Below are 71699 nucleotides of genomic sequence, written 5' to 3' on the forward strand. Positions count from 1 at the left end.
ATACATGGATGATCTTTGTGTAAACTCTCTACTACGAGAGGAACATATTGACCATTTGCAAAAGGTATTTGAAAAATGCAAGACATATCAAATCTGTCTTAACCCGGAAAAGTGTATTTTTATGGTTAAGCAAGGCCACATCTTAGGCCACATTATCTCAAGAAATGGCATAACCACAGACCTAGACAAAGTCAAAGTTATAGTAGACCTACCCAGACCTACTAATGTGAAACAAGTGCAATCCTTCATGGGACACTGTGGGTATTATCAAAGATTCATATATATGTATGCAGTCATCACACAACCTCTGTATCGTTTGCTAGTCAATTTTGACTGGACCGGGGAGTGTGAAACTTCATTTCAAAAGCTGAAGGAAAACCTTGTATCGGCACCTGTACTTAAAGCACCAGATTGGGAAAAGATATTCCATGTTTGCATTGATACTTCTTCGTATACAATCGGGAGTATTCTGGCTCAACCTGGAGACGGAACAATGGATTTTCCAGTTTGTTATGTAAGCCGACAGTTAAACAGTGCGGAAAAGAACTACACAACCACCGAAAGAGAGGGGTTAGGAATGATTTATGCTGTAAAGAAATTTCAGCATTATTTGCTCCCAAACAAATTTGTGTTCTTCACAGATCATCAAGCTCTTTTGTATCTGGTGAATAAACCATGCAATACACGGAGAATTGTACATTGGTTTATTATATTGCTAGAGTTTGATTTCACAGTGGTGGTCAAAAAGGGTAAAACCCATCTACGAGCGGATCATCTTTCAAGGATACACAATGGGGAAGCTCCTGAAGGAGTAGATGATGACATACCAGATGCTTATCTTTTCAATATTGAAATGATACCCAAATGGTCTCAGGAAATTGTTAGCATTCTTTCCTTTGGAGGTAGGTTTGATAACATGGAATACAGATCCAAACAACAAACAATTGGACAAACAAAAAACTTCCAGTTGATTGCAGGACGGCTGTATCATCTAGGATCAAACCAAATTCTACGATTATGTATAAATCCGGAGGAATTCGAGTGTTACCTAGAAGAGGTGCATGTCCAGGATTGTACATTTCATTGTTCAATAGTGAAAACACACCAGAGACTGAAACAATAAGGGGTTTATTGGCCACCTATGTATAAAACACACATTCTTATGTTACCAATTGTACTATATGTAGTCCCAAATGACCAGTGGATCACGCGACATTGTTTCAGGTAAACATTGCACCTACATGAAGTCAATATATCATTGATTTCTTAACCACCAGGACGTTTCCTAAAAACATAACAAGAGCACGGAAAAGGGCTATAGAGCTGGAGGCTCGTGACTTTCAGTTAATTGGGAACCAACTCTATAAGCGAGGAAAGGAAACTCAACTTAGAATCTGTGCAAGTGAAAGTGAATACCTGATGATTCTAGAACATGCACATAGCGGAATTTAAGTGGAGGACATTTTTCAGGCGATAAGACAACAAAAATTGTCTTAACCACAAGAATATGGTGGCCTACATTGCATATGGATGTTGAAGAGTTTGTAAAGCGTTGTGGCGCATGTCAGTGCACCAAGGTGCCGATAAAGAGAGATGAGATGCCACTACGGTCAATGATGGGAGCAAGGGAATTTGCAAAATGGGGCATTGATTTTGTGGGACCTATTTCACCTCCTGCATATCGCACCCATACCCAATATATCATTGTGGCTACGGACAATCTCACAAAATGGGCGGAAGCCAAGGCAACACAAAAAGTAGATGCACGAACCACTGCACAATTTTTGTATGAGAATGTTTTTGTACGATACGGTTTACTAATAGAAATTGTCAGTGATCGTGGAACACATTTTCTTAATGAAGTCATTGAATATCTGCTAGAGGAATTCATGGTCATACATAGGAAATCTGCTCCATACCATCCACAGGCAAATGGACAAGCGCACGAAAGAGTTCAAAACTGGTGATTATGTACTTGTTTATACTTTGAAGCAAGATACCAAGAAACTTAAAAAGCGAGGGATGAGACCCTTTGTGATTAGTGATCTATCACAAAGCGGAGCTGTCAAGCTTGCTACATTATCAGGTGAAGAAATGCCAAATTGGATTAGTGGGTGTCGATTGAAGAAATATCATTTACCACTAACACGGGATATGCTTCAACAAATCCATCAAGGAAAACAATGAATGACAGAGAAGCAGAGGGTACGAGAAGAAGCTCAAGCAGAAGCACAAGAACGCATTGCAAAAAGAAGACTTCTGCGACAACAACAAAAATGTGGAGCACCATTGCGAATCAATGCCATCTGACTAACGAAGTTTGATGAAGACACAATGGAGCCAATAATTGCGGTCAAAGTGGGTAGCAATCAAGTTGAATCAATAGCATTGCTTGATTCTGGAGCTCAAGAAAATTTGATCTCTTACAGATTATACAAACAGCTCAAGTCCACCGGTCAACTTCATCCTACTCCACAAGTGCTGGAAAGTAGTACATTACATTTGTTGAAAACATGGGGCTGGACTATACTGCATGTACAAGTACATCAATATATTTACCCACACAAATTTTATGTAGTCAAGAATGAAAGCACACAACACCCCATGTTGTTGGGACAACCTTGGCAAAAAGAGTAAAATGTGCAGATAGATTGGAATGCGAATGCAGTCAAAATTCAGCATGCACAAGAACAACAGGTAATAGCCTTTGCATAGGAGCCCTGCAATAATCAGTTGCCAGCAATGCAATCACTGGAAAAAGAGCCAAAAGCAAGGGTGCCACCAAAGAACGACATGATACCCAAGGCTAACAAACAGGTAAAATCCAACCATGCTCACTACATACAGACGAAGTCACCGACCGTAGTGCAAAGATCTAGGTTACCAAAACAAGAGAAACAAGTATGGATGCGGAAGGATAGAAATGACATGGCATACCAAAAACAATACAACGGAAGAATTCAACCAAAGAAGATAGTTCAACCAAAAAACAAGGGCTTAAAACAGATATGGATCCCAAAGAAAATAATCCGCAACTCAAATGAAACTCACATTTGGATACCGAAACCGAAGCAAAAGGAACTCCCTTCAGTACAAGCAACATCGGAAGGCAGACAACAGCATTTGCAACCGGCAAACCAACTTATGTGGATGCCAATAAGCAACAAAACAGTGGCAACCAATACAGTAGCAATAAACCCTAAATAGGCAAAAACAAGCTACCAATGGAAAGCAAAAGAGATAAGGTCTACGGCCATTCCGGCCAAGCCAATTCTCTCCAAAGAGATAACTATGGCCATATCAACAGTAGCGGCACAGCAAGCGACTTTTGCAAGAAAGACAATCAAACAAAGAGCAGTAGATTTACAGCTGTTACTTGCAAAGAAAACAAAAAACCTCGACGGCAAATGCCAATAAGCATCTTGCGTATACCCTTCTCTTGCACAACATTAATTTTTCCATGCATTGACCGAGTATGCATAAAATAGGGCCACATTACACGGCCAAGCATTAGCACAATTTTTTCAACCTATGCACGATATATACTCCGAGGCGATACCTTGTCGTCCGGGAGGAGTCCGGCTAGGAGGGAGGGAGGCATTCTCAAATGCGGACCCAATGGCAAAAAGAGCAAAAAAGGGCATGTTTTTCGACTATTTTTAAGGGTTGTTGTTTGATTGCAAATTTTTTTGGACTAACCCAAGTACATATGCCCTTATACAGCATGAATCTACAGGTATATGGGGCCAAATGCCAAATCAAGCCCCTAGGTGTGTGTATATAAGTAGAAATAGCCATTTTTCAGGCAAAGTATTGGTAAAACAGAGAAATCCGGCCATAAAAATTGCATGTGAGTGTATATAATGTTTTGCGGTGATGTTTTTGATTTATTATGATTTTTGGGGATTTTCTGGATTTGAATTGCTATTTTCCTTTTAATTTTGCTAATTTTCGGCAGAAAAACTTCAAAAATATAAAAACTAGGTGAAAGCGGTCGTAATGGAAAACAAAAAATATGGGGATGATCAGTGACTATAGGACAATCTATGGTACAGTGGGGGTGCAATTATGAGACTGGAGCGGAAAGCGTGTTTTTACCAAATTTTGACCGAAATGCCAAATCTCTGGTAAACAGGGCAAATGGAATCCAAATCAAGAAATTTTTGATCCTAAACCGCATCTCCCAAGAAGTTCAAATTTCATGAAAAGTGGTTCGGGGACCCCCATTATAAGAAATTTTCACTTCATTTTTAGCTCATTTTCACTATTGTCCTTGAGAGAGAGCTTCTGCCACCTAGAGCGAGCGGAACTTCCAGCAGCTTCTAGGACCCGCACGACTACCCGACGGGCTTCAGACATGAGAGGATCTATGGCAGCTGCAAAGTCACCGGCAAAGAAGAAAAGGATGACCATAAAAGATTACCTAGAAGAGGTAGAGCCCTTCGTCATACCATAAGGAACTCTAAAGCCAACCAGCACATGGATCCAAGAAGATCTGCTAGAGTCCAATGATCTAAATATTTACCAAGGCGTGTTCAAAGACACAGAAGGAAATGTGATAGAGCTACCAATGCTACCGCGGGAACTCAATGAGTTCGTTAGAAGCAAGATGGCGGAGTATCTGGAGAAGATTGATCTCCACAATTATTTTGAAGCGGTGCCGGCAGGTATTGACATAAAGAGAGTATGGGAATTTGTGACAACAATAAGAAGATGGAGTGGCCCAAGTTACAGATCTGCAGGGCAAGCCACACACTGAGATTCTAATCACAGAAAGAGTAGTGGCAGCTGCACTAGACCTCTCCAACAAAGGGGATAGTGTAACCAAAAGAAGAGACGAAGTAAAGGTGTACACCAAAAAGAAAGGCAACTATACCTTTGAGGACATTGCCAACCCCAAAGTGGCAATCATGAGTCAGCTATACAATCAATATTTCCATATGTGTACAAAGCAGCCACAAAAGTACAGGATACTGCCTGCGGCAATTGCCACAACATTCACACAACATTCACCTGGGCAATGCAGAAAAGCAAGCCAAAGATCATCAATTATGCAGCTTATGTACATGATAATCTGGTGAAGATGGGCAACAAGAACCCCACATACATCGTGCTGGGTGAGCTAATCACGAAGGTGATTTATGGAGCATTACACGCCAAGGGAAGATGCCCCGACCCTCCATCACAAAATGACTGGCTGAGGCTCAAGGAAGATAAGAAAGACGAACGGCCCAAAGCACCAAGGGTGGCAACCCGTTTGAAACGCCGGTTAGAAACCGTGCAAGAAGAGCAACCAGAGCTGAAGAAGGGAAAGAAGGAATCTGCCCAAGTGCCAGTAAAAGAGACGAAATCAAAGAAAGCGGCACGGCTAGAGCGGCTGATGGAAAGCTTCAGGGCAGAAAGAGCCCTCAAAGCAGATTTAGACGAGCTATGGAATCCGTCTCTAGAAGCAATGTCGAGATCATCCCGAAGGGTGCACAGAGACAAATTTGATGATTACATTAAGAATTTTGAGATTCTAGATGCCACAATAGAGAATATCCCACATGTACCCTTTACAGAAGTGGAAGTGGAGCAAGTCCGACGGAAACTGCTAGAAGAGCAAGAAGGCCGAGAGAAAGGAAGACAAAGGCGGACAGAGATTTCAAGAAAAAGCCGACAACTCCACTGCCCAGCCCTGAGTCAAGCCCACCACCCTCACCACCTCCTCGTAGCCCTCCACAAGAAGAGAAGAGGAGCAAGACAAACCAGAAGACCAAGAAGAGTCAAAGCAAGAACAAAGCCAAGAGAGAGAACCAAAGGACGAGGCTAAGTCTAAGAGTGAGCAGCCAGAGCTAATAACAAGGTACAACACATTTCTAGACCTGCTAGCTGCCGGATATACAAAAGAAGAGGCTGCCACAGTCGCATTTGACTTGGCAAGCACGGGGCCCAAAGAGCAAATGCAGAGTCTGCGGTTAGTGGAGCTTAAAGAAATGGCCACTCATACCCTGGACCTGCACCCGCCCACCAATGATTGGGATGTGGTGATGACAAAGCTAACCAGGCTAAGAGCACAGTCAATGGCCTCAAAAAGTGAAATGGCAACTCTTAGATACACTAAAGTGCAGATAAAGCTTGAAGTTGACACTTTACAAAAACAAAGCCAAAGGCAGATAGAGAGAGAAGCAGAGCTGCAAGACAGTCTGGCAAAGGCATTGCAAAGATGCCAAGAAATGGAAAGAGAAAATCAGGAAGCAGCTCAAAGACTGCAAGGAGCCAAAGAGGAGTATAGACAACTCAGCAAGTCATTGACAGATGTAGAGAGGGAAAGGGATAACCTATCCCTACAACTTGCTGAGGAATCCAAGGAAGTTGAGGCCATGCGAAATGCCAAAGAGAAGGTGGAAATAGACCAGAAGGCTAGCCAGGATGAGGTCCTTGAGCTCAAGGACCAGCTTAAAGTTAAAGATCAAACCATCCAATGGCTACGGGCATCTCCTGCCAGAGTCAAGGCTACTAGCTCAACTCACACCACTACATAGAGCCAGATCTATGAAGAACATATGAAAGAGCTCCAGAAAGAATTGACCTTAGAGAAGAAGCAAAGGTTGATTATGGCAGAAGGGTCGGTGGTTATGCAAACACGCATGGAAGAAGAGCAGAAAGCAATGCAAGATGAGCTAGAAAATATCAAGAGAAAGCTCAAGGAGGCGGAGAAGATAAACGCAGAGTTGAACGACCTCCTCGTGAACATGGGAGAAGAAGCTGAAGCAGAGAAACAGACACTCCTAAAGCAGATAGAAGAGCTGAGAGGACAGTAGGCAGAAGAGCAGGCAGGCACAGGGCCAGCAGCCATGGAAGGCATAGACCTAGAGAATGTGGCAGATCTTGTGGACACACCCATGCAAGAGGAAATCCTAGTAGGACCATCTCAAGAGCCACAAGATCTGACACAAGAAGAGGAAGAGAAGCTGCACAAGGCCATAGAGGCAGAAATCAGAGAAACTGCCAAGGAAGCCTTGGAACGGGAGCATAGGGTTTTTTAATCCATGACCATTCAAAAGATAGACGCCAACAACCTCCGACGTGAATGGATACAGCCCTCTCTTCCATATCCTTTGCTAAAGTACGAAGCCGCCACCATCAACAAGAGGATCAGAGAAGAGCCGACAGTGCCACTCTACACAGCAGATATCTCCCAGCCTGAAGGGGAAAAACTGATAGTCGACTCCCAGCCTAGGTGGAGAAAGGCATGGCTGACGAACTATCCACAGTACCTAATCCATTTGGTAGAGGCACCCAAAATCATCAGAGATAACCTGAGCTTCTGCCCTCTAGCAAGGATGCGGACGTGGAAGGCCCAGGAGATACTACATAGAAGCCAACCCACTTGGTTGAACTATCCGAAGCTGCCAAGCTTGAAGGCAAGCAAGAGAATAAGTGTTCAATACATGGTGAAAACCCTAACGGGCACCATCAAATTGTTCACTGGCTTACCTGAACTTTCTTGCATAATGATGAGGAAGATCTGCAAAACTCTTTTGGCAGTCTTTGAGACGTTCAAACCACGCCAGGTGACAGACAATATCTTCTTCTTTGAAGATACTTACAGATGTGCCTATGATCTGTCTGGTCAGCCTTCCAAGGAGGTGATACATGCATTGTATCAAAGGATCATGTTTCAACCATTCTATCACCTCCAGGCCTTTGAAGAAGCTTTCTACACCAGCTTCTTCACCATTAACACTGATATATTCGGCCCAACACTATTGGATTTACATGCAAGATACGAGTCGCTGCTCAAGATGCGCGAAACCATAAGATGAAGAAGCAGCTCAACAGCCATGTCGGGGACGACATTAGCAAGGAGGGGGGGAGTGTTAGAAGCTGGACACACCATACGGAAAATGACAGCTCGACGGATTATCATTCTTTTTGTAATTATTCATTTATTAAGAAAACCCGACATTTCACCTTGTAAATATTGGGGATTACAGAAGTTTCCAGATTGTATCCCAGTTTTGACATTCAGATTGAGTAGATGGTTGATTTGTAACTTTAGGGTTTGAGAATTGTAAGGAATTTATACCACTTTTTGACCTTAATGAAGGGACCTTTTGTCATTTTAAGAAAGTTTGAAGTCTGTGAGTGAGCATACTATATACGAGAGAGAGTGTGAGCTTCATCTTGACACTACGTGTGCACCGATGGTCGGAATCGAGTGCGGAGAAGTGCAACGTGTTGCCCCCGATGAGAGCTACGTGCCAATACCTACATTGCACGCGTATGGTTTGGTTTTGCAAGCTCCATCTACAAGCTTCAATTGGTGATTCGGTGAGCATACGTTGTCCGATTTTGCATTACAGCATATCCACGCGTTCTCATTGAGTAGAGCTACACATTAGGCACTTTAGATTTCGGAAACGAAGACCTGCAAATTTCGGCCAGACATCCTACGTGATTTTGCACAGGGTGTTTTGGGTTGGGGTTTTGGTTCATAGACCTTAGGGAGAGCGACCTATTGGTGTTACCTTGCACTCATGCGGGTCCAAAGAGAAGAGAAACTGCTCAAAGAGATGGTTGAATTAAAGAGAGTCAATCAGTTGCTGAGAGAGGGACAACCAGAACATCAGGAAGAAGCAGGTACGTCTGAACAACAAATTGTTGATATACCCTCAGTCTCATTTGCTGAGATAGAAACATAGCCGTCAAAAGGGCTAGAAGGAGAGTCGGACTTTCAAGTACCACTCACTGAAGCTGAGCAAGTGCCCATGGTCCAGTTTCTATAGCTGAGGAAGATGCACTAAAGGAGCAGATTGCCCAAGAAATAGATGTTGAATGGAAAGAAGCAATGGATTGGGAGTTGAGAGTTCTCCACTCGGTAAATGTAACTCAACTCACTCCCAACCAAATCAATGCTCAGTGGCATCAACAATCACTGTCACACCCCTTGATCAAAGTGGAGCTATTATAGGTTCAGAAAAGAATATACAAAGATATGCATGCAGAAGGCTCAGAGGATATCCACCCCAAGTGGAGAAAGAGTTGGTTGAACAGCATTCGAGATATCTAATTCTGTTCCCAAGAGCACATGCAACCCTCCAGAAAGACCCAACATTCTATCGTGTACCAAGGGTAAGGACCCGGGGGATTCACCATGGAAAACTTATCGTACCACGTAAGTGCAGGCGAGGGGGGTTTGTGTTATAGAATTGTTATTTTATTATCTATTGCAGCTGACAGGTGGCAAGAGCATTAGCAGATAATGGATTATGCAGAAGGATGTTACATTTTATGTATATTTGATTATTCAAGTGCTCTTTGTGAGCTTTGGCCAATTATGTCCGGTCGGCCAATTTGTACTCACTTTGACCATTCAAGAATCTATGAATTAAATACGTGCAAGAGGGAAATGGTCACTCTTGCACGGGGGGAGATTGCACCCACCGTCGTCTTATTCTTCTCTTCTCTCCTCTCTTCTCGCTCACCGTGCTGGCGTAGCACTCCGCTCTAGGAGGTGCGCCTGCACGTGCTCTCTCACTCTATCTCCCTCTCTGTCTCTCTCTGCTCGTTTGCAGCTTGATTATGTGCAAGGATGGTTGCCAAGTATGCAGATTTGTGTGTTTCATCGTCTATAGTATATAGTTTTGGTATTTTCCAGGGCTCTCCGCACTCTCGCTGTAGCAGTGGTATCAGAGCAAGGTCTACGTTCTTGGGCTTGCTACAACCATCGAAATGGTAAATCACCATGATCGAAATGGCTTTCTAGTTTAACGTTGTATGTGCATGTTTATTTTTAATCTCCTAAGATAGTTAATGTGTTTGGATTGTTTAAGAATTACAGATTCTCATGGTCAAATAAAAATTTTCTTAATTAGTGTAATTTATCATACGACTAGTATACTTAAGATCTTAATTATGATAAATTTGAGTGCAATAATCAATACCAGGGACTCGTGCGATTAATCTTATAGGGAGGAAACAATTTAAGTTGTCATAATTGCACTTATTAGAGAGATTTAGAAAAAACCTAGAAGAATAAGCAGAAGAATATGACTTCGAAAAATATTTAATATCGTAGGAATAATACAAAGAGAGACTTTCAATTTTACCTAACCTTGACGAAGAAGATGACCAAGACGTTTCACAAGCTTTAGTATAATTCAATGATCAAGACAAAGTGAAGGCAGACCTCTCAATTGTGGACTAGCAAAGCTTGAAGGAGGATGTCTGAATGAATCGGCATGAGGGGAGATATTTTTTTTCTCATGAATATCTCTCACGGAGCTATCGATCTAAGGTGGTAGGAAACGACCCTAAAGGATCTATGAAGTAAGAGCAGAAAATGGATTTTTCTTAATCTATTTTTTTTAGTATTGGAACCCTCCCACCATGGGCGTGCTGCAGCAATGACGACACAGTAGATCCATTGACGCCCATGGGATCCATGGCAGCCGCAGGCACACCACGAGATCCGCATGCCTCCATGGCATGATTAGCAGGCATCGGAGTTTTTTGGTTTCTTTTTTCCCCAACCACTCACCATCCCGGCATGCATGCAAAGGACAATGTCACCCAGTGCGTTTCTCTCTCTGATCTTCGTCAACAAGTGCGTTTTGCACTCTATCAACCAATTGCACCTAGTTGGCCAGCCCCCATGCAGGCCCCGAAATCTCTCCCTCTCTCATTCTTAACTACAGTGATCACCTGAGGCGATCGCATTCATGCCAACCTCTCTCTCTCTCTCCCCCTCAACCAGCACACTGCTAGTTGCAAGACATTATCTCATTGCAGCCATGCAACTCGGATTTTTTTTTAAGGCTGGTAAAACACGCTGTGAATCTGTCTCTTTTCTGCTCTCTCCACCACCTCACGGAACTGCCATGCGAGTTCTCGATATTTTTCTCTCTCCCTCTCGTCAGTTAACGACTTCCAACGATTGGCAGTGCCCACCACCCAACTGCCATGCAGTACACACCACCTTGCGGGGGCTGGTATCGCATGACCACTCACTGTCTCTTTTGCGACTGGCGGCCACAGGCTCTCACAAATAAGAGCCACACACACACACACACCAACTTAGTTGAACTCTCTCTCTCTCTCTCTCTCTCTCTCTCTCTCTCTCTCTCTCTCTCTCTCTCTCTCTCTCTCTCTCTCTCTCTCTCTCTCTCTCCAGCTCGTCAGCTGCAGCAGCCCGTTAGCTCTCTCTCTCTCTAGTGATGTGACGCACCCACCATCTCTCACTCTCTCTCGCTATGCGTTGCCAACCCCTGATAAGCAAGCTTTACAGCAGTTTTCGAAGTCCACCTACACTAGATCAAGCGTACACATTTTTGAGCTCTTCCACGACTTCCTCCTAGCTACAGCTCAATATCACCTCCCTCCATTGGTCCGGTTCTGCTCAACCTCACCTTTCCCTATAGCCTCCACTCCACGCTTGGAGACACAAGATGCACAAATTCTCTGGACCTGTCCACCGCCGCACCTCCATCCATGAGCTTAGCCCATGCCCCTCCACAGTTGTGGATTACAGGCGAGAGAACACCCGGGACAGGTGGCAAAGGGTCAACTTCACCTTCCTCTCCTTGTGCCATTCGTGAACACTTGTAGAGGCGCTCGAGGAGACGGGCCATGGGCAATGGCGTACAAGAATCTTGATGAGAATGCAGAAGCCGTGGAGGTTTAAGATGCAGTGCCCAACTCCATGCAGAAGGGAGGTGTGTTTACTCGGTCCAGAGAGGGTACAGTACCATGCAGTGGCTGCATGATGCCAATGGGTTTTTTTTTTCTTTTTTTTGCCGCCACCGCCGCTAGGTTTGAACTCAGCTTCAGTTACACGATGTTTGACATTCAATAGGCAAAAGATCTTTACTTCTAGTTGATAACCACAAGTAATGAACTAACCAATCAAAATGTCAGCCTCTTTTCCAATTGCTACGCCTTCTAATATGCCCATGAGGTCAAGTTGATTAGCTTTTGGAGTAGTATGGCTGGCTATGTACTTTGATTGCCAAACTGCAAAAGTAGAAATAATTACTCGAAAAAAATAAAATAAAATAAAATCTGCCTTGCTTTGAGGTTTCATATCATGACTCTCTTAAGCGATGCTTGAATAAATTCCTCTTTTTGGTCTTAGCAATCTATTTGACGGTGTACTTTAGGGACGGTTGCAATACTTTTGTAGACAACAGCCGTTGCCGGGCATCCTCGGCACAATGATGATTTTACTCTAACAATTTTGACTTTTTAGTTTTACTTTTTTTTTTATCTTTTTTAGTGCTTCACTATACTTTGTTTACACCCAAACATTGTATTAGATTCATAAGGAATGTATCAGTTTGGTCCCATAGCCCTTTGCAAGACGGGTGATATAACATTTCATTTCATTTTTCTCTCTCTCTTCCCTCTCCCACTACGACTCCTTACAGCAGCGAACATTGAGGAAGCTCTTCAATGACCTGTGCCATAATTTCTCGAACAACGTTTTAGTCTTTCCAATCTTTCACGTTACCTCATTTTTACTTTGTACCTAGGCATTGGATCACATTCACACGGATTGTATTAGGTTGGCCCCATATGTGCTTTTAGCCTTTTGACATCTGTTAATATAACATTTCATTTCATTTCTTCTCTCTCTTTCCGTCCTCTCCTCCCTCCCCCCTTGGTCGCTGCTCGATGTCATGGAAGCATTGGACATCAACAAGGCTCTTAGGAAACCAATGCAATACTTTCTTGCACGATACCCTTTGCCTGGTGTCCTCAGGCATTGACCATGAGGACACTGATTTTTGTCACTATTTTACTATGTCAATCTCATTGGCGTCCGCATAAGCCACATGCTACTCGACATTTCACCGCAAATCTTTGACATCGACCTAAACATGGGGGATGCAAGGGCTATCATCGACACCGGGGGCAATCTTCTCAGCCACCAATGAATTAATTTGTAATCTCTTAGCCACTTAGACCCTTTACCAATCCAATGTTCAAATTTCTCTCTACACCTTTGTTTGATATCTTTGTAGTGCTTAATTTGAATGGTACATAAATATTTAGGACAATATGATGATGCCACCGGGCAATAAATCTCTTCTAACTTTACATGTTGAAGCATTTCAATAGTTACAAATGCACATACAAACCCCTTCTTATATCAATAGATGCCTCTAGGCTAATCGAGACCAGAACAAAAGCTTTATTAGAACCAAATTCAATGTATATTATGTCATCGTTCTTTGGTGTGGAGGAATCCTTGAATTAGATTGTCAAGGACATAAAACATATTAATAATAAATAAATAAATATAGTAGGATAATTAGACCCAAAATATACTACTATCTGGCCTGTCGTGATGCTGAATTTGAAACATGCACGTACGAGCGGCCAAACAAAATTAGGACTCTGAAGAAACAACTCACACTTTTCTCTTGTACTTTTTTGGTTAGTGACACTAGTTGATCTATGCTATTTAATTAGAACTGCCAAAAATTTTCTTTCCGCTCAATTGTCTCACATTTGTTTCAAATGTGTACTAATCCCTTCTATAGTTGTAATTGCAAGTTCATGACTAATTATTAACCCCACACTAGCACATTTTGGATCTGTTAGCTATAATTTGGTCTAAGTTTGCTAGTTGTAGCACTTGTACCTCTCTCTATATGCCAACAATGGTACATATTTTCAAATACAATATACCCTCGTGGTATGTACATCAAATACGTCATTCCTCTTTTCATATTTCATTTCTCTGCATTATGTTCTACGCTGAATACTAGAACACTGCTAAGGTCATCAATTCTAATTATATTGAAAGGAATTTTTATTGAGATGATTTTTTTATAAGCTATGCAGCTACTCATGCGAGCTAAGGTACTATGGAGTAATCAACAACAATTTGTAAGGACTTTGATATATTGCACAACGGTGTCAAACACATAGTAAATATTTTTCTCCTTTATGTCTTGTCTAGTCCATTGGTCACATGCACACAGATTCGCCGATTTAGTCAGTGTGTCAATGCTCATCTGGTGCAGATTTGCCGATTTAGGCAGAACACCAACAAACTATAGATTCACGATTTTTGCAATACAAATGCAGATTCGCCGATTTAGGCAGCATTAGTGCAGATTCGCCGATTTAGGCAGCACGTCCTATTGGTGTAGATTCGCCGATTTAGGCAACATCAATCACAAAATCATGCTGCAATGGCTGGCCACCACTGTAACTGGTATGATTTTGTTACCCGGGTACATAATGAAAGTGATTTGGATTTGGACTTGTGGAATTGATATTGGATTGGGATTTGGTATCTGATGGTTATTTTATCACGACAGTGTGTATGTGATGAGACTTGACATTATGAGATTGATGATGGGTGTGACAAATGATATCCTGATTCATCAAGGTATGACATATATTGCTTATTCTAGTGGTATGGGACACTAGAATAGGTAGTATGTGGATGACGACAGGCATAAGCAAATATTGTCTAAATTTTATATTATTAAAAAAAAAACTATTTGATACAGATTTCTAATCATTGTTTTTGACAAGTATTGTTTGAATATTTTTATCTTCGCAACTGAGGACAGTTGCTTTCCAACGGAGAGGTATGTTATAGAATTGGTATTTTATTATCTATTGCAGCTGACAGGTGGCAAGAGCATCAGCGGATAATGGATTATGCAGAAGGATGTTACATTTTATGTATATTTGATTATTCAAGTGCTCTTTGTGAGCTTTGGCCAATTATGTCCGGCCGGCCAGTTTGTACTCACTTTGACCATTCAAGAATCGATAAATTAAATATGTGAAAGAGGGAAATGGTCACTCTTGCACGGGGGGAGATTGCACCCACCGTCGTCTTATTCTTCTCTTCTCTCCTCTCTTCTCGCTCACCGTGCTGGCGTAGCACTCCGCTCTAGGAGGTGCGCCTGCAAGTACTCTCTCACTCTATCTCCCTCTCTGTCTCTCTTTGCTCGTCTGCAGCTTGATTATGTGCAAGGATGGTTGCCAGGTATGCAGATTTGTGTGTTTCATCGTCTATAGTATATAGTTTTGGTATTTTGCATGGCTCTCCGCACTCCCGCTGTAGCAGTTTCTTTACAAGTTACATAAGCGTATAAGTTAGGGGCAGGCCCCCAATAATTTATCTCCCAAGATTAAAAATAAGGGAGGGGATATCATATTTATGGGGTGAGGGGAGGGGGGAGAGAAGTGAGAAAAGGGAAAAATGAGAGGAAGTTTTTGTGTTTCAAAATCATGGCTTCCCAAAAGAGTCTACCATCGAACTTGTGAGTCAATAGCTACAAGATACATACAAAAACTAACATTGCTTTGTATCAATTGCTTGTTTTGTGATTATAGTTCATTTGTTGAAGGATGAAAGCTATAAAGAGTTTGTATAGATGCAAATTTACACGGAGAACCTAGCACAACTTTATAACCATGTTTTTTGAGTAATTTAGATGGCTCAAAATTGGATGAGTAGATAGAGTGCAGGTTGAATGGGCACATAGTCTGGAAGTCAAACTAAGACACGTTGAGGGTAAATCTAGTTATCAACAAAATCGGTTTCTTAGTACGTTGCCAATCACTATGCTACACGCTCTTTGAATAGTTTTACTTAGTTAGATCATGTGAGACCTAAATTTTATATGTAAGATAGGGGTATGATAGTTTTTTGCATGGATTATCATATAAGCGTAGAAAGGGGGGTCATATTCCCTAATATGAGTCTTATATAGGGGTTTTATCAAAGTTGTCCGCTCGCAGGTGGCGTCCCGTTTTGTATATAGGGTGAATCCCGTGGGGGTAAGGACCTGGCAAGCATATGAAGCACTAAAAAAGAAGAGGCCAACATGGCATCCACGACTACCAGCTCCAGAGCACAGACCGGCAAGAGAGGAATACATGGTGAAAATCCTAACGGACGCTATGACTTTCTTCAAAAGCCTCCCTGACCTCTCATGTGCCATGTTGTACAAGATTTGCAGAATGCTGCTCACTTGCATTCAATCTTTTCACGAGCCTGAGCAAGCCGGAGCACCATGGATGTCTTTCCTCGAAGGCAATAAAGGTCTTTGTTATGACTTAAGTCGACAGCCTTCAAAAGAAGTCCTTTACGGCTTCTACGCCCGATGCATGTTTTTGCCCTCTAGCAATATGTTGGCGTTTGAGGAAGCATTTTATACAGGTTTCTTCACTTGGCGAACAAAGATATTTGGGCCAGTGATAAGTAACCTTACATCCAAATTTGTTGGCTATTCAGCCATTGAACTTAAAAATAGAGTCACCATGTAGTTCTTGCAAGTTCCTGACAAAGAACGAAGAATCAGATATGAGAAAGCACTCCATGCACTTAAAGACCACCTCGCTAGCCGTCAACCCGAAGACTAATTCAGTCCATGAAGCTGTTTCAAGGGACGACACAGTCGAGGAGGGGGGGAATGTTAGCAGCAAGCTAACTCGGATAACATTTTTCAGAGCTTTTATTGTAAAAGCACTTATTACTTTGATGAATCGGGAATGTTGTAACTCCTATTTTCTAGATAAACAGTGTAACTAATGAGCCAAGGCTACAAGCTTCCAGATTGTATCAACATGTCTTTAGTTAGAGCTCCCGCTCCCAGATTATTAGTTTTGACCACAAAAACCTTGGCTAAAGTATAAAAGCAAATTTTTGTAAGTATTTTAGAAAGTTTTGGATAATAGAAATATAGCGTGAGCTAACGGTGCTCACTGATCTCCTTCTCGTGCTTCTTACTCCCTTCTCGGTTGTCACGTTGCAGTGCCGTCTGTTGCGTTGCAACCGCAGGTAAGAGCTCTACGCATTGACGTAAGCATTTCATGGTAATCCGTAGCTTTTGGCGTCGCTGAGCCGCTGCCTAATTTCATCATAAGTACATTTAAGCTTCAAAATCATAAAGTAAGTATAGGCGGGGTATTGGGCCATCATTGCTAAGCATTTAGATGCATTCTGGGTCGAAAACAACTAGGTCAAAAACTCACTGCTGTTAATAATCGTGATTTTTGCACTTGGCCTAAAGTGAGATTTGAGACCATAAGCATGTATGCTTAGGTCTTATAAACATGTCCTAGAAGTTTCGTAACGTTTAAATGTCGTTTGATGCTGTAACGAATGTGATTTGTTTGTCGTTGAGCGACTAGCTTTTAGTGATTTCTGTTATTTGAGTGTAGCTTGAGATAGATGTGAGTTGTTTGTTGTTTTCCAAGAGATTGACAACGTCTTGTAGCCTCTATGCACTAGTCGAGTCAGCTTCGTCCCATGGATTGACAATTATATTTGTGGTTCTTGCTATGTCTGCAATAAGATAGGAGTGAGGTTAGACACCCGTCCCACAAAGTCATCTGATGCTTAAAGCCGCAATGAGATAAAAACCAAATCCTTATTTGAACACCTTGCATGAAGGGGCTAATGGTGTGTGGGTTGCAACGTTGGACGCAACACTTCCACCAAAGTTTTTGATTTTTAACCAGATTGTTCACCCATCCTCAGGGCCCAACCAGCAGAATCAAACAACGCCCGCTCATGATCTTTGGAGATCAAAGGAGTTTTTTTGGGCATGAGACCACCATATTTCTTCTAATTGATCGCAGCCTCATGTTCTTCAGGGGTGGACATGGGTTGCTCAGCAACAAAGAGGAGGTCCTCGACATGATGCTCTACGAGATCTGCCTTGTTCTCCTCCATGCTCGTATTTGTGCACAAAGATGTGAACAAGGAGCCCTAAACAATGACTTGCCCGATCTCTCTCTCTCTCTCTCTCTCTCTCTCTCTCTCTCTCTCTCTCTCTCTCTCTCTCTCTCTCTCTCTCTCTCTCTCTCTCTCTCTCTCTCTCTCTCTCTCTCTCTCTCTCTCTCTCTCTCTCATCTGCAGAGGAGGCCTCAAGTGAGGGAGAAAGGGGGTGACAAAGGAGCACATTGTTTGCAGGAGAGGCCTCGAGTGAGGGTGCAGGCTATGACATAGAAGACGGGCAGATATGCCATGAGCAAAGGGGTTGCAGGGGGTATTAGTCGCATGGCAAAGGTACAAAGGTAAGTATGAGAGGTAGACAAAGGATCATTCACACGAGAGCTGGGGGATGCATAGAGAGCTGAGATATGGGAGATGCATAGAGTGTTGAGAGGTGGAGCGAGACACAGGGAGAGATGGAGGAGCCGATTGATGCAAAGAGATCTAAATTGAATCTGGGAAAAAATTAATGAATTATTCATGATGATTAATGATACATGTTACAACATAGCAGTCTTAAAGTCTTCAATCCTTGTAATATGAGTATCTTCTGAGCTCTAGCCTCTATCTTTGCAATGGGTGTCTTCTCTTTTAACCAACCAATCAAAAAATTTCACAAAATAGCCTCTTCTTTTTCATTAGAACGAGTGAAAATGAATTGTAAAATTCATATGGCCTGCCAGGTTTTAGTGTGAAAAGGAGCACATTGCAGATGACATGGTTCATGAAGTTGCAAGTTTGACATTATTTAGTCTTGGTAGTTAATCTATCTCTTGGTGCATGAGAATTTGTCACAATGTGATGTGAAAACAAGGTTCTCTTCAAAACAATTTTTGCTTAATTGCTAAGGGCAACATACATGCCAAGTTTGGTGTTTCCTGAGAAGCGTTACACATTGTTGAGAAACTTTCTTTTTGGAATGCCATTGTGTGGAATGCATTAATGACATACTAGCTTGTGGGACTAGGGTGTACACATGTATGTTGGAGCCTTTTGCTACAGTGGCAAGTAGTCTAAAGAGCCTAGGTTGTGTCAACGATAGCTATAGTATGAGTATATGTACAAGCCATGTGATTATGACCATTGAACGACTCTTGCTGGAATTTTTCTTTTGCCCCATTGTGAAGCACCTCTCTACATAATAGTAACATGTTTGTTGCTGCGATTTCCCATGGATAAAGTGGTTTGAATGTGCTTTCTTTGATAAGATGTTCTTACTCACGTGAACAATGCATGTAGTGCTTGTCCTCCAAGATTCAAGAGCAGGCTGCAAATGGGCTTCTCCAGATTGTCAAGTTGCTCGTCCAAGGTTGCAATGGTGGTGCAACAATGACACACGAGAGTCTCTCACCAAATGGATTGATCAACACATTGCCAACAATCAGGTTGGTTTTAAGCAGTCCTTTTATCTCAAATTCAGCATGTAATCCTTCACCCCTATTGACCGGTCCAATGTTTCTAGAAGCATGTAAAACGTATGCAAATGTTGTCAAACCTGGAATGAAACCCTTTTGTTGCATTTCATCTAAACACAGCATGACCTCCTCCTCATGTTTGTGTTGTGCGTAACCTGAAATTAATGCATTCCAAGAATTCAAATGATAATCATTAAATTTATCAAACACACTCTATGCACTATCTATCATGCCACATTCTATCAACCCCGGAAATAGAAATACTAGACCTTTCAGCACTCTCTATACAATTTTGAAATAGAAGGCACCTCTATCTTGGTAGTTTTCAGGATTTGTCAGTCCATTCCAAGATGTTGTCCTCGGCCATGCATGCTCGAGTATATCAGCCTCTCACAAGCTCACTTTCCTCAGCCAAACAGGGCTCTCTTGCACATATATGCGATGTACGAACTACCAACATGGCAGATGCATATGTGAGCATTTGTAGGAGCACCTTGGGGCTGATTTTGAGCTTCATTTCAGCTCTCATAGTGATTAGGTTTTTTCACGCATGTTTAGTTTTCTAGATCAGCTCTTGTTCCCCTTTGTATAGGTGGTGCATCAGCTTATACACAATGGCAGATGGCAGTACGCTAGATACCAGTTGGCATGTAGTGCAGAGAAGTTTTGGGGTCGTTTTCTCAACCGAACTTGGTCCTTGATAACATATGAGCGTTGGGTGACCCAATCACCCTTGATTTGGCGCACATAAGGATTGGTCTAAGGGCCATATATGTGTTGGGACCAACCCTACACTGTGGTGATTATTGCACACATGGAAGATGTCTCTCAAGACGAGATAGATTGTAGAATGGTCTGTCCAATACAAAAATTTGGTGCCGCTCTCACATGTGGATGCAATGTTTGTCCAAATATGGTCTATAGTGGAGCCATACACTGTAGTGGGAACCTGTATGAGCTGCTCCATCTTGTTGGTTTTCATTAAGTGAGACAAATATAAGGAGCTAAGGTTGTGTTTAGAAATGTCTATGTTGAAGTCTTCCACCACAATCAAGGGGATGCTTTTATATACATTGTCCAATTGTGTGTGCAAGACTCTAAGGATACATGGGAAGTGTGGTTTGCTAGAGGGTTATACACATTAAGCATTGTTATGGCCTCGCCCGATTCCAACGCAAATTTTGTTAGCAAATATCTTACATTATACCGATTCAAAGAAAAGCTATCAACTAGGGTCAATGTGTTTTTATAATATGTTGCTAGGCAATGCATGGTGGGATGAGACACCATTTCAAAGGTTGGCAGTGTTATATCTTCATCTTCTTGCATATGCATCTCTTGGAGGCACAACATGCTTGCCGCCATCAAGCTTTTGTCAGCTACTAGGTCCTCTTTGTGAAATTTGAAGCATGCAGTGTTCAATGATTGTATAAAGACTGCTGCAAGGTCCAAGTCTGCGAGATGATGTTGATGCAATACCCAACGTGAATCAAAGTTTAACCGTGCTATTTCAGCAAGCACTTGACGATCGACTTTGATATGACTCATTTCTATAGGGTTCAACAAGTACAAGTTACTCGGGTCACGAATCCTTGACAAAGCTATGTATACCTCTTTATTACAATGCTTGCAAGCTGTGATACACGGATTTGTTATGTCTATCCTTGATATGACTCATTTCTATAGGGTTCAACAAGTACAAGTTATTGGGGTCACGAATCCTTGACAAAGCTATGTATACCTCTTTATTACAATGCTTGCAAGCTATGATACACGGATTTTTTATGTCTATCCTTGCAAGCATTTGTGTAATAAAGATGAGACACTAGCTCCTTATCCAAAGGTTATCGCAAGTACATCAAGGTCTTCTTGTTTAGGACATCAAGGTCTTCAAGGTTTAGGACATCAAGGTTTAGGACATCAAGGTCTTCTTGTTTGTGTTGCCCCATGCGTACTTTGTTTAAGATGTCTAATAAATGAAGGTTATTTTGCCGCATCGACTGCCTAAATTCATAGCATTGTATATTTTCATTCCAATATGATGGGTGCAAAGAGGTTAGCGTGGGCTTCTCGGAGAAGATCCATGAGTCCTTCACTGGACTTGCTTGGCACAAGTCCTCACACATGATGATGTCCACGCCCCCAAATGGTTTGGAGTGGTTGCGTTTAATCTCATGTAGCCGCATGTGAGTAGTGACCAATGTGTTCTGACCAATCAGAAAGACCACGTCCAAAACCACAAGTTGCGATATTGGGTAGAAAACATGTCTAGTTTCTTGCTGCTTAATGCAGAGTAGTTGCATAGAATAATAGGCAAATGAAGGGCATAGTGGATGGTTGTACCACCTATGTTGAAGGCAGTCTTGTCGGTATAGGCCACCAAAAGCGCACACGGGAGCTTTGAATCAAGTGTGACACTGTGTGAGTAAAACCGCAACAATGCTTGCACAAGAAGGAGAAAATTGATTTTTTTCCCTGTTCCAGCATTCCCGGTCAAAAAGAGGTGCATGTTGTACTCAGCGATTGTTCTTTTCTTGAGCATTATGTCTTCCAGTAGGATGCGTTGTTGGTTGTTCATTATCCGGACCAAAGTGTGGTACTCTTTGTTCCGGCATCATGTTGTATGTTAGCATGGGCTTCTTAGTGTGTTTGGGGTTCATTGATTTCAACCCCATGTTGCTGCCAACATCATACAATGTTGTGGCATCTTGTTGTGCTATATCTTTTGAGGATGTTGAGACGGGTGACGAAGCTTCACATTCTTTGACCCTCTTTAAGGACCTATCGACTTGTGGAGCATCAACAACTAGGCCTACTACAGGGTTTTGGGCCAACACTCCTTGCATGCACTCAAAGTCTTGCTTTCGAAACCTATATACCTTTCGGGTCATTGACACCAACGAGTATCTACCATGACGATAGTGTTCACAGTACAAACATGCAAGCTCTCTCGCACTAAGTTGTGGATGGAGTCTAACGAGTTGCAACAAGATCTCCTCATCATCATTGTGCCATTGCACATAAGCTCTCTTAACTTTGCATGGCACCAATGGCTCTATAGTAGGAGGTGCAAAGTTCTCATCTATTCTAGCTATGAATACATTGGGCTAGAAAATGATGTGCTCATTGTTAGGCTTGTTGGTGCAATTCTTTGAACCTAGGAGACATTCACTGTTGGCAGGGATTTCTTAGATGTTGGTCTTGATTTTTCCTTCTAACCTAGCTGGAAAATGATGTGCTCATTGTTAGGCTTGCTAGTGCATTTCTTTCAACGTAGGAGACATTCACTCTTGGCAGGGATTGTTGGTCTCAATTTTTCCTTCTAACCTGGCTCTCTCAACCCTTGCTAGCTAACCAGCTTTTGCCATGAATTGCTTAACTAAGCTATCCGTATGTTAACTTGGCTGAAGTTTGTGTTGAAGCAAATGGGTTTTTTGTCTATCTACAATGTGTGTGGATGCTAGATTTTTGCAAGTGCTGATATGGAAGGAAAGGGAATTTGAGGCATTTCATGGAGCTGAGAAAGGTGAGAAAGCTAGAAGGTTCTGACATACATTGCAGTGTAGGGGTTGAATTGTCATGTTAGGCCATCTTCTTATGGCCGTATGCAATTTTGCTCGGTTTCTCACTTTTGTGAAGGGGGGATGGAAGGCCTTGTGATTGTTTTTAATCCAAATTGTGGGTTGTTCAAGTATGAATTAACATGGTCTTCCCTTAAAGTGGCCTTCTTATTATCTGGTCACTCAAAAAGGATCTAAAACTTTGTATAGTCTTCAATTTGCAGCAAGACCTAATATAGCAAGATGGCATGATTTGGAGGCAAACACATGAAAGAAACTTGCATAACAATGAAGTAAAAGAAAGACAAAAAGGTAATGTTAAGAACTGTGAAAGGCTGAACTGGACTATGAGAAATTTATGTGTGTCTCTTCTCATATCTAATTTCAACAAGTCTTACATGATACATCAAATTGCAAAGCATATCCACCCCGGGGGGTTCACCTTACATAGTATGTAACCTATCACATGAGCTCAACAGAAGGGTATTTAAATCCCTTAAAACTCACAGAAATAAGTTTACAGAAGGATATGTTTTCTAAAAATCTCCAAAAAATTTACAGAATTTAAAAGAAAAGGCTTCATTATATTTCCTAGAAAATTCGCAGCATAGGCATTTTAGAAAAGAAGCCTGAATGCAGTGATATAGTGGTCTTAAATAAACTGAACCCCCCGGGATATCCAGCCACAAAACACAATCGTTTCTCCTACACGACACAAATAAAAGTGCCTACGAGGACACGAAGAGAATGTAGACAACCGCACGTCAAAATGTACATGGAAGACTTGATTTGAAGCAGCATGGAACGAGCATCCACAACGGACTCCGAATGGACATCTAGGAAAGCCCGATCAGCATGCAATACCGAGTCCACATGGACGCCGTCGACGAGCACCACATACTCACTGCCATCTTGTGTTCGTATGCCTCCTTTCAAAGAAGGAACCTGCATGATGTAGTGAGGAGCATATCAAGAGTAGCAATAGGGCTCGCATAGGTTGCGACTCACACGCGATCCTCCACAGCTCGAGCATTCAAAGTTAACAAGAGTCCCATTAACCTCATTGAAGTGAAGAACTACAGACACCTGCAAAAACAACTTGCACTCAAGAAACTGGAAAACACAAAGGAGACTTAAAATGCATTTAAAAACTAGTAAGTCACACCTTTTGTCCATAGCCCAACTCCATGATTGTGAAAGCCTCTTTCAAGGATGACCTAAGATGTCCCTCAGGCACATGCATAAATGTAGTGAAGTCAAACGGGAGTCAAACGCAGCCAAGCACTTCTTCTTCTGGAGGATACCCACATTGCGCAACACAAACATGGCTATGCCATGATCATTTAACTCTTGCACTATGCGGGAAAGAGTATGCCTCCGCTCTTTCACAAAGAAAATTTGTAGCAAAACAAGAGTAAGCACTTGCAAAAGAACACGTGCAAGAGGGCTGACCGTATATCGGTCCTCTCAACCTGGCCCATCCTCCACAATAATCTCGTCAAGAGCAATGCCGTCGTCCACTTTAATAACAACGCAAGCAATCATCCCCATAGTGGACGAGATAGATCCCTTCGTTGTGCCCAGTAACGAGAGTGCCCATGGAAGATAGCATGCGATGCTACTCTCAGGGTACAACGAAAGAGCTCCCTCAAATGGTTCAGCCTTTAAGATAGTAGTTGTCGCATTCACATGCAATGATAAATTGCAAGTGCTTCCCTCACCACTTGCCTTCTTTGACACACTGGCACCCTCTATCCTATAGAAAGAGTCAACCTGCAAAAGGTCCTTGAACTGAATGAAGAAGGTTTGAGTGATAACCAGGGTGACAGTCACCCCTTATGCATGTTGGATAAGACACACCCTGAGCCTTGTATGTGCCACATTTCTCTAGCAATTTGCCCTTGAAGGAAAACCTTTGGCACGAATACTCACAAAGCTCACCAACTCGCAACACAAGAAGGGAGTTTGCTAGGACTAGAACCCTAAGAGGCACCGAAACAAGTGCACGTTCCAACAATGCACTAGGGAGCAAGGGAGGCTCGTTCACAAAAGCTACCAACGGCAAGTCTCGGCAGGGCACACCAGCTCATCCGATTGGACTACAAAAGCACCCAACAAGCAAGCATGTGAGACAACAACCAAACAAACAAGAGAAGGAGAACAGGTTGAAAGCCACCTTCAGCGTAAGCCTCCTTCGTGACAAGTTGCAAGCCCTTGCAAAGGGAACGACGAGCACCTTTTTTGATCGGCGATGTCGTCTACAAGTACTGGTCATGTTTGATCCTTGGGCTGCCTCCTATCACAAGAGCCTGTGAAGGCGAAACAACACCAACTCCAAGGCTCTTGACACCACCAAACACAGCAGCGGATGGCACCTTCAATGGAGTGGACGTTGTACAAGCATGCATCTCTGACACAACTAAACATGCATGAATGACATGAACATGTTAGTGTCTAGTGCACGAGTGGTGATTCAGACTTGCAACAAGCTACTTTTCAATAGGGGAGGAGCATCCAACATCAACTTTGGCCTTCCCTTTAAACTTCACGGTTGCATAAGTTGGAAGGCCTCATCAAGTTCTACAAGGGCACATGAGAGGTTGAAGTATATGTACGAAGTATGTCATGAAGGACGAAGTGAAGCAAGAAGCGATGCACAAACCACAAGCCCTAGCAATGAAATACACCACACAAACTTTCAAGCACAAGAACTTTGCAAACCTCTTTCAAAGTCACTATTGTCCATATCCATAAGCTCTGAGGACCAAGCATGCTCTTCGCCAGCATTCGCCAAAAAACCTGTTTCAATAGCAAGCACACTTATTTTTAACTCCTATTTAAGTACTATTGCAATCCCCAATTGCAACAAACAACACTTGATAATACTCTCTTTCCGGAACTATGGGGAATATGAAGACAATAAAGTTCTCACGCAAAAGAAGGCAAACACAAAAGAAAAAGCTTTCCTTTATGCTCTTTCAAGTAGAGGCAAAAATGCAGCACACAACGCAAAAAGCAAACTAATAATACTGTCAGACATTAGTACCAACAAGTTGACACAAACCTCACATAATCCATGCAAAGCATGGCATACACCTCACATAATTAATGCACAGCAAGAGGAGATACTTAGCCCAAAACAGAAGAACAGTAGCAATGGGCACTAACATCAGGGAATCGATGTAAGAGAGAAAAAATTATGCACAACACCGCCCCAGGCATGCATTATATTGGAGGTTGGTGACCTTGTACAAGAGGGTAAGTTGAAACGGTAGGCGTCTGGCTTGAACCTCCAGACCATGATTCTTTGGTCACATATTTCCTGCAAGCCACCGTGCCAAAAGGGCAAGAGAATTTACGTTAAATGTTTATTACAAATAATAGTATAATGTATCATTAATTGCCACGTATTGCACAAACGATTAAATTTCCAATTCGTATTTTCTTAATTTCTTTGACTGAAGAAGCCATACTTTCGTAATTTGAACTCCAAAAAACATTGTAAAATTGCTCTGAAGCATGGCACCATCACTATGGCTACCGTAGGGGCAGGCCAAGGCATCACTCCATCTGGGCAGGCCAAAAAAGAAGGAAGTGAAGTGAAGGTTCTACCGTCCCTGTAAAAGTCTCTCAACATTTACTGCGGACTCCGAACAGTAATTTTACAGCGAGTAGGACTACTGGCATCTTTCAAGATTCACGTCCCCGCTTCCCCATGCACGACTCCCTTTCTCGCACAAAAAGTCACACAGTCGCTCTCTCTCTCTCTCTACACAGAGTGACGAGTGGTGGCCGATCTCCCACATGCAGACTGAATAGAGCGAGTCTGAGCGACGAGCAGTAGAAAGTCTACTGGCATCTTTCAAGATTCACGTCAAGGGCCTCTTCCCCATGCACGACACTCGCTTTTTTACAGTCACATTGCACAAACACCTTCTCTCTCTCTCTCTCTCTCTCTCTATGACTGTAGTTTCTCAGTCTCGCACAAAGTGACAAAGAGTGACAATCAGGTCTTTCTCTCTCTACACAGAGTGACTTTCTCTCTCTACACAGAGTGACCTTCTCTCTCTTATGTCTCATCTATTGATCTCGCTCTGCGTCTCTTTTACTTTTAGAGAGAGAGAGAGAGAGAGAGAGAGAGGCGCCACTCTTTTCTTTTGGGTGCCTCGGGACTCGGGAGTCTGTCTGTTGACGTGAATCTGTTTGAATCTTGATTGCTTGCTTTGCGATGTGCATGTACAAAAGTTTTCACGTTCTGATAGCTGGTTTTTAATGGCTTCTCTCTTGTCCTTCTCCAGTACATAAATTGACTGGTTGGTAAAATCTTAGAGCGGAATCACACCAGCGCATCCAGATTCCACACATAATAGCACAACACGAGTAAAAAAATTAGTCTTTTTCAGTGTTTTTCATACAATGCATAACATCATGAGCTTCTCCGAGGGAGGCACCGCATACCCAGCTAGGTACGATTGGGGGCAGAGGACCGCCGACCCTTTCAGTGTTTTTCATACAATGCATAACATCATGAGCTTCAGCTTTTGCGAGGGAGGCACCACATACTTAGCTAGGTACGATTGGGGGCAGGAAACCACCGGCCCCCCCACCGGGCCGGCGGTCCCATGCCCCCAATCGTACCTAGCTAGGTATGCCTCCCTCGCAGAAGCTCATGATGTTGAGGTGAGTCACAATGTGGGAATTTATCCAAGGAACATACCTGCATTGGTTGGATGCACATATAATATGCACACTGCGTTAACTACAGGTACAAAAGTTTTCATGTTGTGAGAGTTCGTTTCTAATGACTTCTCTCTCGCCAGCCAAAGTTAACCACAGCTTAACACACATATATGCACACTGCGTATATTTACTGCCAATACTCTCTCTCTCTCTCTCTCTCTCTCTCTCTCTCTCTCTCTGTGTGTGTACTGTGTGTGTATCTATGCTCAGCTTGACTATTAAGTCAGATGTCCTACATTTTCCCAGCGAGACCCTTCAATTCCTCTCAACCAAGAAAGCCATTTACTGTCTTCTTAATTATCTCTAATTACCATAAACCACAGTAGTCTTACTTGAACCTTCAACAAAATAGACTACTTTGCTTGAAATGTCTGCGCTGCAGCTTCCTTCGATTTTCGTCTTGCTACTGATTGCAATATTGGCGTCATGCTCAATTCACAGACCGTGTGTGCAAGCTACCGATCACCCTCCATCGCCTTCTGCCTCATATGTGGTGCTCTTGGAAGGTTCTCCTGTCCTTCATTATGACGGTTCCCTTCCCGACTTTCCCCTCGTACCTCGCAGGCCCGATGGCCGCATCGATATGTCGAGGTAAATCTGCATGCACTCATCAGCTTTTGCCATGGACTGTCGTCGACTTGAGAATGGTCACATTGTCGTGGCCACCTTCCACATGACACAATAAGATGACCACTAGATTGAAATAATCTGCTCATTAATTTAGTCTTGCATATCTTTTCAAGCTCAAATTAGCGCACCCAGAAGTGTTCATGCCTGCACTGATTAGCAGTTGATTTGTTTACTTGTCAGCCAAGCTGCTCAACTCTATGCTTCATTCCTCATTGATCGACATGACTCGATCCTGAACGAAGTCTTCGGAGAAGGGGCGCACCTGAAGAAGAAGCTATATAGCTACCATTATCTGCTCAATGGATTTGCAGCTTGGCTCACGGCTGAAGAGGTACTTGTTAAAGCACTTGACTTAACTTCAATGCAAAACTAATTTCAACTGCCTCATCCAATAATCTGCTTTCCTACACCACCCATTGATCTAATTCAGCTACAAATTAAGCTACAATAGATCTAATTAACTTCTAGCAAGTTCGTTGATGCAGACATTGTTCCATCTTTATTTTCTACAAGATTTTCTAGCACCTATTTTCCCTATCTTTGAGATATATTGATTTTCTACCGCACTAATTACATTATGTTTCCGAATTGCATTTCAATATCACATTGTAGGATAATGGTTTAAAATTTTGCCTCGTTGCAGGCAGACATTCTCCAACATAGCTCCTCGAAAATCATCTCGGTGGAGAAAGATAGTCGCGTTCAAAAATTCACAACATACACTCCGAAGTACATGGGCTTACCGGGCGGTGCATGGGCCGACAACGGGGGCGTGGATTACGCAGGGGAAGGCATTGTGATTGGGCTAGTTGATACAGGCATAAACCCTTTTCACCCAAGTTTTTCAGACAGAGGGGGGAGCCATCCCTACACATTCCCTAAACATTTCTCAGGCAAATGTGAGGTGACTCTGGATTTTCCCGCTGGTTCTTGCAACAAAAAGCTTGTGGGGGCCCAGCATTTTGCGGCGGCATTGACCGCAAGCGGCTCTTTCAATGCTAGTGTGGACTCTGCTTCTCCATTGGACGGTGATGGGCATGGCACTCATACTGCATCCATTGCAGCTGGAAATAGCGGCATCCCAGTTGTGATTGATGGATTGAATTTTGGCTTAGCCAGTGGTATGGCACCTCGAGCTCAGTACGTATCAACAGAAATTTCATTTCGATTCTCTTGAGCATAGTACTCAAATAAATTCTCATTAAAACTTACTGGGTTTGCATGCAGCATTGCCATCTACAAGTCGATGTTCCGCGATGTGGGTGGATATTTCTCGGACACGGTGGCTGCAATGGATCAGGTTACATTCTGGAGCCTCTTGAGTTCCACAGTCCACTTTCTGTTTGAATGATTGCACCGTGCTAACTTGTGTAGGTACGTGAGATTTGAACCGGGGTCTACGCTACAGCATTCAGACACCTAGAGCACTTAGTGTAAAGCTATGGTCACGCGAGGCTTAATTAGTGATAAGTATGCCAACTATGCCCATCGAAAGCATTAATTGAATAATTAAGCCTCTTGAATGGTCACTAGAGGTATTCATTCATCCTCCCAACTATGCCATGAACTTCACAATTATGCCAAAGACAATAGTTACAAAGGGTGGGCATAGTAACTCATTTAATGCTCCTTTTTGCATGTGATGAAGAACGAGGCTTAGTTATTTGTTCAAATAACTAATAGCTAGACTAGAAGGCCATATAAGCGTGGACAAGAGGCCCCATAATGATTGTCCTTTTTAAGAATGGTCAAGTTGAAGCCAATGAACAGTGAGGGGTTGAGTCCACTAGTGGGGAGTAAACACATTTTCCACGCCCTTGTAGAGGATGGCTCCCTTGAATGTATAACTTTGTTATTATCACTTGATTCACAGATTGGCCTTTGAAAACAAGAGTGAAGGTACAATTGTACAACAAAAAAATGCTCACAAAACATCATCATATGAATCCCCCATATATGGGAAGATAAGTCATTGGTTTGTGGTCCTTTTTTAGGTTTGTTTTTGAGGTATTATCTATGCAGGGTGGATTGATGGTTTTGGCAAAGTCAGCGCAAGGCTTGGCTTCTTCAAAATCTTTGCTGAAATGGTTAGGCATACCACGACGACTGCACGTTTGCTTCGACTAAGCACTTGTAACAATGTAAACATTATTACCTTGTGTTTCTCATTCTTCTTGTTGAGCTTCCTTTGTTCTTCATGCGGAGAGTTGATGACATCCTCCTACCTTGGGGATGGCTTCTTCTCGTTGAGGTGTGTGACAATTAATGGTCATACTCTATAAGAAGTTCACTCAATAGAGCAACAACTTTGTCTTCAACATCCTCTTGTGCTTGGATATACACTAGTTGTGTGTACAAACCCTTGAGCCTATTGACAAGGCTCAAGATGTCTTCCTCTTTCATGCTGATTCTACATATATTCATCTTTAATGGTGCTTTGGAGTATTGCTTTCGATATTTCTCTCGATGATCTTCCTTGTAGTATACATTTAAGTCGCTTCATATAAAAGGAGACCACAAGTATTGCCATCCAAGGAGGTAATCGAGGTTTTCTTAGAGTAGATTGAAAGGCCATTGCCTCCTAGAAAGCTCAAAGTAATTCAAACAAGGCTGCAAGGTGCTATAGGCTGGTAGAAAGGGGTAAATTGCCTTGACCATTGAGCACACATACATGGGAACCATATCTTTAAGGTTTATACTAACTTATACCACCTTCCAAACTTGGAAGACATCATTGGAATTACCTAGTTACCAACCCTATCAAGTCATTAATGAGAGTAATGCCAATTTTTTCAGTTGTCACACTGTAGCGAGGCTTTCTTGAGCTACCTTGTTGCAATATATGCTAGCCTCTTAAAATAAATTTCCCTCAGAATGATCTAGCTTTCAATTTCCTAAACTATTGGTTTACTAGGCACGAACAATGTGTAGACCATGTGATTAGGTTGTGTGATGCTCTTTTCAAAACCTCAACAGTTTGTTATGAAAACACATCGTACTTATCCCAATTGTATGATATATTCTAAAATACACGTTCTTTTTCCATACAAGGCCATACTGTACTTTTCCATTTGATCGTATGATGACAACCTTGTTTCATGTTTTGTCCCCTTTTGTTTTGCTTTATATATGTACAAATATGAGTTCACTACTGCTTTTCACTTGAGTTCGGATCTCAAATTCAAATAACTTATGAATGTACTAATAAGAACAAATAATTATTGGGTAAATTGTGTGACAGAACCAGTGTAGGCTTAAGAATTTCAATCGGATAGCGTTGGCCAACCCATCGTATAGACTTGGGGAACAACCCCTAAGGGTTACATGTCACACGAGTTGTCAAGGGGGTTTGGACCCAAGACCTTGGACACGAGAGTCTCTAGCTTGCTCTATCAACTGTGCGAGCAACAGTATAGGCTTGATTTGCCTCTTGCTATTTGGTTAGAATCTCACTTTCAGGTGATTAATGAGTACTAATGATATCCCAAATTATAGCATCGCTTATCAAAGAGCTTATTGGATTGGAGTCTTTTCTCGAGGAAGATCAACCATAAATGCTTCATCTATTATTTGTGTAGCTAATGCATACTCTTGCCACCAAAATTCTCAAGACGTTAAGCATCACTAGTACAGTCGGCTACCTTTAGCGGTTGCTCTCTCTCTCTTTCTCTCCCCCTCTTAATCGTGTGCACAGGGGTTTCTTTTAGTTTTGGAATTTAGCCTTCATATTGCAGATTTTGACACGTGTAAAGGGCTCCTCCTTCTGCCATATTATGTTATAGTTTAGACATATTACTTTACACCCCCTTTCGCCATATTATGTGGGTTTAGACATATTAAATTAGTTTAGATACAATCTATTACTAATCAGACGAATTGCTACAATGCTTCAAGAATGACAGTCGTTCTAATGAAACTATGGATTACAAAAATTTGAAAATCTGAAATGCGAGTGTTAGTCGCAAACGAGCTAAGCAAAAATGGCGGTTTGTGCAGGCAGTGCAAGATGGGGTGGATATTCTAAGCTTGTCAATAGGGCCGGCCAGCCCGCCAGAAGGGGTGGCGACCTTCTTGAGCGCCACGGAGCTGGCAGCCTTGTCTGCCGTGAAGGCGGGTGTCTTTGTGGTGCAAGCTGCTGGCAACGCAGGCCCCCTTCCTGGCTCTGTTGCCTCCTTCAGCCCTTGGATCTTCACAGTCGGTGCCGCCTTCCACAACCGCTCCTACCACAACTCCATCCTCCTCAGCAACCATCAATCCATCAAGGGCTTTGGCCTTTCTCGTAAGTCTCAAAACCCTACGTACATAACATTTTGCTACATAATCTATCTGGTTGCTCTACTTTGTTAGGTTTGACTATTGAGAGAGATGGTGCTTAATATCATTTTCTCAAGCTTTTGGTTTTTCGTGCAGCTGGCACAGAGGGGACTGCATTTTACAATTTAGTGCTAGCTTCTGATTCGGCTAAGAAGCAACGGCATCGATATCGGAGTTCTCTTAAACCAAATGCTCATGAGACGCACGCAAACACATGCCAAGATCCCTCAATGTTACACGAGGATATGGTGAAGGGTCACATCCTAGTATGTAGGTAAGTTGAGAATGTCTATTTGGCAGGTTTTTTGTTACACTAGTCTTGTCTTCATGAATTTTCCCTGTTGCAATGTTTATTTTGATGCAGCATGCTCAATTGTATGTATTCTTATGCTTGGCATCTTGTACAGGTTAACACATCTTGAGTGTTAGGCATTATCTAACCTATTATCGTTGAAAATGTAGGTATTCGATAGAGTTCTTGACTGGGAAGGCATCATTGCGTGGGGTAATTGCAACAACGAGAAAACTGCATGCAAGTGGTGTGATTGTTGTGGTGGATAAAGATACTGTAGACGCTGACATAGAACCTTTTCCCTCCACTATACCAATCGTTCTCATTCCAGGTCTTGAGGAGTCATTGGTTAGTGATGCTTTGTTTACTAGCTTTGGTTATGTTAATATGTTATGTATGCATATTAATTAGCAAAAATGGTCTCAACCTAATACATGCGGAGTACATGTGCTTAATTGATCTAAACTTTAACAATGAAAATATCTGTATGGTTTTCAGTTTACCTCGTAGTAATGCTACTTGACTCTTCCCTAGTCACCTCTTCAATATCATGACTTGATGAATCTCAAGTGAATTTTGTTTGGATGGCACTAGAATGAATCATACACAATAATATTCTTGCTAATAAAGAAAAGTGATTTGCCAGTTTTATATTATAGATGTTCTAATTTCCTTTATCATGCTTCGAAACAGATGTTGCTGTCATACTTCACTACCAAAAGCAACCTTACAGTGGAAGCGAGGATAATGGGGGGTTTAAGTCCAACATATGACAAGCGAGCCCCTCAAGTGGCCTTCTACTCAAGCAGGGGTCCTGACCTTGCCAACAGCAGACGACTAGTGGCGGAAGTGATGAAGCCCAATGTGATGGCCCCTGGTGATATGATATGGGCAGCTTGGTCTCCAATAGGCAATGACGACGATTATTTTACAGGTAATTAATATTTATTCATTTGAGGGAGATGATGATTATATTGTCTTGTGGCTGTGTACCCTTAGTCTATAATCTCCAATTTTTTTATAAGTGATTGTGGGCTTTTTGTGGACTCAATGATATATACACATAGGTACACATATGTACATATACACATGACCTCATGCCAAGGACTTCATTAGTAAAGCTCGATGGGCATGCTTACAATACAATGTCTGTTTGCTCTCTATTTTTTCTTGTTAGATGAACAACACATGAACCAATGAGATCGTAGCCTTTTTTTCAATATTTAAGCAAAATGATATTGCTCTAGAAACAACGTAGCGGATGCGTATTTCTCTGAATAGCCAGTGCTGTTGACTAAACATCCTATTGATCACCTATTTCTTGCATTAATTAGTATAATTGAGTCCGTGTCTTTTGTAGGCTTCGCTATGACTGAGTCTCCTCTGCATCTCCAAGCTACGACAGAAGATTAATACTGGCACTTTTGTATAAGTGTATACTTCTGTGTGTTCTGGGGATGCATATTTCAATGCCTAGTTTCACACTTGCATGTGCGAGGATTTGATGCCCCAGTAACGATGATTTTAATGAGATTGTCAGTTTTTAGTGGGTACTGTGGATATGTGATCTATTCTTCATTTAGAAGGGGACACATTGTGAAATTCATATTTAATATCTAAAAGTGCAAGTTCAGAAAATAAGAGCTCCATGAGCAGATGGCTCTGCACGCCAATGATGTTGATACTCTTTGTGGTTGTAAACTAAAGATCAGTTTCTTGTGGACTCTTAATTATGACAGGGAAAAATTTTGCTTTGGGGTCAGGAACAAGCATGGCAGCACCACATGTAGCAGGGATAGCAGCACTTGTGAAGCAAAAGAACCCCAACATGAGCCCTGCAGCAATAGGTTCAGCTCTCACCACCAGCGCATCCACGGTTGACCATCAGGGCTTCCCCTTGCTGGCCCAACAGCCTTCCTACAACCTCACCCTTCCTCTTGGACCTGCCAGCCCTTTCGATTTTGGAGGTGGTGAGGTGAACCCAACGGCTGCAATTGATCCAGGGCTTGTTTTTGATGCAGGTATCTCTCTCTCTCTCTCTCTCTCTCTCTCTCTCTCTCTCTCTCTCTCTCTCTCTCTCTCTCACACACACACACACACACACACACACACACACACACAATTCCATGTCTCATAACTCATGTTACAATTAAGTTATTGCCTAATGGTTCCAGTTTCCATTTGATGGGAGACCCAATGTGTTCCCTTTTCCTACATCCCACAAGTCATTTTAATCTAAAACTAATTAAATCAAAGCTCTAGTCGATGGTCAAAAAGCTATTCAATAAGAATATCGCAATCAAGTTACAATAGGAGTCCTCTGGCAAATTGCTGACTCTAGTACCCTTGTGGTTGTGGATGCAGATTTTCCAGATTATGTACAATTTTTATGCTCCATACAAGGAGGGGAGATGGAAGTTATGAAGGCAACACGCACCATTTGCAACCAAGCTGGTGGCGTGAGCGAGCTTCAGCTCAACCAGCCGTCGGTAACAATATCCAATCTAAGCGGGCCACGTGTCGTCCGGAGAAGGGCAAGCGGTGTGGCAAGGCACGAAGAAACATACAGAGTGTCCACTGAGCAGCCGGAGGGGGTGGTTGTCTCTGTGTATCCCACCGTTTTCAAGCTACGGAAGGGCTCTTCTGACTGCAGAAAGCGGCATGGGCATGCAGGGCCACGTCGCTGCAGGTTGTACACAAGGAGGCAACAGAGTGTAGAACTGGTGATCACTATCACGCCCACGTCGGCCAGCTCACGCCCTTCCTTTGGCTCTATACTTCTGTCCGGCTCCCGAGGGCACGTTGTCCGGCTTCCTCTCTCGATCGTCTCCCGGTCTGTTACAGTCAACTAAGTAGCCTAGATTGCATACGATGACACGTGTATGCATCTTGGCCGTCTCGTTCCGTTCATCATCCGCTTTCACCCTTTTGACTGGCGGAATTACCACGCTTGTCGGCATGCGTTTTCTCCTACCGTGTATAATTTATTACCACACCTTTTTACCTTACCAAACAGTCATGTACAGTCCAGTACTCACCTTCCTTTACAGCATGATGATATCAGCCATCCTAGCCGTTTTCACCCGATTCTTTCCATTTTACCCTCAGATAATGTTTTTCTTGCATAGAATGAGAGCTCGTGCATAACCTTAATGTATATAGCCAACTTTGTACTATGAAATAAGGAAATTAAAGCTATGCAATTTTGTGCAGTGGCAATGAAAGTTGACCATGTGCGTAGAGAGAGAGAGAGAAAGAGAGAGAGAGAGAGAGAGAGAGACGTGAGAATGGAGGTGGGGGTAACGTTGCATGTGCAAGTGCATGCATGCCTTTTTACTGAACAAAGTGGCACTGTTGTGTAGGGATCGGATTCCAAGCACCATTGTGTGACGATGAGAGTGTGGTAAAAAGTCGTAGCTGCCAGAAGAAACACGACAAGCTCCCTGAGAACTTTAGAGCAGAAAAGATGATGGGCTTGGTTTTTGCGTCATCTCAAAAGCAGCTTTTGCCGTATTGCAAAGCTTGGAAGCGCGAGCATTGTCTTTTTGAAGAGTGTAGTGTCGTCCTCTTGGAATCCGTCACCTTGTTCATATTCGGGAATCTAACACTCACAAGTCCTGCTGTCCCATTTCTCAAGAAGGTAAGAGGACTCCCCCACAATTCCAATGTCGAAGATTTTATATTAAAACTCGAGACTGTCTCTACACCAAGTAGTTCACCTTTTGGCTTACGCTCACAAGTCTCGTTGTCTCGTTTCATAGGAAGGACTCCCAACCTTCAATATCAAAGATTTTATATTTGAAATTGTCGTGATATGCCATCTCCTCTTGTAACAAAAATGTAGAAGACATTTACTTCCTCATTCATTGGTTGGACCTCAAACCCACAACCTCTACATTGGCAGGTTGGTGTTCTAACCACGTGCCCGTGTGGGTTTGGTTGTCCAACACTCCACTTCGTAGTGTGATAAAGTGAACATGTGTAGGCAAAACTTAACTCGGCCCTAAAAAGTAAACTCAACTGCCATCCAATGGACACTTGTTGTTTCGACAATCATGCCCGTGTTCACCATCATTGGTCCCACCTTTTGGACATCATTCAAGATCTTGTTTGATATAGTGATGAGGGATTTCAACCAAGCATGTATCCCATAGTACTTCACCAGTGGTGATCAATTTGGTATGTTGAAATAAAGAAAAGATAAATATTTCAATAAAAAATCATATCTTTGCATGTGAGGCACAATTCTTATTGGCCATCTATAGTGCACAATTGTGGATTGATGAGTACTCTTATAGTTTATTAGTCTATGAGATGCCCTTGGTAGTATAGTTTTAGGGCATCTCATGGACAGTTGTGTGAAAAAGCTCCTAAGTCATGGGAGTTTGAATCTACAATCACAACATTCTAAACAACTTCTCCTAGAGAAAGAATTGAGAATCATAACCTATTAAGAGGCTATAAACTTTAGGCTCACCAGAAATGGGATGTTGATACAATGTTCTAATGCTAATACTTTCCCAAAATAAAACGTATCTACAATGACCGTTTCTAGATTTTAGAATCTACATGCACCCACAAACCAAAGCAATGAATCTAAAGGAAGCGGCTCTTCTACTTACCCAAAATTAAAAGTTGATCTTCAATAACGAATAAAAATATAGTATTTGAAAATTGAAACTGTTTTCAAAAAATGAGACATACACCAATAATAGAATTTCAACATACTTCCCTTCTTCCACATTCGCCATCCTCCAATTTGTCAATGGGTTCAACATGCTAACTTATTCATGCATCATGTCATTTGACCAAAATCAACTATATTTCAAGAGTCTACAGGCTGATCAAATTTTGAATGCAACTACCTCCGCAAAATTTTCTCTCTCCGTAAGGGGCGACAGCAAATTATATTAGAAGAGAAACATAAGTACAGAGTTCTAGGGGAGGTTTCCCATTAGAAAAATTACAAAAATTGACAAGTGCTGACTACTTAGTTTCAAAATAACTCCAGTACATGATCATGTAGAGCAGCCTAACCTTTAATTTTAGCTTCCTCCAACCTGATCATTGCCATCAAGTAGAGCATTGATGACCTGTTGTATATGTCTAATCATGCGAATTCCATTTGCATATTGTCTCTTGATTTTCTCACCGTCAGTCTTGCATTTTCTGTAATTTGGCACAAGATTAGAGCTGATTTTTTTTTGGATCATTTGGAAGGCAAGGAATGGGTGGGTCTATGATGACCCTTACCATACCAAATATTTGAGATTGTTGTTTGCTCATTTTAATGCACAGGTTACTCAACTCAAGCTGGATCAATGTAGGCTTTATGAGGCCAACTACAAGGTGTTCAATGATTGTATGTGATATTACAACAACATCAACAAACAACAGAAAGTCTTGCTGGATGGGTCTTACTTCCACCTGCAAACAATGCTAGATGATCTCCCCAAATTTAAATTAAAAGGACCCCATCTCTATATTAAAATTCCACATGCTGACTTGTTGAAATCCATGCATCAAGTTTCCCAATGCAACTCCCTTCCCAACGAAACAAAAGATGCTTGCTTCATCTAGCAATCATACACTCTGGTTCAATATGAAAATTGTTAACAAGGCTACCAATGCTTCTAGGCACCTGTATTATTAACCTTAAACATCCACACTTCCAGCACCATGACTCATGAAAAGCTGCCTAACAACTTTTCAAATACATTTACAGAAATCCGCCATCGTCACAAACTTCAGTTAACTCTCACAGACATACTGTGTAGACAATCACTACTTCATCTATGTATTCAGAGCACCAGGTTGAGAAGAATACAGAAATGAAAGAAGACAACATTGTATGACAAAACTGTATTCACTTCCTCGACACAGATAGAATCCGCCATTACATCTACTGCATCAGCGTATCTCTCCTCTCACTATGCCCGAACACCCTTTCACATAAAACATCACATTCCTTCACTAAGATCCCAAAAGACACATTATCCTATTAAGGTCCATTACATAAGTTAAAACCCAAAAAGACTAATCCGTCGTGGTGCAGCCTTAACACTTGGCACAACCCGGTGGCTTGAGCCATAGGCTGACCTCGAACGCACTATCCCTTGATCCGCCTTCAGCCACTGTGATTTTCTTCATTTACACCTAGCTTTTGTGCCCCTTCATCACTTGCAGCATCTCTCACAGGTGACTCCCCAGCAATGGGTTCGGCATCAACATGCACAACGAGGACTGAACCCTCTGCAACTACATCCATAGCGCCCTCAGGAATTTCCTGCAATTGAGCACCTTGTGCTCCCAAATGGACTTCAGACTGCTGCACTATCAACTCCTTCCGGATTGCCTTAAGAAACAACTCTAATTCAGCATTACGAGCTTGCAGCTCCGCATTCTCTTCTCAAACCTTGTACTCCCCAACAGCTTCAAACCATGATTTGTATTTGTCAATCGGTTTTGCCATATGCTCCTGAAAAGGCCCAGTTGTCTGATGCCATAACTCCTTGGTGTAGTAAAACACTTCCCTCTTCAGAGTGTCCGCATCAGCATCTGCAATTAAAACTCCACTAACTCCTTGGCCATCCAAAGTGGCTTTCTCAAGATCCACTAATGGAGTCAATCGGTTCATCAAGAAATTATTATCAGCAATCATATGTGCAACGTTATCTTCAACCTCCTGGAATTGTTTCTGAGTAGCATCCTTAAGTCCATCCGCCCACAATTGAAAATTCCTGTGCAGTTCCCGCCATATCTGAAATCCTATTCCGCATATCCACACTCAACCGGGCCAACTCATCTTGCAATGATGTCTTCTCCTTCAACACTTCATCCACTCTGCTCTGCAAATGACTGACTTTGCGTTCCAGACTATCTATTCTTTCCCCTTCATCCCTATGAGTCTCCAAAGTCAAAACCATGGCCTCTGGGTTGCATATGAATTGATTTAAATCTGACAAACTTTGGACAGCATCCTGCACTGAAAACACACCCTGCGACTCTGCTCTTGGGGTATGAGAAAAAGGAGTGGCCTTTAAAGCTAGTGTAACCGGAGTCCGCTCCCCTGAGCTTTCCCAAGCCTTCCGCGGAAACAAAGTAGTGGTACGACTCTTAGTGTTAATGTTAGACACGCCTGTTTATCGAAGGAAAAAGTGGCACCTTCCCAACCAACTGCAATTTCTCATCAGTGCATAGTGCACATTTAATCCCTTGACCCATTGCAGCGTTAGACTTATCCCCAAAAGGCATTTCCCAATCCAACTTCCATTGTTTAGCTTCACTAATACTCTGCACATCCGGACCTTTGACAAAACTGGGCGGCGGTGGAGTTAAGGGTACCTGCAGCACATGGGATAAGATAGCTTGCAGGTAGGGTGCAACTTTTGTAACAAAAGGCAACCTGTGCTCATCCCGTGGCTCTGCCAACTGCAATCTGTCATACATGAATGACGCCCAATCCACCTTTTGGCCCCGCTCAGCATAGTAAATAGGGGCCAATGCTTCTTTCGACATTTAGGCTGTTTTAGCAAACAAGCAAACCTTATCCAGATACCAGAACATGTGAATACTATGGAGTTTCCCGCAATTTCGCACCATGTAATATGCCATGCTACCTTCTAGCTGGCCAAACTCTGACCTCATCACCATGTCTGTCACCTTCTTCATTTTATGCAAAGGATTATGAGAAACCTGGAAGACTTCCGCCACCAACTTTGGGAAAATATCTTTTTCTTCCATGATGTACCCAGCGTTTTCCCTAAGGTGGCAGAGCTGTTGTCTTGCACGACCATTTTTCTCCCAGAGCGCCCAAGGTAGGTTCGTATACGCATAAAGACGCAGCCAAACTTCAGTGTCTCGATCATGAACATAAAACTTTTCATCAACTTCAATCTCCTCCAATGCATCTTCACCTCCCGAATCTGCACCCTGGCTCTCGTCCACACTTTGTATGCTCTCCCTGCGGGTGCGCAAAAGCTCTGCCATAGCCATCTTCATAGAACGCGTCTGCGGCATCTCTTCACCACTAAGCTCTTGCTGTTTAGCAGCCGCGAGCTTCCTTAAGCTATCAGAAGACATGGCTTCTATGGTGATGGTGAACTGACACACAGTGTCAAATCTACCTTAGGCTAAAAGCACAGGACGCTTACATGCGAAATAATAATGACCTTCTACTTCAAAATTTGCGCTGCATACCCCATCATGGCCCTTAATGTGAGATTTCGTGTTAAGGCAATGCGCACGTGCAGTGATGATACCCCTCACTTCAAGGGAATCTCCCTTGAAGATATTTCATCCCACGAACTGATGACATCTTGGATGACATACCCTCGGTAATGTGTCACACAATACATTTCCGCTGCGGTTTATTCCCAAAACAATTCCCCTATCAAAACAAAATCCGATTACATTCCGCAGCACTGACTCACTTCCACACACCTCACATTCCCCAGTATCCTCCTAAGATTCCTCCTTGAACTCAGTGATTACTTAATGGAGAGAGACAGATTTATATACACGAGATTATAGAGTAGAGAGAGAGAGAGAGAGAGAGAGAGAGAGTACACACAATATGCGTGGTTCACCCAATGTGGGCTACGTCCACGGGAAAGCAGCCACTCAATGGCATTAGTACTTCAAAACAAGAAGTAGTTTACAAAGGGATTATACCCTTAATGGAGCTCCCTCTTTGCTTCACTCTCACCACCTCACACTCACCTTGTTGCATCAACTTCACACTATGAAATGTGTGTAGAAATGGCCTTCTTTTATAGGCCAAAAGGGCTGCCCTCTCTTATGAGAGACAGCCATGTGTAGCCGCCCTTGTGCGAATAAGTCCAAATCGGACCCTCCAATTCGCCCATGTGTGGCCGCCCTTGAGAAGACAAGTCCACTTTTGAATTCGGCCACCGGCCACCGGCCATTGACTTCCGACCACCGGCCATCGGCCATTGACTACTAGCCACCGGCCAACTGACCAGTTGTTTTCTGACCACTTTCCGGCCGCCGTCCGGCCATATATTCCGGCGGAAAAAAAAATCTCGGGGGCCTTCGCCCCCGAGGCCTTTAAAGTTGCCCCTGATTCTTGTTCGTGAAAATTTTTGTTTCTGGTGAGTGAATGTCCTTCACGCACGATGGCTTCTCCTCATACTGGGGGGCTTACAAATGTGCGCTTTTACCACAGAAAATTACAAGGGTAAATCAGGCTCCATACTTAACAATCTCCCAGTTGGAGACTGATCTCCAAACCAAACCTGTGACTGCTTTCCATTCTGGCTTCTTATCCTTGAATGCCGATTGAAGATGAGCAAAAGCTCAACTTCTCCTTGTTGACCACCTTTGTAAACATGTCTGCAGGATTTTCAATTGTATGCACCTTTCCTAGCTTTAGTTGTCCCTCTTCCAAAAGAGTGCATATGAAGTGATATCTCACCTCAATGTGCTTTGTCCTTGAATGAAAGGCTGAGTTCTTCGCAAGATGGATAGCGCTTTGGCTATCACTGTACAAGACACAATTGTCTTGTTTGAATCCAACCTCTTCTAAGAATCTGTGAAGCCACAGAATTTCTTTGCTTGCCTCCGTCATTGCTACATACTCTGCTTCCGTGGTAGAAAGTGAAACCACTTTCTGCAGCTTTGAAGCCCAGTTTACTGTTGTGCCTCCAACCGTGAACACATAGCCAGTAGTGCTCCTTCGAGTATCTTTGTCACCTGCCATATCTGCATCAGCATAGCCTTCTAGAAAAATATCAGTTCCTCCAAAATACAAAGCATTTGTTGTTGTCCCTTTTAGATACCTAAGTATCCACTTCACAGCTTGCCAATACTCTTTACCTAGGTTGTCCATGAACCTACTCACAACTCCCACTGCATGTGCAATGTCTGGCCTTGTCCAGACCATAGCATACATTAGAGAACCTACCGTTGCAGCATATGGAACTTTAGACATATAGGCTATCTCCTCTTGTGTCTTTGGACACATATCCTTTGTTAGTTTAAAATGACCAGCCAAAGGTGTAGAAACTGGTTTTGCATTTTGCATTGCAAACCTTTCTAGTACCTTCTTGATGTAATCTTCTTGAGATAGCTTTATTGTCTTCTTCGTCCTGTCCCTTGATATTTTCATACCAAGTATCCTCTTTGCAGCACCTAAATCTTTCATTGAAAAAGATTTGGACAGTTCCTCTTTTAGGTCTTTGATGTCCTGCATGTTAGCACTTGCAATCAACATGTCATCAATCAACATGTCATCAACATACAACATTAGGATGATGAATTTCCCATCTCCCAAATTCTCCGTGTAGACGCAGTGATCCGAGTTGCATCTTGTGAATCCATGATCCAACATCCATCGATCAAACTTCAAGTACCATTGTCTTGATGCTTGCTTTAAACCATACAAGCTCTTCTTTAATCTGCAAACCATTTTCTCCTTACCTTTTACTTCATACCCCTTTGGTTGAAGCATGTAGATTTCCTCCTCTAAGTCACCATGAGGGAATGCCGTATTTACATCCATTTGCTCGAGATTTAGATCATGAGCAGCCACATGGCTTAAGACAAGCCTAATTGAGTTCATTTTTACAACAGGAGAAAATATTTCATTGAAGTCAATACCTTTCTTTTGAGAAAAACCTTTTACCACAAGCCTAGACTTGTACCTTTTCTTCCCACCTTCTTCTTCCTTTAGCTTGTACACCCATTTGTTTTGAAGTGCCCGCTTACCTTTAGGCAACTCAACCAACTCCCATGTTTGGTTGCGATGTAGTGAGTCCATCTCCACTTGCATGCTCTTCGTCCATTCTTCTTTGGATTCATGCTGCATAGCTTCTTCATATAATTCCCGCTCTCCAGAATCTGAGATCAAGAGATGGTTGAAGGAAGGAACAAACCTTTCTGGAGGTCTACTTCCTCTTGTAGATCTTCGGGGAATAGGTTGAGGCTCCTCATTTGGTTGACGTTGTTGCACATTGTCACCGTTTGCAGTCGAGTCTTCACCGTCCTCAAGCTCCATGTACTCATCACCTGTTTCTTTTGTTTGTTTTCTTTCCAAGTAATCTTTGTACATATTTTTTTCGTTAAAAATTACATCCCTACTCCTTAAGATTTTGCCATCTTCAGGATTCCATAGGCGATACCCAAAGTCTCCTTCTCCATAGCCAATGAAGAAACACTTTTTGGACTTTGCATCTAACTTTGATCTTAGGCTTCTATCTATGTGCATGAAAGCCTCACACCCAAACACTTTGAGAAATGCATAATTCACCGGTTTACCTGTCCATGCCTCTTCTGGAACTCCCCCATCCAATGCCGTTGAGGGTGACCGATTGATTAAGTACACAAACGTACTTACAGCTTCCGCCCAAAGCTCAAGCAGTAGGCCTGCATGTAGCCGCATGCTTCGTGCTCGTTCCATGATTGTCCTATTCATCCTTTCCGAAATCCCATTTTGTTGAGGTGTCCTTGGGGTTGTCCTTTGCCTCTGAATGCCATTGCTAGCACAAAAACTTTCAAAAGCTTGGCTGCAATATTCGCCTCCATTGTCGGATCTGAGGCATTTAACCTTGGTACCTGTTTCATTCTCCACAAAGGCTTTCCACCTTTGAAATATGAAAAATACATCGGATTTATTCTTCATGACATAAACCCATGTTTTTCTAGTCGCATCGTCTATGAATGTTACATAGTACAATGAGCCACCAAGTGATGGTGTACTTGCAGGACCCCAAACATCAAAATGAACCAACTCAAGTTTTTTATTTTTTCTTTCATTTCTTGATTTTTGAAATTTTACCCTCTTTTGTTTACCATAAACACAATCTTCACAGAACTCTAAGTCCACTTCTTTCAAACCTGGTAGAAGCTTCTTTGTTTGAAGGATTTGCATTCCTTTGGCACTCATATGTCCAAGTCGGTAGTGCCACACCGCACTGTCAACTTCTGTAGTTGCTGCACAAGCTGAAGGTTGCGTGCTAACAGTACACAAGTAAAGTGTACCGACTTTTTCACCCTTGGCAACCACCAAAGATGCCTTTGAGATCTTCCACCGTTTGTTTCCGAATGCAATGTTGTGACCTTCATCATCCAATTGTCCTGTAGAGATCAAATTTTTGCGAAGAGAAGGAACATGCCTAACATCTTTAAGCTTCCATTCATTTCCGTTAGCAGTTTTGACAGAAACTGTACCTTTGCCGACAATCTCACAAGCTTCATCATCTCCCAAGTATACATACCCAAAATTACCTTTGGTGTAGTCTTGGAAATGTTGGTTGTGTGGTGTCGCATGGAATGAAGCCCCGGAATCTACTATCCACGAATTAGACACATTGTCTAATGAGAGAATTAGAGCATCTTGCTCTACTTTACCTGCCACATTGGCCTCCGATGTTGGCTTGTTGTCTTGAGACTCTATCTCCTTCTTCTTCTTGGACCAACAATCCTTCTTGACATGGCCCTTCTTGCCGCAGTTCCAACATTCAAGAACTGACTTTGTGCGTGACTTGATCCGCCTTGAGCGATCACGACCCTTTTGGTTTTTGAACCTCTCCTTTGGCCTTCCTCTTGTTTCCACTGATAGTGCAGCACTTGATGATTCTCCTGTGCTTCTCCTTCGCATTTCCTCACTTAGGAGAACACCCACAACATCATCAAACTTAAGAGTATTTGTGCCAGAGATAGAATTACTTACAGCCATCACAAGGCTGTCCCAACTATCCGGTAGAGATGATAGTATAAGGAGAGCTCGCACTTCGTCATCGAAATTGATTTTCACTGATCGAAGTTGACTTATGTTTGTGTTAAAGTCATTTAGGTGTTCTGCAACTGAACCATTCTCTGCCATCTTTAGATTGAACAAGCGCTTCATAAGAAATACCTTATTGGATGCCGATGGTTTCTCGTAGAAGTCGTCAAGTGACTTCATCAAGTCCTCCGTGGTCTTCATCTCCGAAACATTGAAGGCCACCGTTGACGCCAAGCTTAACCGGATTGTTCCCAGTGCCTTTCGATCAAGGACAATCCATGCTTCATCTGCCATTGTTGCGGGCTTCTTCGCAAGACCGCCTAGTGGCAAATAGAGGTCCTTCTGGTAGAGATAGTCTTCAATCTGCATCTTCCAATGTTGGTAGTTTTTGCCGTTGAACTTCTCAATCTTGAGCTTCCCTTCCTCCGCCATAACTCCCACTCAATTCAAGGAATCCTTTCCTTGAGATAATTTAGCTACGAGCAATTAGCTACGAGCAAACCTTGCTCTAATACCAGTTGTTAGGAAATAAGACGTAGCTAAATAGATAATTGAGTACATTACTTAATGGAGAGAGACAGATTTATATACACGAGATTATAGAGTAGAGAGAGAGAGAGAGAGAGAGTACACACAATATACGTGGTTCACCCAATGTGGGCTACGTCCACGGGAAAGCAGCCACTTAATGGCTTTAGTACTTCAAAACAAGAAGTAGTTTACAAAGGGAGTATACCCTTAATGGAGCTCCCGCCTTGCTTCACTCTCACCACCTCACACTCACCTTGTTGCATCAACTTCACACTATGAAATGTGTGTAGAAATGGCCTCCTTTTATAGGCCAAAAGGGCTGCCCTCTCTTATGAGAGACAGCCATGTGTAGCCGCCCTTGTGCGAATAAGTCCAAATCGGACCCTCCAATCCGCCCATGTGTGGCCGCCCTTGAGAAGACAAGTCCACTTTTGAATTCGGCCACCGGCCACCGGCCATTGACTTCCGACCACGGGCCATCGGCCATTGACTACCAGCCACCGGCCAACCGACCGGTTGTTTTCCGACCACTTTCCGACCGCCGTCCGGCCATCATATTCCGGCGGAAAAAAAAAATCTCGGGGGCCTCCGCCCCCGAGGCCTTTAAAGTTGCCCCTGATTCTTGTTCGTGAAAATTTTGGTTTCTGGTGAGTGATTTTCCTTCACGCACAATGGCTTCTCCTCATACTGGGGGGCTTACAAATGTGCGCTTTTACCACAGAAAATTACAAGGGTAAATCAGGCTCCATACTTAACACGAGTATCTACCATGACGATAGTGTTCACAGTACAAACATGCAAGCTCTCTCGCACTAAGCTGAGGATGGATTCTAACGAGTTGCAACAAGATCTCCTCATCATCATTGTGCCATTGCACATAAGCTCTCTTAACTTTGCATGGCACCAATTGCTCTATAGTAGGAGATGCAAAGTTTTCGTCTATTCTAGCTATGAATACATTGGGCTAGAAAATGATGTGCTCTTTGTTAGACTTGCTAGTGCAATTCTTTGAACCTAGGAGACATTCACTCTTGGCAGGGATTTCTTAGATGTTGGTCTTGATTTTTCCTTCTAACCTAACTGGAAAATGATGTGCTCATTGTTAGGCTTGCTAGTGCATTTCTTTCAACGTAGGAGACATTCACTCTTGGCAGGGATTGTTGGTCTCGATTTTTCCTTCTAACCTGGCTCTCTCGACCCTTGCTAGCTAACCAGCTTTTGCCATGAATTGCTTAACTAAGCTATCCGTATGTTAACTTGGCTAAAGTTTGTGTTGAAGGAAATGGGTTTTTTGTCTATCTACAGCGTGTGTGGATGCTAGATTTTTGCAAGTGCTGATATGGAAGCAAAGGGCATTTGAGGCATTTCATGGAGCTAAGAAAGGTGAGAAAGCTAGAAGGTTTTGACATACATTGCAGTGTAGGGGTTGAATTGTCAAGTTAGGCCATCTTCTTATGGCGGTATGCAATTTTGTTGGGTTTCTCACTTTTGTGAGGGGGGATGGAAGGCCTTGTGATTGTTTTTAATCCAAATTGTGGGTTGTTCAAGTATGAATTAACATGGTCTTTCCTTAAAGTGGCCTTGTTATTATCTGGTCACTCAAAAAGGATCTAAAACTTTGTATAGTCTTCAATTTTTAGCAAGACCTAATATAGCAAGATAGCATGATTTGGAGGCAAACACATGAAAGAAATTTGCATAACAATGAAGAAAAAGAAAGACAAAAAGGTAATGTTAAGAACTGTGAAAGGCTGAACTGGACTATGAGAAATTTATGTGTGTCTCTTCTCGTATCTAATTTCAACAAGTCTTACATGATACATCAAATTGCAAAGCATATCCAGCCCGGGGGGTTCACCTTACATAGTATGTAACCTATCACATGAGCTCAACAGAAGCGTATTTAAATCCCTTAAAACTTACAGAAATAAGTTTACATAAGGATATGTTTTCTACAAATCTCCAAAAGATTTAGAGAATTTAAAAGAAAAGGCTTCATTATATTTCCTAGAACATTCGCAACATAGGCATTTTAGAAAAAAAGCCTGAATGCAGTGATATAGTGGTCTTAAATAAACTCTTTCAAGGATGACCTAAGATGTCCCTCGGGCACATCCATAAATGTAGTGAAGTCAAACGGGAGTCAAACGCAGCCAAGCACTTCTTCTTCTGGAGGACACCCACATTGCGCAACACAAACATGGCTATGCCATGATCATTTAACTCTTGCACTATGCGGGAAAGAGTATGCCTCCGCTCTTTCACAAAGAAAAGTTGTAGCATAACAAGAGTACGCACTTGCAAAAGAACACGTGCAAGAGGGCTGACCACATATCGGTCCTCCCAACCTGGCCCATCCTCCACAATAATCTCGTCAAGAGCAATGCCCTCGTCCACTTTAATAACAACGCAAGCAATTATCCCCATAGTGGACGAGATAGATCCCTTCGTTGTGCCCAGTAACGAGAGTGCCCATGGAAGATAGCATGCGATGCTGCTCTCAGGGTACAACGAAAGAGCTCCCTCAAACGGTTCAGCCTTTAAGATAGTAGTTGTCGCATTCACATGCAATGATAAATTTCAAGTACTTCCCTCACCACTTGCCTTCTTTGACACACTAGCACCCTCTATCCTATAGAAAGAGTCAACTTGCAAAAGGTCCTTGAACTGATGGAAGAAGGTTTGAGTGATAACTAGGGTGACGGTCACACCTTATGCATGTTGGATAAGACACACACTGAGCCTTGTATGTGCCACATTTCGCTAGCAATTTTCCCTTAAAGGAAAACCTTTGGCACGAATGCTCACAAAGCTCACCCACTCGCAACACAAGAAGGGAGTTTGCTAGGACTAGAACCCTAAGAGGCACCGGAACAAGTGCACGTTCCAACAATGCACTAGGGAGCAAGGGAGGCTCGTTCACAAAAGCTACCAATGGCAAGTCTCGGCAGGGCACACCAGCATCATCCGATTGGACTACAAAAGCACCCAACAAGCAAGCATGTGAGACAACAACCAAACAAACAAGAGAAGGAGAACAGGCTGAAAGCCACCTTCAGCGTAAGCCTCCTTCGTGACAAGTTGCAAGCCCTTGCAAAGGGAACGACGAGCACCTTTTTTGATCGGCGATGTCGTCTACAAGTACTGGTCATGTTTGATCCTTGGGCTGCCTCCTATCACAAGAGCCTGTGAAGGCGAATCAACACCAACTCCAGGTTCTTAACACCACCAAACACAACAGCGGATGGCACCTTCAATGGAGTGGACGTTGTACAAGCACGCATCTCTGACACAACTAAACGTGCATGAATGACATGAACATGTTAGTGTCTAGTGCACGAGTGGTGATTCAGACTTGCAACAAGCTACTTTTCAATAGGGGAGGAGCATCCAACATCAACTTTGGCCTTCCCTTTAAACTTCACGGTTGCATTTTGGAAGGCCTCATCAAGTTCTACAAGGGCACATGAGAGGTTGAAGTATATGTACGAAGTATGTCATGAAGGACGAAGTGAAGCAAGAAGCGATGCACAAACCACAAGCCCTAGCAATGAAATACACCACACAAACTTTCAAGCACAAGAACTTTGCAAACCTCTTTCAAAGTCACTATTGTCCATATCCATAAGCTCCAAGGACCAAGCATGCTCTTCGCCAGCATTCGCCAAAAAACCTGTTTCAATAGCAAGCACACTTATTTTTAACTCCTATTTAAGTACTATTGCAATCCCCAATTGCAACAAACAGCACTTGATAATACTCTCTTTCCAGAAGTATGGGGAATATCAAGACAACAAAGTTCTCACGCAAACGAAGGCAAACACGAAAGAAAAAGCTTTCCTTTATGCTCTTTCAAGTAGAGGCAAAAATGCAGCACACAACGCAAAAAGCAAACTAATAATACTGTCAGACATCAGTACCAACAAGTTGACACAAACCTCACATAATCCATGCAAAGCATGGCATACACCTCACATAATTAATGCACAGCAAGAGGAGATACTTAGCCCAAAACAGAAGAACAGTAGTAATGGGCACTAACATCAGGGAATCGATGTAAGAGAGAAAAAGTTGTGCACAACACCGCCCCACGCATGCATTATATTGGAGGTTGGTGACCTTGCACAAGAGGGTAAGTTGAAACGGTAGGCGTCTGGCCTGAAACTCCAGAGCATGATTCTCTGGTCACATATTCCCTGCAAGCCACCGTGCCAAAAGGGCAAGAGAATTTACGTTAAATGTTTATTACAAATCATAGTATAATGTATCATTAATTGCCACGTATTGCACAAACGATTAAATTTCCAATTCGTATTTTCTTAATTTCTTTGACTGAAGAAGCCATACTTTCGTAATTTGAACTCCAAAAAACATTGTAAAATTGCTCTGAAGCATGGCACCATCACTATGGCTACCATAGGGCAGGCCAAGGCATCACTCTATGTGGGCAGGCCAAAAAAGAAGGAAGTGAAGTGAAGGTTCTACCGTCCCTGTAAAAGTCTCTCAACATTTACTGCGGACTCCGAACAGTAATTTTACAGCGAGTAGGACTACTGGCATCTTTCACGCATCTTTCAAGATTCACGTCCCCGCTTCCCCATGCACGACACCCTTTCTCGCACAAAAAGTCACACAGTGACGAGCGGTGGCCCACCTCTCACATGCAGAGTGAATAGAGCGAGTCTGAGCGACGAGCAGTCTCTCAACATTTTCTGCGGACTTCGAACAGATTCACGTCAAGGGCATCTTTCAAGATTCACGTCAAGGGCCTGTTCCCCATGCACGACACTTCCTTTTTCACAGTCACATTGCACAAACACCTTCTCTCTCTCTCTCTCTCTCTCTCTCTCTCTCTCTCTCTCGCACAGAGTGACAATCAGGTCTTTCTCTCTCTACACGGAGTGACCATCACCTCTCAGCGTTCATCTCTTATGCAGTAACTTGCAGTTCACCTTCTATGATCTCGCTCTGCGTCACTCTTTTTTTTTGGGTGCCTCGGGACTCGGGAGTCTGAGAGCTGGTTTTTAATGGCTTCTCTCTTGTCCTTCTCCAGTACATAGATTGACCGGTTGGTAAAAGCTTAGAGCGGAATCACACCGGCGCATCCACATGCCACACATATAGCACAAGACGATTTAAAAAAATTCTCATGTAGGAAAAGAGAGTCTTTTTCAGTGTTTTTCATACAATGCAAGCTTATGCTCGAGACGCACCACATACCTAGCTAGGTACGATTGGGGGCAGGGAACCGCCAGCCCCCCCCAAAATCTTTGCTGAAATGGTTAGGCATACCATGACGGCTCCACTTTTGCTTCGACTAAGCACTTGTAACAATGTAAACATTATTACCTTGTGTTTCTCATTCTTCTTGTTGAGCTTCCTTTGTTCTTCATACGGAGAGTTGATGGCATCCTCCTACCTTGGGGATGGCTTCTTCTCGTTGAGGTGTGTGACAATTAATGGTCATACTCTATAGGAAGTTCACTCAATAGAGCAACAACTTTGTCTTCAACATCCTCTTGTGCTTGGATATACACTAGTTGTGTGTACAAACCCTTGAGCCTATTGACAAGGCTCAAGATGTCTTCCTCTTTCATGCTGATTCTACATATGTTCATCTTTAATGGTGCTTTGGAGTACTGCTTTCGATATTTCTCTCGAGGATCTTCCATGTAGTATACATTTAAGTCGCTTCATATAAAAGGAGACCACAAGTATTGCCATCCAAGGAGGTAATCGAGTTTTTCTTAGAGTAGATTGAAAGGCCATTGCCTCCTAGAAAGCTCAAAGTAATTCAAACAAGGCTGCAAGGTGCTATAGGCTGGTAGAAAGGGGTAAATTGCCTTGACCATTGAGCACACATATATGGGAACCATATCCCTAAGGTTTATACTAACTTATACCACCTTCCAAACTTGGAAGACATCATTGACATTACCTAGTTACCAACCCTATCAAGTCATTAATGAGAGTAATGCCAATTTTTTCCGTTTTCACACTGTAGGGAGGCTTTCTTGAGCTACCTTGTTGCTATATATGCTAGCCTCTTGAAATAAATGTCCCTCAGAATGATCTAGCTTTCAATTTCCTAAACTATTGCTTTACTAGGCACGAACAATGTGTAGACCAAGTGATTAGGTTGTGCGATGCTCTTTTCAAAACCTCACGAGTTTGTACTGAAAACACACCGTACTTATCCAAATTGTATTATATATTCTGAAATACACGTTCTTTTTCCATACAAGGCCATACTGTACTTTTCCATATGATCCTATGATGACAACCTTGTTTCATGCTTTGTCCCCTTTTGTTTTGCTTTATATATGTACAAATATGAGTTCACTACTGCTTTTCACTTGAGTTCGGATCTCGAATTCAAATAATTTAAGAATGTACTAATAAGAACAAATAATTATTGGGTAAATTGTGTGACAGAACTAATGTAGGCTTAAGAATTTCAATCGGATAACGTTGGCCAACCCATCGTATAGACTTGGGGAACAACCCCTAAGGGTTACATGTCACACGAGTTGTCAAGGGGGTTTGAACCCAAGACCTTGGACACAAGAGTCTCTAGCTTGCTCTATCAACATTGCAAGCAACAGTATAGGCTTGATTTGCCTCTTGCTATTTGGTTAGAATCTCAATTTCACGTGATTAATGAGTATTAATGATATCCCAAATTATAGCATCGCTTATCAAAGAGCTTATTGGATTGGAGTCTTTTCTCGAGGAAGATCAACCATAGAAGCTTCATCTATCAATTGTTGAGCTAATGCATACTCTTGCCACCAAAATTCTCAAGATGTTAAGCATCACTAGTACGGACGGCCACCTTTAGCGGTCTCTCTCTCTCTCTCTCTCTTTCTCTCCCCCTCTTTATCGTGTGCACAGCGGCTTCTTTTAGTTTAGGAATTTAGCCTTCATGTTGCAGGTTTTGACACGTGAAAGGACTCCTCCTTCCGCCATATTATGTTATAGTTTAGCCATATTACTTTACACCCCCTTCCGCCATATTATGTCGGTTTAGACATATTATGTTAGTTTAGATACAGTCTATTGCTAATCAGACGAATTGCTACAAAGCTTCAAGAATGACAGTCGTTCTAATGAAACTATGGATTACAAAAATTTGAAAATCTGAAATGCGAGTGTAAGTCGCAAACGAGCTGAGCAAAAATGGCGGTTTGTGCAAGCAGTGCAAGATGGGGTGGATATTCTAAGCTTGTCAATAGGGCCGGCCAGCCCGCTAGAAGGGGTGGCGACCTTCTTGAGCGCCATGGAGCTGGGAGCCTTGTCTGCCATGAAGGCGGCTGTGTTTGTGGTGCAAGCTGCTGGCAACGCAGGCCCCCTTCCTGGCTCTGTTGCCTCCTTCAACCCTTGGATCTTCACAGTCGGTGCCACCTTCCACAACCGCTCCTACCACAACTCCATCCTCCTCAGCAACCATCAATCCATCAGGGGCTTTGGCCTTTCTCGTAAGTCTCAAAACCCTACGCACAAAACATTTTGCTACATAATCTATCTGGTTGCTCTACTTTGTTAGGTTTAACTATTGAGAGAGATGGTGGTTAATATCATATTCTCAAGCTTTTGGTTTTTCGTGCAGCTGGCACGGAGGGGACTGCATTTTACAATATAGTGCTAGCTTCTGATTCGGCTAAGAAGCAACGGCATCGATATCGGAGTTCTCTTAAACCAAATGCTCATGAGACGCACGCAAACACATGCCAAGATCCCTCAATGTTACACGAGGATATGGTGAAGGGTCACATCCTAGTATGTAGGTAAGCTGAGAATATCTATTTGGCATGTTTTTTGTTACACTAGTCTTGTCTTCATGAATTTTGCATGTTGCAATGTTTATTTTGATGCAGCATGCTCAATTGTATGTATTCTTATGCTTGGCATCTTGTACAGGTTAACACATCTTGAGTGTTAGGCATTATCTAACCTATTATCGTTGAAAATGTAGGTATTCGATAGAGTTCTTGACATGGAAGGCATCATTGCGTGGGGTAATTGCAACAACGAGAAAACTGCATGCAAGTGGTGTGATTGTTGTGGTGGATAAAGATACTGCAGACGCTGACATAGAACCTTTTCCCTCCACTATACCAATCGTTCTCATTCCAAGTCTTGAGGAGTCGTTGGTTAGTGATGCTTTGTTTACTAGCTTTGGTTATGTTAATATATTATGTATGCATATTAATTAGCAAAAATGGTCTCAACCTAATACATGCGGAGTACATGTGCTTAATTGATCTAAACTTTAACAATGAAAATATCTGTATGGTTTTCAGTTTACCTCGTAGTACTGCTACTTGACTCTTCCCTAGTTACCTCTTCAATATCATGACTTGATGAATCTCAAGTGAATTTTGTTTGGATGGCACTAGAATGAATCATACACAATAAAATTCTTGCTAATAAAGAAAAGTGATTTGCCAGTTTTATATTATAGATGTTCTAATTTCCTTTATCATGCTTCGAAACAGATGTTGCTGTCATACTTCACTACCAAAAGCAACCTTACAGTGGAAGCGAGGATAATGGGGGGTTTAAGTCCAACATATGACAAGCGAGCCCCTCAAGTGGCCTTCTACTCAAGCAGGGGTCCTGACCTTGCCAACAGCAGACGACTAGTGGCGGAAGTGATGAAGCCCAATGTGATGGCCCCTGGTGATATGATATGGGCAGCTTGGTCTCCAATAGGCAATGACGACGATTATTTGACAGGTAATTAATATTTATTCATTTGAGGGAGATGATGGTTATATTGTCTTGTGGTTGTGTACCCTTAGTCTATAATCTGCAATTTTTTTATGAGTGATTGTGGGCTTTTTGTGGACTCAATTATATATACACATAGGTACACATATGTACATATACACATGACCTCATGCCAAGGACTTCATTAGTAAAGCTCGATGGGCATGCTTACAATACAATGTCTGTTTGCTCTCTATTTTTTTCTTGTTAGATGAACAACACATGAACCAATGAGATCGTAGCCTTTTTTTCAATATTTAAGCAAAATGATATTGCTCCAGAAACAACGTAGCGGATGCGTATTTCTCTGAATAGCCAGTGCTGTTGACTAAACATCCTATTGATCACCTATTTCTTGCATTAATTAGTATAATTGAGTCCGTGTCTTTTGTAGGCTTCGCTATGACTGAGTCTCCTCTGCATCTCCAAGCTACGACAGAAGATTAATACTGGCACTTTTGTATAAGTGTATACTTCTGTGTGTTCTGGGGATGCATATTTCAATGCCTAGTTTCACACTTGCATGTGCGAGGATTTGATGCCCCAGTAACGATGATTTTAATGAGATTGTCAGTTTTTAGTGGGTACTGTGGATATGTGATCTATTCTTCATTTAGAAGGGGACACATTGTGAAATTCATATTTAATATCTAAAAGTGCAAGTTCAGAAAATAAGAGCTCCATGAGCATATGGCTCTGCACGCCAATGATGTTGATACTCTTTGTGGTTGTAAACTAAAGATCAGTTTCTTGTGGACTCTTAATTATGACAGGGAAAAATTTTGCTTTGGGGTCAGGAACAAGCATGGCAGCACCACATGTAGCAGGGATAGCAGCACTTGTGAAGCAAAAGAACCCCAACATGAGCCCTACAGCAATAGGTTCAACTCTCACCACCATAGCATCCACGGTTGACCACCAGGGCTTCCCCTTGCTGGCCCAACAGCCTTCCTACAACCTCACCCTGCCTCTTGGGCCTGCCAGCCCTTTCGATTTTGGAGGAGGTGAGGTGAATCCAATGGCAGCAATTGATCCTGGCCTTGTTTTTTATGCAGGTATCTCTCTCTCTCTCTCTCTCTCTCTCTCTCTCTCTCTCTCTCTCTCTCTCTCTCTCTCTCTCTCTCTCTCTCTCTCTCTCTCTCTCTCTCTCTCTCTCTCTCTCTCTCTCTCTCTCTCTCTCTCTCTCTCTCTCTCTCTCTCTCTCTCTCTCTCTCTCTCTCTCTCTCTCTCTCTCTCTCTCTCTCTCTCTCTCTCTCTCTCTCTCTCTCTCTCTCTCTCACACACACACACACACACACACACACACAATTCCATGTCTCATAACTCATGTTACAATTAATTTATTGGCTAATGGTTCCAGTTTCCATATGATGGGAGACCCAATGTGTTCCCTTTTCCTGCATCCCACAATTCATTTTAATCTAAAACTAATTAAATCAATGCTCTGGTCGATGGTCAAAAAGCTAATCAATAAGAATATCGCAATCAAGTTGCAACAGGAGTCCTCTGGCAAATTGCTGACTCTAGTACCCTTGTGGTTGTGGATGCAGATTTTCCAGATTATGTACAATTTTTATGCTCCATACAAGGAGGGGAGATGGAAGTTATGAAGGCAACATGCACCATTTGCAACCAAGCTGGTGGCGTCAGCGAGCTTCAGCTCAACCAGCCGTCGGTAACAATATCCAATCTAAGCGGGCCACGTGTCGTCCGGAGAAGGGCAAGCGGTGTGGCAAGGCACGAAGAAACATACAGAGTGTCCACTGAGCAGCCGGAGGGGGTGGCTGTCTGTGTGTATCCCACCGTTTTCAAGCTGGGGAAGGGCTCTGCTGACTGCAGAAAGCGGCATGGGCATGCAGGGCCACGTCGCTGCAGGCTGTACACAAGGAGGCAACAGAGTGTAGAACTGGTGATCACTATCACGCCCACGTCGGCCAGCTCACGCCCTTCTTTTGGCTCTATACTTCTGTCCGGCTCCCGAGGGCACGTTTTCCGGCTTCCTCTCTCGGTCGTCTCCCAGTCTGTTACAGTCAACTAAGTAGCCTAGATTGCGTACGATGACACGTGTATGCATCTTGGCCGTCTCGGTCCGTTCATCATCCGCTTTCACCGTTTCGACTGGGGAAATTACCACGCTTGTCGGCATGCGTTTTCTCCTACCATGTATAATTTATTACCACACCTTTTTACCTCACCAAATAGTCATGTAAAGCCCAACATTGACCTTCCTTTACAGCATGATGATATCATCCATCCTGGCCGTTTTCACCCGATTCTTTCCGTTTTACCCTCAGATAATGTTTTTCTTGCATAGAATGAGAGCTCGTGAATAACCTTAATGTATATAGCCAGCTTTGTACTATCGAGAAAGGAAGTTGAAGCTATCCAATTTTGTGCAGAGGCAATGAGAGTTGACCATGTGCGTAGAGAGAGAGAGAGAGAGAGAGAGAGAGAGAGAGTGTGACGTTATGAGAATAGACGTGCGGGTAACGTTGCATGTGCAAGTGCATGCATGCCTTTTTACTGAACAAAGTGGAACTATTGTGTAGGGATCGGATTCCAAGCACCATTGTGTGACGATGAGAGTGTGGTAAAAAGTAGTAGCTGCCAGAAGAAACACGACAAGCTCCCTGCGAACTTTAGAGCAGAAAAGATGATGGGCTTGGTTTTTGCGTCATCTTAGAATCAGCTTTTGCCGTATTGCAAAGCTTGGAAGCGCGAGCGTTGTCTTTTTGAAGAGTGTAGTGTCGTCCTCTTGGAATCCGTCACCTTGTTCATATTTGGGAATCTAACACTCACAAGTCCCGCTGTCCCATTTCTCAAGAAGGTAAGAGGACTCCCCCACAATTCCAATGTCGAAGATGTTATATTAAAACTCGAGACTGTTTCTACACCGAGTAGTTCACCTTTTGGCTTACGCTCACAAGTCTCGTTGTCTCATTTCATAGGAAGGACTCCCAACCTTCGATATCAAAGATTTTATATTTGAAATTGTCGTGATATGCCATCTCCTCTTGTAACAAAAATGTAGAAGGCATTTACTTCCTCATTCTCTGGTTGGACCTCAAACCCACAACCTCTACATTGGCAGGTTGGTGTTCTAACCACGTGCCCGTGTGGGTTTGGTTGTCCAACACTCCACTTCGTAGGTGATAAAGTGAACATGTGTAGGCAAAACTTAACTCGGCCCTAAAAAGTAAACTCAACTGCCATCCAATGGACACTTGTTGTTTTGACAATCATCCCCGTGTTCACCATCATTGGTCCCACCTTTTGGACATCATTCAAGATCTTGTCTGATATAGTGATGAGGGATTTCAACCAAGCATGTATCCTATAGTACTCCACCAGTGGTGATCAATTTGGTATGTTGAAATAACGAAAAGATAAATATTTCAATAAAAAATCATATCTTTGCATGTGAGGCACAATTCTTATTGGCCATCTATAGTGCACAATTGTGGATTGATGAGTACTCTTATAGTTTATTAGTCTATGAGATGCCCTTGGTAGTATAGTTTTAGGGCATCTCATGGATAGTTGTGTGAAAGAGCTCCTAAGTCATGGGAGTTTGAATCTACAATCACAACATTCTAAACAACTTCTCCTAGAGAAAGAATTGAGAATCACTAGGCCCACCAGAAATGGGATGTTGATACAATGTTCTAATGCTGATACTTTCCCAAAATAAAACGTATCTACAACGATCGTTTCTAGATTTTAGAATCTACATGCACCCACAAAACAAAGCAATGAATCTAAAGGAAGCGGCTCTTCTACTTACCCAAAATTAAAAGTTGATCTTCACTAACGAATAAAAATATAGTATTTGAAAATTGAAACTATTTTCAAAAAATGAGACATACACCAATAATAGAATTTCAACATACTTCCCTTCTTCCACATTCTCCATCCTCCAATTTGTCAATGGGTTCAACATGCTAACTTATTCATGCATCACGTCATTTGACCAAAATCAACAATATTTCAAGAGTCTACACGCTGATCAAATTTTGAATGCAACTACCTCCCCAAAATTTTCTCTCTTCGTAAAGGGCGAGAGCAAATTATATTAGAAGAGAAACATAAGTACAGAGTTCTAGGGGAGGTTTCCCACTAGAAAAATTACAAAAATTGACAAGTGCTGACTTCCTAGTTTCAAAATAACTCCAATACATGATCATGTAGAGCAACCTAACCTTTAATTTCAGCTTCCTCCAACCTGATCATTGCCATCAAGTAGAGCATTGATGACCTGTTGTATATGCGTAATCATGTGAATTCCATTTGCATACTGTCTCCTGAGTTTCTCACCGTCAGTCTTGCATTTTTTGTAATTTGGTACAAGATTAGAGCTGATTTTTTTTTGGATCATTTGGAAGGCAAGGAATGGGTGGGTCTATGATGACCCTTACCATACCAAATATTTGAGATTGTTGTTTGCTCATTTTAATGCACAGGTTACTCAACTCAAGCTGGATCAATGTAGGCTTTATGAGGCCAACTACAAGGTGCTCAATGATTGTCTGTGATATTACAACAACATCAACAAACAACAGAAAGTCTTGCTGGATGGGTCTTACTTCCACCTGCAAACAATGCTAGATGATCTCCCCAAATTTAAATTAAAAGGACCCCATCTGTATATTAAAATTCCACATGCTGACTTGTTGAAATCCATGCATCAAGTTTCCCAATGCAACTCCCTTCCCAACGAAACAAAAGATGCTTGCTTCATCTAGCAGTCATACACTCTGGTTCAATATGAAAATTGTTAACATGGCTACCAATGCTTCTAGGCACCTGTATTATTAACCTTAAACATCCACACTTCCAGCACCATGACTCATGAAAAACTGCCTAACAACTTTTCAAATACATTTACAGAAATCCGCCATCGTCACAAACTTCAGTTAACTGTCACAGACATACTCTGTAGACAATCACTACTTCATCTATGTATTCAGAGCACCAGGTTGACAAGAATACAGAAATGAAAGAAGACAACATTGTATGACAAAATTGTATTCACTTCCTTGACACAGATAGAATCCGCCATTACATCTGCTGCATCAGCGTATCTCTCCTCTCGCTATTCCCGAACACCCTTTCACATAAAACATCACATTCCTTCACTAAGATCCCAAAAGACACATTATCCTATTAAGGTCCATTACATAAGTTAAAACCCAAAAAGACTAATCCGCCGTGGTGCAGCCTTAACACTTGGCACAACCCGGTGGCTTGAGCCATAGGCTGTGACCTCAGACGCACTATCCCTTGATCCGCCTTCAGCCACTGTGCTTTTCTTCATTTACTCCCAGCTTTTGTGCCACTTCATCAACTGCAGCATCTCTCACAGGTGACTCCCCAGCAATGGGTTCGGCATCAACATGCAGAATGAGGACTGAACCCTCTGCAACTACATCCATACCGCCCTCAAACATTTCCTGCAATTGAGCACCTTGTGCTCCCAACCGGATTGCCTCAAGAAGCAACTCTAATTCAGCATTACGAGCTCGCAGCAGCTTCAAACCTTGTACTCCACAGCAGCTTCAAACCATGATTTGTATTTGTCAATCGGTTTTGCCATATGCTCCTGAAAAAGCCCAGCTGTCTGATGCCATAACTCCTTGGTGTAGTCAAACATTTCCCTCTTCAGAGTGTCCACATCAGCATCAGCAATTAAAACTCCACTAACTCCTTGGCCATCCAAAGTGGCGTTCTCAAGATGCACTAATGCAGTCAATCGGTTCATCAAGAAATTATTATGAGCAATCAGATGTGCAACGTTATCTTCAACCTCCTGGAATTGTTTCTGAGTAGCATCCTTAAGTCCATCTGCCCACAGTTGAAATTCCTATGCAGTTCCCCCCATATCTGAAATCCTATTCCGCATGTCCGGGCGAACTCATCTTGCAATGATGTCTTCTCCTTCAACACTTCATCCACTCTGCTCTGCAAATGACTGACTTCGCGTTCCAGACTATCTATTCTTTCCCCTTCATACCTATGAGTCTCCAAAGTCAAAACCATGGCCTCTGGGTTGCATATGAATTGATTTAAATCAGACAAACTTTGGATAGCATCCTGCACTGAAAACACACCCTGGGACTTTGCTCTTGGGGTATGAGAAAAAGGAGTGGCCTTTAAAGCCTGTGTAACCGGAGTCCACCCCCTGAGCTTTCCCGAGCCTTCCGCGGAAAAAAAGTAATGGTACGACTCTTAGTGTCAATGTTAGACACACCTGTTATCGAAGGAAAAAGTGGCACCTTCCCAACCGACTGCAATTTCTCATCAGTGCATACTGCAGATTTACTCCCTTGACCCATTGCAGCGTTAGACTTATCCCCAAAAGGCATTTCCCAATCCAACTCCCGTTCTTTAGCTTCACTAATACTCTGCACATCCGGACCTTTGACAAAACTGGGCGGCGGTGGAGTTAAGGGTACCTGCAGCACATGGGAAAAGAAATCTTGCAGGTAGGATGCAACTTTTGTAACAAAAGGCAACCTGCGCTCATCCCGTGGCTCTGCCAACTGCAAGTTGTCATATATGAATGATGCCCAATCCACCTTTTGGCCCCGCTCAGCATAGTAAATAGGGGCAAATGCTTCTTTGGACATGTAGGCTATTTTAGCCAACAAGCAAACCTTATCCAGATACCAGAACAGGTGAATACTATGGAGTTTCCCGCAATTTCGCACCATGTAATATGCCATGCTACCTTCTAGCTGGCCACACTCTGACCTCATCACCACATCTGTCACCTTCTTCATTTTATGCAAAGGATTATGAGAAACCTGGAAGACTTCCGCCACCAACTTTGGGAAAATATCATTTTCTTCCATTATGTACCCAGTGTTTTCCCTAAGGTGGCAGAGCTGTTGTCTTGCACGATCATTTTTCTCCCAGAGCGCCCAAGGTAGGCACGTATACGCGTAAAGACGCAGCCAAACTTCAGTGTCTCGATCATGAACATAAAACTTTTCATCAACTTCAATCTCCTCCAATGCGTCTTCACCTCCCGAATCAGCACCCTCGCTCTCCTCCACACTTTGTATGCTCTCCCTGCGGGTGCGCAAAAGCTCTGCCATAGCCATCTTCATAGAACGCGTCTGCGGCATCTCTTCACCACTAAGCTCTTGTTGTTTAGCAGCCGCGAGCTTCCTTAAGCTATCACAAGACATGGCTTCTATGGTGATGGTGAACTGACACACAGTGTCAAAGCTACCTTTGGCTAAAATCACAGGACGCTTGCATGCGAAATAATAATGACCTTCTACTTATAAATTTACGCTGCCTACCCCATGATGGCCCTTAATCTGAGATTGCGTGTTAAGAAAATGCGCACGTGCAGTGATGAGACCCCTCACTTCAAGGGAATCTCCCTTGAAGATATTTCATCCCATGAACTGATGACATCTTGGATGACATACCCTCGGTAATGTGTCACACAATACATTTCCACTGCAGTTTATTCCCAAAACAATTCCCCTATCAAAACAAAATCCGATTACATTCCGCAGCACTGACTCACCTCCACACACCTCACATTCCCCAGTATCCTCCAAAGATTCCTCCTTGAACTATGGCATTGCTTGCACCCATTTCACTGCAATCTCCTCAGCTTTATTCACCATCCATTTTGGAACTTCAAGAATCTCGCCTTAAAATTCCTTCAACCTAAAGCCATTGACCGGTTTCAAAATAGGTATACCAAAAACATCCCTCAATCTGAACGTGCCTTGGCCCAACTCTTCCACAATTTGATAAGGCCCAAAATATCTTAGCTTCAATTTCCCTGGGTGTGGGCCCAATTTTGAATTGTACAACATCACCCAATCACCCTTCTGAAAATTTTTGAATTTAATATGCCTTGTCATCCAAGCCTGTCTCCTCTTTTGTCCTATATCCGCTGCATAGGCACTTTGAATCCGATCCTCATCCAACTTCAACAACTCTCTTTGTCTATGCAACACACAATCCTCACGGCTCAGCCTGTGTTGAACTGCCAACCTCAGACATGGAATTACATGCTCATGGGAACAACAACCTCAATCCCATAAACCAATTTAAAAGGTGTCATCCCTGTGGCAACCTTGTATGATGTACAAAATGACCATAAAGCTGAATCCAATTTGTCATCCCAATCCTTTCTATTTTCTGAGACAATCTTCTTCAGGATCCTCACTAGAACCTTGTTGGTACTCTCAGCTTGATCGTTTGCCTGCGCATGATATGGGGTTGACTTCTTGTGAAAAATCATATGTTTTGATGTCAACTCTGCAATCACGGAATTCAAAAAATGCACACCCTGATCTGATACTAACTCAATGGGACATCCAAATCTTGTCATAATTGTACACAAGAATCTAGCCATACTAGCTGCTTTATTATCCCTCAAAGATACTGCTTCCATCCATTTGGTAGCATAATCTGTTGCAACCAAAATATACCTTGCTCTTGTTCTGCTAGCTTTTGGTGATATTGGCCCAACAAAATCCATTCCCCACTTCTGAAATGGTTCAAGTGGCAACATTGGGTGATCCTGCATCCTATCCATTGAAGTGGGCTGTCCAATCTTTTGACATTGCAAACATTCTCTTGCAAACTGATGTGCATCCTTTAGCAACAATGGCCCCACAAACTAGCTTGCATGATTTTCCTCCCTGTTATCTCTCCTGAAAAATGTCCTCCTGTTGTTCCATAATGGGCCTCTTGTAACACTGCCTTTTGTTCCTCATCAGGAACACATCTCCCGATGATCTGATCTGCTCCTTTTCTATACAATGCTCCAGCAATAATCAGAAATGGCCTACTTCTCAATGCAAACTTCTTCCTCTGATCAGATGACATACTAGAAGGCAACACTCCATCTGTCAAAAATTGCAACATTTGGTCATACCAATTGTCAAAATTTTATCCCTGCACATGAAACAAATCCGCATCTGGGAATTGATCTGACACTCCTGGTGGCTGTTCAAAATGCTCCAATCTACTAATATAATCCGCCACTGCATGCTGATTCCTTGGTGTACTGGATGCCGATTCCTTGGTGTATGCAACACTGTATAGTCAAACTCCTGCAATAAAAGAATCCATCTGGCAAGTCTTCCCTCCAGCTTGGGCTTCCTAATCAAGAAAATAAGTGCTTGATGGTCCACATGGAAAACTACTTTATTCCCCAGCAAATAAGTGCTTGATGGTCCACATGGAAAACTACGTTATTCCCCAGCAAGTAATGTCGAAATTTCTCCAAAGCAAACATCATCCCTAAAGCTTCACGCTATGTAACTGTATAATTCTTTTCAGCTGGTTTCAACATCCGACTTGCATAATATACTGGTCTGAACCATCCTCGGATCATCTGTTGCATCAACACTGCTCCTACTGCAATATCCAATGCATCCACAAAGACATGGAAAGGCAACTGCCAATTTGGAGGTTGAATAATAGGTAAAACCACTAACATCTTTTTCAAACACTCAAAAGCTTTCTCTTGAGCATCTCCCCATACAAAATCAATATCCTTCTTTGTCAAATGAGTCAAAGGAGCACTAACATCCACCAAATACCTCAAATTCCGATTATGCCATTTGATTTGTCCCATAAACCTCGAAATCTCCTTCACATTGCCAGGTGCTACTGCCTTCTGTATGGCACTGATGTTATGGAAATCCCTTCCTTTGAAATGATATTCCCTAAAAGTTTTCCTCTTTAGACTGCTATTGCACACTTGTATGGGTTCAAAGACATCCGAAACAATCGGCATCTCTCCAAACATTTCCTCAAATATTCTAAATGGTTTTTCTTCTCACTAAACATAGAAAAATCATCCATAAAAATCCTCATGAACTTTGTCAAATAAGGTTCAAAAGTTTTAAATGCTGCTTTTGAATAAGAAGGGGGTCCATTCTTCAATCCAAAACTCATCACTGTATATGCAAAAGCTCCCCACTCAGTAATAAATGATTTCTTGGCTACATCCTCATCTGCCATCCGAATCTGATTATACCCTAAAAATCCATCAAGAAAACTATACATCTCATGGCCTTCTACATCATCCAAAATAGAGTCCACAAAGGGCAATGGGAATGGATGTGCAATGGTTGCTGCATTCAATTTCCTGTAATCCACACAAACACGAATTTTTCCCAACTTCTTGAGAACCACTACTATAGGTGACAACCATTCCGCTTGATCAATTGGAACAATAAATCCCACTTGGAGAAGCTTATCCAACTCCTCTTTAACCTGCTGAGCATAATTGGGGTTCATTCTATATCTCTGTTGAATCATTGGAACTGCATCCTCCTTCAAATTAATATTGTGCTTGTACACCTTTGGGTCCATGCCCTTCAAATCGAGATAGTCCCAAGCAAAAACATCAACAAACTCTTGCAACAATTGCTGTAAATCCTCCGTAAATGCATCATCTAGGTGAACACTAGTTTTAACAGCTTTGGGACTCCCTTGAGATCCCAAATTCAAATCCTACAAATCATCCTCCTTCACTCTAGAAACCTTCTCCATCAGCTTATCATACAGGAACTCTGTTCTAAGGACTGCCTTTTTTGGTGCAATATCTCCCTCTGAACTGTCCTGATCCTCTCTATCACCACTGTGACTGAATTTTGACTGTTGGTATGACTTCTAATCTGCATCCGCTGCTTTGGACTTAACAGGTGACTTCTGCAACAGTCCCTGATTCCCATACTTTTCAACAATTTTCCCATACTTCTAGTCAGCTACCAGGTCCTCTTTGTGAAATTTGAAGCATGAGGTGTTCAATGATTGTATAAATACTGCTACAAGGTCCAAGTCTGCGAGATAATGTTGATGCAATACCCAATGTGAATCAAAGTTTAACCGCGCTATTTCTGCAAGCACTTGACGGTCGACTTTGATATGACTCATTTCTATAGGGTTCAACAAGTACAAGTTACTGGGGTCATGAATCCTTGAAAAATCTATGTATACCTCTTGATTACAATGCTTGCAAGCTGTGATACATGGATTTGTTATGTCTATCCTTGATATGACTCATACTTATAGGGTTCAACAAGTACAAGTTACTAGGGTCACGAATCCTTGACAAAGCTATGTATACCTCTTTATTACAATGCTTGCAAGCTGTGATACACGGATTTTTTATGTCTATCCTTGCAAGCATTTGTGTAATAAAGATGAGACACTAGCTCCTTATCCAAAGGTTGTCCTAAGTACAGGTTGTTTAGGACATCAAGGTCTCCTTGTTTGTGCTGCCCCATGCGTACTTTGTTTAAGATGTCTAATAAACGAAGGTTATTTTTCCGCACCGGCTGCCTAAATTCATAGCATTGTATATTTTCATTCCAATATGATGGGTGCAAAGAGGTTAGCGTGGGCTTCTCAGAGAAGATCCATGAGTCCTTCACTGGACTTGCTTGGCACAAGTCCTCACACATGATGATGTCCATGCCCCCAAATGGTTTGGAGTGGTTGCGTTTAATCTCACCTAGCCGCATGTCAGTAGTGACCAATGTGTTCTGACCAATCAGAAAGACCACGTCCAAAACCAGAAGTTGCGATATTGGGTAGAAACCATGTCTAGTTTCTTGCTGCTCAATGTAGAGTAGTTGCATAGAATAATAGGCAAATGAAGGGCAGAGTGGATGGTTGTACCACCTATGTTGAAGGCAGTCTTGTTGGTATAGGCCACCAAAAGCGCACACGGGAGCTGTGAATCAAGTGTGACACCGTGTGAGTAAAACCGCAACTCAGGGATTGTTCTTTTCTTGAGCATTATGTCTTCTAGTAGTATGCGTTGTTGGTTGTTCATTATCCGGACCAAAGTGTGGTACTCTTTGTTCCGGCATCATGTTGTATGTTAGCATGGGCTTCTCAGTGTGTTTCGGGTTCATTGATTTCAACCCTATGTTGCTGCCAACATCATACAATGTTGTGGCATCTTGTTGTGCTATATCTTTTGAGGATGTTGAGACGGGTGACGAAGCTTCACATTCTTTGACAGCAGGAATTCTAATGGAAACTAGCCGTGTCTCCAACAAGTTAAGTTGTCCAGTACAAGGCAATTGCAGAGACAATGGCATGTTCACAAAACAAAAGGAATTAGATAAATCCTTTTCGGAGTGTTCAGGAACAATGCAAACACAATAAACGTCCCTTGAAGCAAGCATTGTCAAAAACGACAGCATTATGCTCCAAAATGGCTCAAGCTTGGGCTGAAATGGTTTTAAGGTTGTGTTTAAAACCCAACATGGAGCAACACACACACATGTGTTGGGGTGTTCAGAATTTTCCTATTGTACTCAACTCTAGCATCGGAGGTGATACGAGTCCTCTTCAAGGACCTATCGACTTGTGGAGCATCAACAACTAGGCCTACTACAGGGTTTTGGTCCAACACCCCTTGCATGCACTCAAAGTCTTGCTTTCGAAACCTATATACCTTTCGGGTCATTGACACCAACGAGTATCTACCATGACGATAGTGTTCACAGTACAAACATGCAAGCTCTCTCGCACTAAGCTGTGTATGGATTCTAACGAGTTGCAACAAGATCTCCTCATCATCATTGTGCCATTGCACATAAGCTCTCTTAACTTTGCATGGCACCAATTGCTCTATAGTAGGAGGTGCAAAGTTTTCGTCTATTCTAGCTATGAATACATTGGGCTAGAAAATGATGTGCTCATTGTTAGGCTTGCTGGTGCAATTCTTTGAACCTAGGAGACATTCACTCTTGGCAGGGATTTCTTAGATGTTGGTCTTGATTTTTCCTTCTAACCTAGCTGGAAAATGATGTGCTCATTGTTAGGCTTGCTAGTGCATTTCTTTCAACGTAGGAGACATTCACTCTTGGCAGGGATTGTTGGTCTCGATTTTTTCTTCTAACCTGGCTCTCTCGACCCTTGCTAGCTAACCAGCTTTTGCCATGAATTGCTTAACTAAGCTATCCGTATGTTAACTTGGTTGAAGTTTGTGTTGAAGGAAATGGGTTTTTTGTCTATCTACAGCGTGTGTGGATGCTAGATTTTTGCAAGTGCTGATATGGAAGCAAAGGGCATTTGAGGCATTTCATGGAGCTGAGAAAGGTGAGAAAGCTAGAAGGTTTTGACATACATTGCAATGTAGGGGTTGAATTGTCAAGTTAGACCATCTTCTTATGGCGGTATGCAATTTTGTTGGACTATGAAAGAAACTTGCATAACAATGAAGAAAAAGAAAGACAAAAAGGTAATGTTAAGAACTGTGAAAGGCTGAACTGGACTATGAGAAATTTATGTGTGTCTCTTCTCGTATCTAATTTCAACAAGTCTTACATGATACATCAAATTGCAAAGCATATCCATCCCGGGGGGTTCACCTTACATAGTATGTAACCTATCACATGAGCTCAACAGAAGGGTATTTAAATCCCTTAAAACTTACAGAAATAAGTTTACATACGGATATGTTTTCTACAAATCTCCAAAAAATTTACAGAATTTAAAAGAAAAGGCTTCATTATATTTCCTAGAAAATTCACAGCATAGGCATTTTAGAAAAAAAGGCTTCATTATATTTCCTAGAAAATTCGCAGCATAGGCATTTTAGAAAAAAAGCTTGAATGCAGTGATATAGTGGTCTTTTTATAAACTGAACCCCCCGGGATATCCAGCCACAAAACACAATCGTTTCTCCTACACGACACAAAGAAAAGTGCCTACGAGGACACGAAGAGAATGTAGACAACCGCACGTCAAAATGTACATGGAAGACTTGATTTGAAGCAGCATGGAACGAGCATCCACAACGGACTCCCAATGGACATCTAGGAAAGCCCGATCAGCATGCAATACCGAGTCCACATGGACGCCGTTGACGAGCACCACATACTCACTGCCATCTTGTGTTCGTATGCCTCGTTTCAAAGAAGGAACCTGCATGATGTAGTAAGGAACATCACAAGAGTAGCAATAGGGCTCGCATAGGTCGCGACTCACACCGGATCTCCACAGCTCGAGCATTCAAAGTTAACAAGAGTCCCATTAACCTCGCTGAAGTGAAGAACTACAGACACCTGCAAAAACAACTTGCACTCAAGAAACTGGAAAACACAAAGGAGACTTAAAATGCATCTAAAAACTAGTAAGTCACACCTTTTGTCCATAGCCCAACTCCATGATTGTGAAAGCCTCTTTCAAGGATGACCTAAGATGTCCCTCAGGCACATGCATAAATGTAGTGAAGTCAAACCGGAGTCAAACGCAGCCAAGCACTTCTTCTTCTAGAGGACACCCACATTGCGCAACACAAACATGGCTATGCCATGATCATTTAACTCTTGCACTATGCGGGAAAGAGTATGCCTCCCCTCTTTCACAAAGAAAAGTTGTAGCAAAACAAGAGTAAGCACTTGCAAAAGAACACGTGCAAGAGGGCTGTCCGCATATCGGTCCTCGCAACCTGGCCCATCCTCCACAATAATCTCGTCAAGAGCAATGCCCTCGTCCACTTTAATAACAACGCAAGCAATCATACCCATAGTGGAAAAGATAGATCCCTTCGTTGTGCCCAGTAACGAGAGTGCCCATGGAAGATAGCATGCGATGCTGCTCTCAGGGTACAACGAAAGAGCTCCCTCAAACGGTTCAGCCTTTAAGATAGTAGTTGTCGCATTCACATGCAATGATAAATTGCAAGTGCTTCCCTCACCACTTGCCTTCTTTGACACACTAGCACCCTCTATCCTATAGAAAGAGTCAACTTGCAAAAGGTCCTTGAATTGATGGAAGAAGGTTTGAGTGATAACCAGGGTGACGGTCACACCTTATGCATGTTGGATAAGACACACCCTGAGCCTTGTATGTGCCACATTTCGCTAGCAATTTTCCCTTAAATGAAAACCTTTGGCACGAATACTCACAAAGCTCACCCACTCGCAACACAAGAAGGGAGTTTACTAGGACTATAACCCTAAGAGGCACCGGAACAAGTGCACCTAGAGCACTTAGTGTAAAGCTATGGTCACGCGAGGCTTAATTAGTGATAAGTATGCCAACTATGCCCATCGAAAGCATTAATTGAATAATTAAGCCTCTTGCATGGTCACTAGAGGTATTCATTCATCCTCCCAACTATGCCTTGAACTTCACAATTATGCCAAAGATGATAGTTACAAAGGGTGGGCATAGTAACTCATTTAATGCTCCTTTTTGCATGTGATGAAGAACGAGGCTTAGTTATTTGTTCAAATAACTAATAGCTAGACTAGAAGGCCATATAAGCGTGGACAAGAGGCCCCATAATGATTGTCCTTTTTAAGAATGGTCAAGTTGAAGCCAATGAACAGTGAATTTTTGGTCAATTTTTGGTTTTTTTTAATTTACAAGAGTTTATTTCATCTATTGAGCAGTTTTCTAACCGAATCATAACATCATCGCCCCAATATACAATTCCTTTCTAATAAGTACCATACAGTACTCTTTCCTCAGTAGCAAAACAGCCTCTTACCTGGAAGTCTCCCCCCTTCTTTTTTTTTTTAAAAACAGATTTTTCATCAGAGAACCAGTTTTACAACACTGTATATGGCAACCAGGCATACTACTACCATCATTCACAAGAATCCAGGCAGTACTTAGTTTAACTGAGCCATTCAGTCAGTTTCCAGAACCAGGTTACAACTCAATTTTTTGTTTATTTTACGACAACGACCATCATTAGTCACAGAAGTATATAAATTCCAAACTGTCATAGAGCAGAAATGTACTCGCACTTACAATAACTCCCAAAGACCTGTAAGTAAAGTATCCGGAACAAATTTCCATTTCTCCTAACTCTATATTACTGGGGGGTTTTTTTTTTAAAGGCCCATTCAAATCTTTTTATCAACAAAGCTTCAGAATAATACATGACATAATAGCTTTAGGTTTAAAATCCGGAAACAAAATACCTGGGTTTTTTTTTAAATTTCAAAAACCAGTCACAGCGAAGCTACACAGAGATTACCAAATGCAAGACAAAGAATTTTTTATATAACCTGTAGATTGGGAGACGACAAAGCGTCCACAGTCTCCTTCCCATTCTTTTTCGGCATGATTGAGCACACAGTAGAAAATATCTACTAACCCACACAGTATAGAATGCACACAAGTGAATACAGCACGATGCCAAGTGAGTAAGAGTACTCACAATTTTAGGGGGCATTTATACTTTGCTGAAGCAAATCGGGGGCAGATCCGCCACTGACACGGACCAGCTACAGAATTAGACGCCACCTATACGGGTCAGATACTCATGGATAATCCCAGCTGAAGATCCGGTCTGACCTTGATTAACTCACCTCAATATTTGCAACTACACTCACCTGCCATCTCAACCCTAGCGTAGGCAAAAGCGTGTTGCAGGCAGCCCGACACAACAGAGAGGCAGTAAAAAATACGCTACAGAGTGTATATGGAGAGAGAGATGCTATTTACCTTAAATCAAGGTCAAGTCATAAAATATCTAGTCTCATAATATATACCAACTAGACACACCAATGCCGTCGATACCCGGTTCGAATCGACTATCGAGCTTTTTTAACCTGGCTCAAGTTTAACCACACATCCCAATACAAAATCCACAAACCCTAATACTCGGCATATGTCATGCACCCAACAACTGGGTACAGTATATAGAGATGTTTGTTTACCTTAAAGCAAGGTCAAGTCAAATATATATCTAGTCACATAATGTATACCAACTAGAAACCCCAATGCAGTCGATACCCGATTCGAATCGACTATCGAGCTTTTTGAACCAGGCTCAGGTTTATCCCACACATCCCAAAAATCCACAAACCCTTATACTCGGCTTAAGTCATGCATCCAACAACTGGGGTACACTAGACCAGCAAGGAACTAAACAGTGTACGATATACAGCATATTAACAACACTTTTTTGTGATTAATTCATACTTCCAATTCCGATTCA

At 42.4% G+C, this 71699-nt stretch overlaps 4 protein-coding genes and 1 long non-coding RNA gene across 7 annotated transcripts; 2 read left to right on the top strand and 3 right to left on the bottom strand.

Annotated features, from left to right (window-relative positions):
* Positions 1-23228: 23228 nt before the first annotated feature.
* Positions 23229-26503, bottom strand: LOC147439579 (uncharacterized). Of its 3 annotated transcripts, XR_015184621.1 has the most exons (6): positions 26186-26503; positions 25958-26034; positions 25434-25511; positions 24889-25122; positions 23878-24811; positions 23229-23798 (listed from the first exon to the last, which is right to left on the bottom strand). XR_015184621.1 is itself a non-coding variant. In XM_086485403.1 (4 exons), exons 1-4 carry the CDS (start codon positions 26347-26349, stop codon positions 23773-23775), a joined length of 345 nt encoding a protein of 114 aa, XP_086341529.1. In that variant the 5' UTR covers position 26350; the 3' UTR covers positions 23229-23772. The 3 variants fall into 3 exon arrangements, 2 of the variants coding, with proteins under 2 accessions (XP_086341529.1, XP_086341527.1); XM_086485403.1 differs by lacking the exons at positions 23878-24811; positions 24889-25122 and having other exon boundaries at positions 26186-26350; XM_086485401.1 differs by lacking the exons at positions 23229-23798; positions 23878-24811; positions 24889-25122 and adding an exon at positions 25129-25292 and having other exon boundaries at positions 26186-26499.
* A 1000-nt stretch (positions 26504-27503) lies between these two features.
* Positions 27504-35917, top strand: LOC147439580 (subtilisin-like protease SBT2.1). The gene is made up of 10 exons (XM_086485399.1): positions 27504-28043; positions 28263-28413; positions 28726-29222; positions 29310-29382; positions 32079-32361; positions 32493-32670; positions 32859-33036; positions 33382-33622; positions 34428-34709; positions 35053-35917. Exons 1-10 carry the CDS (start codon positions 27820-27822, stop codon positions 35538-35540), a joined length of 2595 nt encoding a protein of 864 aa, XP_086341525.1. The 5' UTR covers positions 27504-27819; the 3' UTR covers positions 35541-35917.
* A 1628-nt stretch (positions 35918-37545) lies between these two features.
* Positions 37546-50429, bottom strand: LOC147439581 (uncharacterized). Its single transcript, XR_015184622.1, has 4 exons — positions 50312-50429; positions 50084-50160; positions 49560-49637; positions 37546-37857 (listed from the first exon to the last, which is right to left on the bottom strand). It is a non-coding gene; the product is annotated as an uncharacterized LOC147439581 (long non-coding RNA).
* Positions 37870-40770, bottom strand: LOC147439582 (uncharacterized). Its single transcript, XM_086485400.1, has one exon. The coding sequence runs from the start codon at positions 40768-40770 to the stop codon at positions 40207-40209; it is 564 nt and encodes a 187-aa protein (XP_086341526.1). The 3' UTR covers positions 37870-40206.
* Positions 50430-51212: 783 nt separating the features above from the next.
* On the top strand, positions 51213-57124 carry LOC147439583 (subtilisin-like protease SBT2.2). Its single transcript, XM_086485404.1, has 7 exons — positions 51213-51299; positions 53164-53442; positions 53574-53751; positions 53940-54117; positions 54463-54703; positions 55510-55791; positions 56287-57124. The coding sequence occupies exons 2-7, from the start codon at positions 53244-53246 to the stop codon at positions 56772-56774; spliced, it is 1566 nt and encodes a 521-aa protein (XP_086341530.1). The 5' UTR covers positions 51213-51299; positions 53164-53243; the 3' UTR covers positions 56775-57124.
* The last annotated feature ends 14575 nt before the right edge of the window (positions 57125-71699 follow it).

This window comes from Adiantum capillus-veneris, chromosome 16, assembly GCF_014529385.1.
Source record: "Adiantum capillus-veneris isolate H3 chromosome 16, ASM1452938v2, whole genome shotgun sequence".
Taxonomy (NCBI): Eukaryota; Viridiplantae; Streptophyta; class Polypodiopsida; order Polypodiales; family Pteridaceae; genus Adiantum; species Adiantum capillus-veneris.

What these genes read in the sequence shown, in the direction of transcription:
- LOC147439579 (XM_086485401.1), bottom strand. Translation starts at nt 26,349, where the DNA reads ATGTTGAGAGACTTTTACAGGGACGGTAGAACCTTCACTTCACTTCCT. An exon ending in TTGGAGTTCAAATTACGAAA is followed by an intron (nt 26,035 to 26,185) that starts GTATGGCTTCTT and finishes GGTGGCTTGCAG; the next exon opens with GAAATATGTGACCAAAGAAT. An exon ending in CAATAGTGACTTTGAAAGAG is followed by an intron (nt 25,293 to 25,433) that starts GTTTGCAAAGTT and finishes GTGCCCTTGTAG; the next exon opens with AACTTGATGAGGCCTTCCAA.
- LOC147439580 (XM_086485399.1), top strand. Translation starts at nt 27,820, where the DNA reads ATGTCTGCGCTGCAGCTTCCTTCGATTTTCGTCTTGCTACTGATTGCA. An exon ending in GGTCACATCCTAGTATGTAG is followed by an intron (nt 32,671 to 32,858) that starts GTAAGTTGAGAA and finishes TTGAAAATGTAG; the next exon opens with GTATTCGATAGAGTTCTTGA. An exon ending in CAGGTCTTGAGGAGTCATTG is followed by an intron (nt 33,037 to 33,381) that starts GTTAGTGATGCT and finishes GCTTCGAAACAG; the next exon opens with ATGTTGCTGTCATACTTCAC.
- LOC147439582 (XM_086485400.1), bottom strand. Translation starts at nt 40,770, where the DNA reads ATGTCTTCTGATAGCTTAAGGAAGCTCGCGGCTGCTAAACAGCAAGAG.
- LOC147439583 (XM_086485404.1), top strand. Translation starts at nt 53,244, where the DNA reads ATGGAGCTGGGAGCCTTGTCTGCCATGAAGGCGGCTGTGTTTGTGGTG. An exon ending in CAAGTCTTGAGGAGTCGTTG is followed by an intron (nt 54,118 to 54,462) that starts GTTAGTGATGCT and finishes GCTTCGAAACAG; the next exon opens with ATGTTGCTGTCATACTTCAC. An exon ending in TGACGACGATTATTTGACAG is followed by an intron (nt 54,704 to 55,509) that starts GTAATTAATATT and finishes TAATTATGACAG; the next exon opens with GGAAAAATTTTGCTTTGGGG.